We start from the raw sequence: 72,089 nt of genomic DNA, 5'->3' as shown, positions 1-72,089 counted from the left end.
AGGACAGAAACTTTTTAAGGAGACACTCAGGAGTCTGAGGGAGCTGTGCAGAAAAACTAATGATCCAGTTATCCGACTATGCGCCCTTGTGTTGATGCTTAAGTACATAAAAACACATTTATCTGTGTCACACATGCAAACACCATTGCAGATTGATCGTAAACCTCTGACAGCAACTGCGTTATAAAATTGCCATTTCTTTTTTCCTCCTCGCCGTCACGAATTGTCCAGCAGAGTGAATTTAGTACAAGTGAACTCCATATGAAATATTTAATTGAAAGGGGGAAAAAAAAATCCCCTAAAAGCGGATAATAGTAATCTCAGATAAGACTGGGGTTGATGAAATACTCTGGTGAGTTGGACCTCTAGGCCATACGCCTTCCGGTTTACTCAAGCAATCCTATAAATCTTTCTTCCTCCATGGTCCTAAGCAAAAATACAACAGACTGATCCTAGCTGAACAAAGGCTTGGATTTCAAATCCCACAAAACTCATAGTCAAGGCTTTTTTTTTTTTTTTTTTTCAGGGTTTTCGACTATATCACAATCCTAGATTGTAATTTGAACAAAGCTACTTAAGTGCCTCTCAACTGTAGGACTGGAAAAAGATTATTTCAGCAAATGCTCTTTATTTATAATTGTGCCATGCAAGTTTCTCTTTTATGCAATTCTCCCTCTAATCCCTTCTGTTTGGAATTGGAAATTACAGATTTCGATCTTGAAAAGGAAATGATCTCTTTGACATATTTTCAGATGAGTGGAGTAAGATAAGATCGCATAGTATCTGATGAATCATGCTTCTCATAGCGTGAATCATTAAAGGTTTATAAATAGTTCATTGGATAATGGGGGACTCAGGCAGGTTCTGAGCAATAATTGATGAGACACAGTACAGATGGGCCACGCTGCCTAATTAAGTTCTGTAACTGATAACCTTGTTCTTTATTAATGGCCCAAAAACTTTTTAGAGCATAGGCAAACTTAAGACCACTTAAACAATTAGAAACTGTGGTCACATTAGATGACATGATGTATGATAATGTTACTCTGGGTACTCAAAAAGAGATTTTAATTGTCTCATCGTTTTCCTAGTTCACCTTTGTAAGTCCAACTTCTACTTTTTTATTTTGCTCACATTTAAACCTGTGTGGCCTCCGGAAAAAGTCGGCAGGAAAAAAATGGTTTCCACCTGGGCTTTAATTTTTTTTGATCATAAAGCAATGAAAAATGTTCTCTCATCTCATCATCAAAGAGCCCACAGCTCAGTTTCAATACAACCTCCAGAGACCAGAAGTTGATTATTGCTTTTTGAATTTTGCTAATTAAAAAGTGAGAGCAGCACATTTTGTATTGCTAAAGTAAGCAGACTTTGTATAGCTTCCACAGAGCAGGATATTGGATATTTGACATCCCAGATGAGGCAATTTAGAAAGATTCTTGGTTTCACTTTATTTTGATGGTCCCTTTAACACATTCTGTTGACTATAACTTCGCACCTACATGTCTACTAACTCTCATTAGAGTGTCAGTTGAGTATTAGTAGACTGTTATGGGTAGGGTTAGGGTTAGAATATGTTGACATAATAGTCCGTTACTAATAGTCAGTAGAATGTCTGTTGGGGGAGCATCACAATAAAGAGTTAGCAGATATTAAAGGAGAACTCCGGTCAATTTTAACATTGAGCTAATTTTTTTGTACATTTGGAGTGCTGTCAGTACAGACAAAAACGACAAAAATCGGTGTTGCCTACACCGTGTTATCCTCTTTTTAAAATTCGCACCCTGTTGACTTCAAAGGGGCAAGTTCTAAACCTGCTTTTAGCCTCTTAACAACCTTAATGTGTCATTACAAGTGCACAGCCATGTGAGTGGTGTTATTAAGAGTGACCACGGTCAATCTGACTGCAGTAGATGTGAAAGATGTTAATAAAAATTATGTTAATTCAGCCAGCTCACATACCTGTATTTACTTCCTGTTTTCGTTCGAAGTCCACAGTAGTCGATTGTCGAGTTCGCGCGCGCGATCATTAGTTATATTAGTTCTCCTTTAAGCAGACAGTGTACTAATACTCTAATGACAGTCAGTTGAGATGTAGTTGCAAAGTTACTTATAGTCAACTGGATGCTCAAAAGAGGCCATCAAAATAAAGTGTTACCAGATTCTTTTAGGGAAATATAGCATTATCATCATACTTTTAAAATCATACCTGAAGATCGTTCAACGTTATTAATCAAATTATGTCCAAATCAGCGATTTACATACATCATTGCAATATACAGTATGCTGTGTGGAGGATGGCAGCTTCATTCTCTTTGAACTTAGAAAAGTAGGAAACAGATATCCAAGAGCTTCTTGCTGTACTACTTCCAAGGAAATGCAGCCTTTTTAACTTGACCTCCAGACAAGTCCGAGGCTCAAAGTACAAATGCTGAGCTCGGCATCCATAACCTTTCTCACATACATCTGCAAAAGCTGGTTGTTTTGAACCAGATTTGGGGTCTGCTCTCAGCCATGCATCTGCTGGTATTGGAAATGCCCCCCTCCAGCTATCATTATCCACATCCATGCACGGCACATGACACTGTCAGCCTCTGCGATTCAGATGGGTGCATTTATTGGTTGCCAAGTTTGTGAGATTCATGCAGTTATGAGCCTGCTGCTGAATTGCTCATCACACTGGGAAATCTGTATTTTGAAATATGAAGCTTGCAAAGCACTAGATGGGAGCATAATTTCATTACAACAAAATGGAAATGTATGATGCAAACTTTTTTTTCTGTTTGAGAAAACCCTGTGGAATGCATTTTCAAGCATGTATGATGAAAATAAAATTGTTTCTAAGCATCAGTTTACTTCTTATACTGATGATAGTGTGCGTATTTGCTTGAGAACGTGGAAAACATTCAGTGTGACTTGACAGTATAACTAAGCAGCCACTGTCTGTCTTGGCCAGGAGGCAGAATAGAAATTGCAGGGAAAGGTCACTGATTATCTGGCCAGGTCTAGTGTCACATTTTAGAAATCCAACTGGGCTCTGTTCTAACAGCATGCAGTCCTGCAAACAGAGCGATAGAATGAGAAAAGCGCTTTACTGTCAGGAAGGTAGCAGATTTGGACATAGTTAAGGCAGACAGATGGTGACCAATCATTTCACTGATTGGCTGCTGGCCTTCAAGGTCACCTTTTGAATGGCTGGAAATTGCTCTGACTGCATCTGTCCCGACCGGGAAATAGATTTGGGAGGTGATCACTGCTTCCAGTGTCTAGAATTAGGATATTTAGATGTAGGCCAGTAAGATTGCATACACTGTAAAAAAAAAGAAGTAATTTGTAAAGAAAAATACTGTAAAAATACTATAGTAAAACCATGTTAATTGGTTAACTGTAAGTTACCTTATACGGCGAAAAACTGTAAATGGTTTAACATCACATTATAAGAAATTTTACAGTAAAATACTGTCAAATTTATGGTTTTTGGAAGTAAAAACCATGAAGTACCAGTAAAAAGTCCCTGTGTTACATATCACATTTGGCTATATAAATATATATATATATATTTTTTTTTAAATAATTTATTTAGTTAATGTATATTGCATTATTTTAGTGTCATGTGTTACCCTGATGGTGTTTTGTCTTGTGTGTACAGTATGACCCTATGCACTGTCTATAAGTATTGGCTATGTTTTATGGACAGGCCTATTCTCACCTGTATTATCAGTACATTTTAAGATTAAAACTATATTTTGACAGTAGTTTGGCATGTTAACATTACATCAGTTAATGCAAAATACAGTTATATGCTGTAAAACATACAGGCGGCAAAATGGCAACCATTTCATTTTTACCATATGGCGCTTTTTACCAGCACCATATTCTTTTACAAATAATAAGAAAAATTAACAGCAACCATTGCAACACCCTGGCAATCACCTCACATTTTCTGTAAAATCTAAAAAATTTTAACTAGTTTTCTAGTAGTGTGTTTGCTTAACATGAATGCTTATTGTGTACATTGGCAGTTGCCAACATAAACAGAACTGTTGCTTTTAATGATGAACAATGTCATTCATTTTGATCTCCGGTAGTCGCAATATAGTCTCATCATTTCCCAGCACCATATGCTCTGGTATGAAGCTCAACATGTCCAACAGTTATCTGGAGAGAGCTCAAATATATCCAGTATGCCTTACAGGCACATACTGTCGAGTAACTTAAAAACAAATCTCATCTTTCACAAATAGATTGAAACTCAGTCACTGAATAAATGAAGGGAAGAATCAGACTGCCTGCAGTTATGAGTGGAGAAGATATCTACAGTATAAGTGGAAGCCATACTTCATTGCCTTATGAATAATTACTGTCAGGAACTGCACTGTTTTGACAAACCGGAGCTGTTAAATCTATCCAGCATAAAGCCTGATTCTGAGTTGTAGATGCTTGAGTGTGGCAGTGATGGACGAACAATGTGGCCCACAGAAGATGATGGTAGGGCAATAAATGTACAGTTTTTCCTCATAGATTTCTGAAAAATCTGTGAAGAGGAAGCACAGGAATTGTCAAATGACTTTTATGCTTTAAAATAGGGCGCAATTATATGATGTTATCTTTCTGATGTATGAAACTGACAGTCCTTTTGTAGTGGAATCTTGTGGCACAGTGGAAGTTGTGAGGGTCTTATAGGCGAGAGTTTAATATGAAAGCCTCTACAAATCTCTTGCAATCTAGCTATATAAAAATGACTTTCTTGAGTCATAACACTGAACAACAGCCACATTTATACCACAAAAACGTGTTGCATCATACATTTATTTGCACATGAATCAGAATCAGAGTATCACACACTAAATTGTGGATTTAAATCTTGATTTAGATATTGATTGTCATGCACAGCCAAGATAATACAAGAAAATGCGCACACACACAAGCACCGCACGTGCACACACACACACACACACACACACACACACACACACACACACACACACACACACACACACACACACACACACACACACACACACACACACACACACACACATTAAAATAAGGGAAATTAGCATGCACAAATATCCAATATTGACTGATACTGATTATTTTTTTAAACTGATATATATATATTGTGCATTCCTAATAATCTGTTTTATGCACATTCTAAACCAATTTGGTTCCACCCACAGAGGGTGTAATGGCCCCACTGGCACCCCTCAAACTCTCCTAATGTCTGCACTGTTAGGCTTCTCATGAGGCAAAAAACTAAAGCCTATAAATATACGGATGCAGGAAGCGGGGCCAAATATACCCAATTGTTAAGTGTTGTCACTTCTCTCAGCACACCAAAAGAGAGGAATGCATTTAGACTAGTCTTCCAGGAAGAGACAGGGAAAAGCCTGCACTGAAAGTCTCATGGCATGATATCTTGAACAGTTGTTATACTATGGCAAGCATGCAGGTACAAACATGGTGCCATGACCCTTTGTTCTAGTATATGTTGTTGCTCTGATGTTGCTTAGCCGACCCATGAGCATATCATATTATATCATATCATTTCACATCAGGGAAAATAAAGCCATCACCTCATGTCCTTAGAGGCCAAACTGTATGTAGAGAAGCATGCAGAGATATTCTATATACATATGTCTGGTATACAAAACCATCTCACCAATAAGCCGACAGAACCAAGGATGGGAAAATGTTGACATAAATGACCCTTAGTCTAAATAGTAACATTTATTCTTAAAAAAAAAAAAATCCTTAGAGAATTGCATTATAGAGTGCATGACTTACAGACTCACTTCCAATAACATTACAAACCAAATTGGAGAATCCACTTTAGACCAAAGCAGATATTTAGAGCCTCCTAATATCTTCAGGCTGAACACACACTTCAAGCTTTATTATCAAAATACAGTTAAAGTTGGCATGAAATGGAAGTTGGGATAGTCTTTGTTTCCCTATTGTGACGTATATCAGAGGGAATAGGGGGTTTGGAGGTGGTTAGGGTTTAGACTAGAGGATACAACCTTTGAAAGACAATAATTGTTAGTGTGTGTGTGTGTGTGTGTGTGTGGATAGCAAGAGACAAAACGCAGGTCGATATAATGTAAAGAAATTAGTTTAGAAAATAGTTTATTACACACAATTGAAAAAAGAATAGTAAAAGATGGGAAATAATATTTATAAGGAAAAAGATACGAAAAAGGAAATATGGTGCTTTTCCCCGGTACAAAGAGAAACAAGTCACCAGCAAAATAATAAATAAAAATGAATACATTTTTTCAAGTCACCAGTAAAATGAATAAATAATAAAATTATGTAAATGACGAAAAGTGACAAAACTTATCAGTAAAAACTGAAAGAACGAGACAATGACATACACACAATATCAATAGGTTAGGATATATAGATAAATTATAAACGCCAAGTCAGCGAGTCAAGACAACTATATGTGTTCTCACTGGTGTCCTAATACCTAGCGGGAGTTCTCTGTTGGCAACAAGAGTGGTGACATTAAATCAATGTAAATCAGGATGGACAACTTATCTTGCCAATAGTGGGCAACGGCGTGGACCTATAGAAAGAGACAGAGAACGAAAGAGAGAGAGAGAGAGAGAGAGAGAGAGAGAGAGAGAGAGAGAGAGAGAGAGAGAGAGAGAGAGAGAGAGAGAGAGAGAGAGAGAGAGAACAAACACAGGCACACCCTCAATATGCTGATTTGCTGCTCAAGAATTTTTTTTATATGATTCTAAATGTTGAAATCAGTTGGACTGCTTAATATCTTTCTGGAAACGGTGATACCCCCCCCAGTATTCTTTGATGAATAGAAAGTTCAAAAGAACAGCTTTTATTTTAAATATAAATCATTTGTGCAAAAAAAATATATATATATTGTGAATGATTGCACAATACTTTCATGTTTAATGGGTTACTTAAATTTTTATAGTGATAAAGTCTCTTTACAAGAAGTTTATTTCATAAAATTCAATTAAAATTAAAAATGTATTAAATCTAAATCCATAAAATGATACCATGTTGGGAACCCCTAAAAGGTTCTATGAAACGCCTGTCAATATAGAACCTTTTTTCTAAGAGTGTTATATTATAAATGTCTTTACTGTCACTTCTGATCAATTTATGTGTCCAATCAATTACTGACCCCAACATTTTGAATAGTATATCTATTCTATAGAATAGAAGGGAGTTCCGATCAAAGCTACGGAACTCCCTTCCAAGCAAAGTTGGTGTTTTTAGTCCTGAATGATTAAGTGTTTTTGATCTGTTTAGCACTATGACTTTCTGAGGCTGGATTTTCAATATCATGGTTTGCATTCATTCATCTTGTGCAGAAGAGGAAATATGTGCAAATATCCTTAGGGTTCAGAGTATTTATTTTTTCCCACATTAAATTCCCACATGTCTAATTATGTGGTTTTGTTTTATTAATACTGTATATACTTTTTTCTTGATATACTCCGAAAGAATGGAAGTGAAATGTGACAACATGCCCCATAGGTGGGGTAAATTGTGACATGTGAGGGGCATATTGTAACATGACCATATGACAGCTTAAAATGCTATCTGATCTATCAACAAAATATACAAGACAAACTAAAATCTTTTCTCAATAAAATACAATTATTCACTTTTTCATATAAAATAATGGCATTTTTTAATAATTAAAAATAAAATAATTTTTGAGTTTGACAACGAACACACCGGAAAACACAGCTACAATAGTTCAAAACACATTTATAATTAATCATTTCTGAACATTGACTCTCAGTCTTTATTCACCTTTTTTCTCATGTTTTCTCAATAGAATTAATAAAAGTATAGAATCGAATAGAATAGTTCTAATAGGGGCACATTGTAACGCAGAGATTTAAACCCTTCTAGTGTCTTCTGCTAGTTAGCGAACCATTAAAGAACCATATCAACTGTTAAATAACAAATTGGAGATTAACATAATATCAGATTTGTCTGATTTGAAATAAACACCAAAAATAGAGATGAAAAATTAACATAAGTAAGAAATGGACTTTTGCTATGGTTAAATAAATGTTCAGTGATATCTTCCAAAGATTTCTGAATTTTGGCGCAAGTTTTTCTCTTTATAGTGTTGATATGGCAACTAGTAAATGCACTAAGTTTCGTCATGCTAGCATGTGTGGAAGGATTTAAAACAATGGTGTTACAACTAGCCCCGTGTTAGGTTGTGCCCCGCTCTCCCCTAGACTTAACAGATGATTTGTTTTCATTTTTTAAGAAGCACTAAATGCAAAAAAAAATGCAGCATCCCAATTCGCATACTTCCCTACTATTACTAGGTGGAAAACAGAATGTGAAAAAAGAAGTATGTCCAAATTCACAGTACTCTGTGACCTACTGCTACCGGCAGGGTTCTGATGTGTGCATGGACAATTTACTATCCCATGAGGCCACGGGAAAGGATTTGTGAATGGTAGTGAAGCGACATAACTGACGCTGGTAGGTCACATGATAACGACAACATGGCGAATGTAGTACATAAAGATTACATTCACTACACACATTCAAACTATATAGAACATACTGTTTTAGCGGTCATGAAGTAAATACTAATTCACAATACTCAAGGGATCCAATTTCGGATGGTGCCATAATTCACAAAACTGTCATATTTGTCATGCTTTTGACAATCCACATATGAGCTAGTGTGTAAACATTTTAATTTCTATGCAAAAAATATTTTTCTAAATGACAAGCATCTGCTCAGATAGACCATGTAGAGTGACAATCATTAAAAGATTAACTAAAAATAAGACACTAAGCCAAAGCAAAAGAGAGTCATGCTAATAAACTTTATTTACAGCACGGGAGGAGTAACACCTATATAGGTCAGAGTTTCACATTGGCGTAAGGTGACATTGTTGTTAGGACGCCTTTGCCCTGAAACACGCTGTTATGTTCCATCCAAACACACTGGAACACAAACTGTTCATGTTGGGTAAGGATGCCATTTACACATACCAGAGGATTGTAGTCATGCCTAATTCTGTTTTAGCGGCACCGTTAGCAGTTTCACCGCTGACCTAGAGCGTCTCCTCATAATGTGACAGCAGCAGTAGCTGTGACCCTCAGAGAGTCTGTCCCCTTTTCAAACTCTCGTCTCGTGTCTAGAATGTCACCAATGCTAATAAAGGAGCAGACCCTCAGCAGGGAGCTAAGAGGATTGTCTTGAACTGACCTCCGGTCAGATTCGTGGCAGCTATGGACACACCACAAAGACTCACAACTAAAGTTAGCTCTCAGATGAGACACGCACCCCTCTGGCCTCAGTGAGGGTCTCTCCGTTTCTATTGCTGACATTCCTAGTGCAAAAAAAAAGGCAAAAAGGCATTTGCACGACTTCACTTTACTCTTTGCATGTTACATTGATTTGTCCCCCATGGAAAGTACGCACTGCTTGCATGGGCTTTCAGATTCAGCTAGATATATGTGACCCATGCTAAGCTTTTTAGTAGAAGCAAGTGAAGGAGAAGCCCTCAGGCCTCTAAGGAAATGTTTATGCACACAAGGCAAACAAACCATTACTGCTCCGTACACAGGAAACAACTTTTTCATTACGCTACAGAAGAGAAATTGAGCATGAAAAGCAGAAAAAATACTTATGGATACTGAGAAAATAGCAAAATATTGTCTAACATAACTAATAATATAATTAATATAATATAATACTAAAAGTGTCAATACAAAAATGAAATATTAATACTGACCTCTATAGCTGTGCTCTTTTTTTTTCAATCAATCAGCACACAAGAGAGCCGTGAGAATGATGCATACTCAAATTTCCACACAAACTTCCACACATAGTAAAGGACAAACAAAAGAAAAGCAGTAAATAAACAGAAGGCATTGTGCTGTGAGAGAGTTAGTTTTTCTATTATTAGCAACCGACTCTAAATGCAAAATCAAGAATCAATAGCTCAGGACAGAAAGAATTAAAGGCAGCTAAGGCTTTTTCCTTTTCAATGAGACAAGAGAATGGCAGGATACTCCCCAACAGTCCGTCTCCCCTGGAAGCTCCTCAGCACGCATGCAGCTTGAAAAGGAAACTCAAGCAAAAAGTGAATTTGGAGAAAGACATAAACTAAACTCACATCAAATGAAAACGAATTTCTGTAAAGAAACGTCCTTTCAAGCGTTACCGATAAATATAGTGAATGTGCCACCGGACTGACCACACATTAGAGTAACAGTGACAAAAGACAACAAAGCTAATAATATTGCTCCATACTAGCACATGTGTCTCTGTTTTATTTTTGTTTGCATATTACTTCAGTTGAAAATAGCACCATGTCATGTGATGTTTATTTAGTTTGTATCTCCCAGGCTGTGTCTGAAATCACCCCCTATATCCCCTTAAATGGGGCACTTTTTGAGGGGACAGCCATTTGTAGTGGTGTCCGAAACCATAGTGGACATTATCGAGTGCACTCATTCAATCCCACAATGCACCGCAATAACGAATGTCCAACTGATGTACCCATAATGCACTGTGAGAGTCGCGAGGTCAATGAATTCCCATGTCTCACCAGAAGATGGCGCCCGCAGCTGAATCATCCATACATTCACTTTCCAAACCACTGGTCCAATGTGATATGATAATATCATACAGGTATAAATTCCTTTTTAATGGATTATTAAATTGTTTAAATAAGGTTTATACATCGTTTCCATGACAGAGTTCAAGATAAATCTTTTCATTAGTAATGGACCTGCTAGGTTAACTCTTTCCCCGCCATTTGTAGGAAATTTTCCGGCTTAACGTGATAGCATAGATGTCTGGCTTTATGTGTTTTCACTGTTATACCGTAGGGGGCGCTATTACACATCTTCTGAAAGAGTATTATTATTAACTCTTTCCCCGCCATTGAAGGAAATTTTCCGGCTTTATGTGATAGCGTAGATGTCTGGCTGTACGTGTTTTCAGTGTTATACCGTAGGGGGCGCTATTACACATCTGAAAGAGTACAGAATCTCCTGATCAAAACACTGACGAAGAAACAGCAGAAAAAGTGATATCATATGTAAGCATATATGCATATGTAAAATAATGTGTTCACCATTATTAAACAGCATATTAATCAAAACTGCCTAACGTTACTGAATGAAATGTCGACACAGGATGAGCTATAGGACTGTGAAGCTTTGGGGGTGTTGATGGACTCGATCTACTCCATCTATGTTTTGAACATTGTTCTGAATCCGATATGAATGTAGTCTTTGACAAAAGCGAGATTTTCTCAGCTTTTTTTTTATGAAACTTACCCATATTCAAGTGTTGATTAAAAAAAGGAATGCATGAAGCTAGAATAAAACAGGTTTAAAAGCAGGGTTTTTTTCTGTTTAAAAGCAGAGGGTCTGTTCTTTCTTTTGATTTATTGGTTCAGATATTCATACAACCAAATATTCTCAGCACCAAGAAATGTTTGTGAAAATGATCAAAAAATCTGGTGCTGGCTGACAACTAAAAAAAAAAAAACACTGGTGGGGAAAGAGTTAAACAGCAAGCACAAACTTTGCAAAAGCAGCAGCCCTTCCAACATACTCAGTGTCTGAATTCACTCACTCATTTTCATTCACTCCTTCAAGTGGACTATATTAGTGGAGTAATGGAATAGTAATATGGAATAGTGCATGGACACAGCCCTCGTTTTAACTGTGCTCTGTTTTTCTTAGTCCCTGTTCATTTGTTTCCATGGTTACTTATTTGTTAATTGATTTACCGCACCTGTTCCTTGTTTTCGCTCTTCACTAAGGGGCAGTTTACACAACACTGTTTTATGCGTGTTGGCCATTTTGAAAACGGGTTTTAAAGTGCAAGTTTTTGAGAACGATACTGCTATCTCCGTGTAAACTACAAAAACGCGAATTTGTGAAAACGGTGACATCCTGCATGCGTATTACAAGTTCAGTCTATAGGTGCATAGTGTTTCTTTGCAAGTGATATCGCCAACTATTGGCCAGGCATGAATAATACAGTGTTTTTAGTCGTTTTTGCAGATCCGTTGCGGATGGTTTTGACACTGTTGTCGTTTTTTGCCAAAACAACTTGCGAGGTGATATTCCATCATGTAAGCAAAGTCAACAGTGATTACAAGGTGTTTGGTTTCAAGTTATATGTGTAGCCTGTGCGTCTATTCTTGGGCTATGGTTAGACGTCTGTTAAATTTTCACTGACAGCCCAAATTTTGCCTTGGTAGACCCCAGGGCTGTGTTTGGACGGTTATTGGACATCTTTTAAATGCAAAATTGCTTGCCTCTTGCTTTATCCTGTACTCCTTTGTATCTGTTATTTTGTTTGTATTGTAATAGACGTTACTGCCTTAACACTTCCTTTGCTGCAACCAGCTGTGACACACCAGTTATTGCTGTGGAAACTGAAACCAGTGATTTAGGAAAGAGAGTAAACATGTAGTGCTGGGCTGGGGAAGATGGCGGGAATGCAGTAACAAAAACTGGACAACTGTTCCTCATAGATTCAGAAAACCCCAAATGCCAACAGTAAAATCATTGTTAAACCCAAAAGCCACAAATAAAGCATATGTGTAACAGGAAATAAGCATATTCATTTTTAAAATGTGAAACATTGTCCAGATATTAAAAGCATCAAATCCAATAATTAGGACTTGACAATGTTTCATGTGACAATTTATTATTTTATATGAATTGATCATTTGTCCTTACTACTCAAACTCTTCATTTGAAATAATAAATTTACCTTTTTTTGGCTGCACTAAAGATGCTATAATATTATTCACCATGTATTATTATTATTATTATCATAGATATCCGCTCACCAAGATAAAAAAGCAAACACTAATTCACATATTAATATTTTTTTTCCCCTAGTTTGGATCAAATTAAAATCTCCCTGACCAGGGAATTTTATAATATAAAAGTGATTTGCAGTGCATACAAGTAGTTAATGATTTCCATTATGCAATAGAACGTAGGTTTTATTCTCAAACTGCAACCCTGCACTGCGCTTGCACGTTAAGAAAGAGTCTATAGCCAGCAGTTACCTTTCCTGGACAACCATGCAGGCAGAACAATAAAAGAAGTTTCATTCTTCCATTCATTCTATTTAATTTAGGATGCCATTAATATTAAATCATATAATAAGGTATTTCAGTGTAAACGAAGCAGCCTTGAGAGTTCAGAGTCCTCTTCGCTTGCATAACTACTTTTTGTTACTCGTAATCATTAGTTAGATTATGATATAAACTATGTAATGAGAAGGTAGTTGATAAAAGCAATTACAATTAAAGACACAGATGAATATACAGCTCATGTGTTTAGGCATGTGACACATTCTTTATGCTCTCAGTATTTTCTTTTGCGAAAACATAGATTTCAGAACAGCGCTTTACAGATTTCCTACAAAGGAATGCTAAGCCTTTTCTTACAATGAAAGAGAAATACAAAAACTGTCTGTGATGCATGGAGCCATGGAACAGATGGAGATGTAGGGGATTGGAAAAAAACAAACCGCATCTCTTATTTGACCACGTTCAGTAACAAGAGCAGCGTGTTGCTCTGATTCCCACCATCAGAGTAATGATAGCTGGATTTATAATGAGGCCTATGGGGAAATGATTGAAGATGTCTTCTATTCTGAACAGAAGAAAAAGTGAACACTTCAAAGTGTGCTGGCAGCCAGAAGAATTCCTTATGAACCTTGTATGAGCTGAACGTAAAACCTAAGAAGAGTGTGGAACTGAGGGACCTCAATATCCCAGCTTAGATCTGGTTTACGAGCAGCAGAGCAGAGAAAATTTTTTGAGTGCCTATGGCCATTATATATATATATATATAAACCTCAATAATATCTTAAAATGAAACACTGGAACATCTTAGATCCACGTTCTTTTAAATTAGGTTAAAATTTGTCTTTAAGACAACTTTGTATCTTTAAAAGATAGTCAAAGAGGAATAGTTCACTTATGAATGTTGTCCAAAACAACATTGGACCCCATTGGCGTTCATTGCATAGGGTGATAAAAAAAAAAAACATCTTTCAAAATATTTTTTTTTTTGTGAATTTTCATTTTAGGTGACCTATCCCTTTAACTTTTTGGGTGTTGTGTAATGACAGATTGATGTGGGGTTTGCTTTATTTTCCAGGGTGTCACTGAGCATCATCAATGACGGCTCTTAAACCTGTCAAAGAATATAGACTCTGAAGGCTCAGATCACATAGATGCTCAGATCTGACAGGAACTTTGACCTCAGTCAGATGCTTGACAGCGGCTTGACTTTGAGAAGACACAGCAGGTTTCCCCTGAAGGATATTCACTGACTGAGCTAAAAATCACTCTTCTGCGTAGCTCTTCAAGGTCCGACTCAAACTCTGAGCTTCAGGTGTGAAAGTTTGAACAATCCTCAAGCTGTGCTTGCCTGAAAACAAGCAGCGGGCAGCAGTGAATTTATATACTATGCTCTAAAGATGTGTCTACGAAAGCCATTGGAAAAGATACATGATGGTATCTGATATTTCTTTGCCGATACAGAGTTTGCATGAATGTTAACCCTTTAAAGCCGACTGTATCGTATTAGATTTACAAATTTCTATAAATTACCAGCATGATCTAAACTTTGCTGAAAGAAATTGCTGTAAACAATCTTCTAGATGCTTTCTAGTAATCTTCTAGTAAAAGGCATTTGAAAGGCATTTTAGTGTAATTCCGAGTTTAGTATACATTTTAATATAACATATCCACCTTCAGGAATTGTACACACGTCTTTCTGCTCTGAAATAAGTGATTATTTTATAAAGTAAACATAAGAATAAGTTATATATTATTAGTAACTTTTCAAGATGAACACTTTTACTGGGCTGAGGCAACTTAGGTTTACTTGATTTTCCACACATTTTTTTTTTTTTTGAAACATCATGTGTTAAAAATGTGAGTGTCAAATATGATACATCAGGCTTTTAAGGAATGTTAATTTGTACATTTCACAATAATCATTACATTACATTAGACAGTATGTTTAACCCTCCACAATAAAACTACAGAGCTTTGATAAGCATACAACTAAGCATTTAAATATCAACTTATGACATATTATTGGGAGATACAGAGTGACATACAGACGTGAGATAAAATTAAGGTTTAATTTAACACCTCCCCAATAAACGATTCCATTTCAGAAAAATATGATTTTTCAGACTTCTATTTCGTCAGGCTTTAGAGGGTTAATGCTAGCATGGTTGAGCACAGCAACCATTGATTTACTGCTAAATGAATTCAGCACAGATGTATAATCGATTGGAATTGGTGCACTCATTATTTTTTTTATACCATTTTATAATTTCTGTCTGTTAAAGTTGTGATGTAAAAGTATTAAATAATGGCATCTTTAAGATGAAAACACATTGATTTGGGTAATACATTTGCTATCATGGAATGCATAGTGAAAGTCAAATAATGTGCAAGTTGGACATTTCAAACATTTTCATGATGTCTGTTCAGTATCACAGAAATGGTTGGTTTTATGTTTGCATGGATGGACTACATGAATCTGTGAACTTAACAGATGCTTTATGTCTCTGAGGACTCTATCCACATTTGCTCCTTTACTGGAGATGTCCTACCAAGACTTGGTGGAGAGAATTAATCACTTACTTTCAGCCTGAGGCAAATCCATCATTGCATGGGAATACTGTGGTGTGTTCCTTTGTTAGAAGGTATTTTAGATTTCCCTGAACAGGCTTATATCTATTTAGTCTTTTAAAAATTAGCATCGAAATATAGGACACTAAAAAAAAATAACCTTGAATCACAATTCATCTTCTTTCAGCTTGGAAACATTTGTGGATGACATGCCTAATGGAGATCTCACTCACTGTGACCAGGCTCACTTCCCCTTTAATTTTAGGGGAGAGGGTGACATCTAGTGTTTGATTTAAGTGCAACCAAACAGGAGCAATTTTGTTTGTACACTTACAAATACAATTTATTTGTTGGGATCTATGGTTCCACGAAGAACCCTTAACATCCATAGAATCCATTGGGAAAAGGCTCTTCAGATACTTAAAAAGTTCTTCACCTTAAGAAAAAAAAAGGGTTATTTTAAGAACTGTTCACTGAAAGGTTTTTGGGGAACCAAAAATGGTTTTTCTGTGGCGTGTGAAACTGTGAAACCCCCCTTTTGGAACCTTTATTTTTAAGAGTGCACTCTTTTGAACACAACTGCTTAACAACATAAATAAACTACTTGTTTGATCCATTTTTTATCATTTGTTCATGGACAGAAATATTTCTGTCATGACAACTCTCGGAGTGTTTGGCATGTTATATTTGACTCATATAGCCATTGTGGCCAGTGGTTTTCCAAAGTTACAAGCGACTCAGCATGTTCACTGGCCACAATTTTGACATTGATTGATACCATGGGGCAGGGGCACCGCCAGGAATTTTGGGCCCCATGACAAAAAAATCACATTGGGCCCCCTCTGCGTAGCTGTTGTCACCACATCTCTAGGACCTAACTATCCCATCAAAAGCTTTACATAACTCTAATCAAAGGCTTGCAACTGTCTTGTTTCTTGTAGTACAATACTAGTGCTAGCACTATTTACTGCTGGTGATTTGTAAATGCAAGTCTGCATACAGTATGCGCATACAGATGCAAGATTAAAAGCCACCATAAAAATGTCCTTAAGGCAATCCTTTACAGTCTCAATGTATTTTTATTGCAAAATTAATGACAGATAAAATATATATATATATATATATATATATATATATATATATATATATATATATATATATATATATTAACTTTTTAATCAAAATAAATTAACATCATCATCATCAAAATTCAGTCTAAATGAACGCATCAAACTGGATTATTTTAATACTGTCTGTAACTTACATGCAGGTTGAGGTAAGCTACTCATTGTTTCTAACTGCATCCAGTACAGACAGGAGGTTGTTTTTGTGTTGTTTTATATTTATGTCTGTCATAATGGTCATTATATAAAAAAAATTATTTGTGTTTGATTTCTGTCATTAATAAATATTTCATTTCCTTTTTTGTTATGGTAAAAAGCGCAAGAGAGACAGAGAACCCCACAGACACTCCCTGGAATGATGCCAAGTCATTAACACAATGCTGCTCACCTTCTTCACCTGGACAGGGACAGGGAGGGTGCAGTTATGGGGAGACTGGGGTGCTACTGACTCATCTGTTGTTGAGTCTGCTAAAAGGGGCATGGACAATGATTTAATATGAATATCTTGCTAAACGTTTCCCTGCACTGATTAAATGTTGATGAAATAAATGTAGGCTAACAGTAGCCTGCAGCTAGCTAGCTTATTTCACTATGGACAACAGGTTAATACCACTCAAAGGCTACCCACCTTTCTTGGTGAAAAACTGGGTTACAGATTGACACCCTTTCTTTTGTCTTTCCTCTCTCTCTTTCCTTTTTTGAGAACCAGATTTTATTTTACAATGCAACATTGTGGTCATTGTTTTTCTGGCGCATCGACGCGATCTGTCTGCAATTAAACACCGTCACTGATGAGTGCACGCGCTTAGGCAGGACCAAACCATTTCATGCAGATACAGGGGGTGGTCGGTCAATATGGATGTTTACTTTTTGGTCAATGTTTATGGGGATATTTAACTTTTATTGCCAAAATAAGTAAAATCAAAGACATTATAATTAGAAATATACTCAATGTTGATGGTGTATATAGTGTATAATATATATATTTTTTTATTATTAGTTTTTACCTATTTGTTGGGGCCCCTGTCAGTCAGGGGCCCTTGGAATTGTCCTAACTTCCCCCCCCCCCCATATGGCGCCCCTGCCATGGGGAAAAACTGCCATATAGATACTTTTAATATGGCAGCAGGTAAAATAGGCTGCTGTCACTTTAAGAGCTGATGGATGGAGCCATTATACTTTTACACGTGCATTTTATTTCTCAACTGTTAGATTCATTGACTATGTTTACGTGAATACTTGCTAAGACCGGAATTTTGACATTATTTTGTGGGTATTTGACTGCATTACGCAGTGGAAAAGAACTCAATTTAGTACTGAGAGACAGCTTTATGCGTGCACACTTTGGGTGTGAAAAATCTGCGCAATACGTGCAATCCCATGCCGAAATTCAAGCCCTGTAACACCAACAATATTCTTCCGGAGCAAAAGAAATGAGTGAGTAAGGGGAGGAGGGTTTGTGTGCCAACTTGCTGTCGGAGAAGTGAGAGAGCGAGAAAGCGCAGCTGGTATCCTGTTTCTATTCTGCGGAAAATAAAAATCTATATTTTGGACCAAACTACATTGCACTTAGTTTATTATTTCAGATTATTTATATATTAATATAAAATTCAACCGCCAAAGTGGCAAGTAGAAGTCACTACGTTACACACCACTGCTGAAATCCACCCGCATTTGGCAGGTTGGTGGGTGTTAATGTGAAGCCCTGGATATGACAATGTTAATATGTTTGGTATTGGCGGAATAGATCTGTTACGCTGCTGCTGCTGGTATTGCTGCTGCAGAGCAAGTACAGGACTTGCTACAGCCAATACATACACAGACACGCTGCTAGAGCAAGAAAGACATGCTGCTGCTGTACGATATAGCATACATGAATTAGGGGAGAGCGGGGCACAACCTAACACATTTTGGTTTTGGCTCAATTATTAAAAAAATAATTAAGTTAGATTTAACTTTTTTTTTTACACAAGCAACATACACATCTCTGCTACAAATGAACACTTAAAGTTTTTTTCTAGGGCTAACCATTTTCGTACAGTTGCACTGAAAGTGACAGAAGTGCAAATGTTACAACTTACCCCATATGAGGGGTTAAAGGTGCTCTACGTAACTTTTAGCGGCCTCTAGTGGTGATGTTTCAGATTGCAACCAAATTTTACAAGAGCGCTCGTGCTCGAACTCATAGACAATACCGTCTATTACGCAAATATCTCGGCGAATAATTGACGGATTCGGCGAGCACCGAGCTCGTTGGGACCATCTAGTCGAGCTGAAAAGAACCATATAGGTTCCATAGTTTTTGGTGGTGTTTTCGCGGAGATATTAGCAGAAAACCATCGGGCGCTCTGCAAAATTGCGGACGCCGGTGACGTCACGATCTCAGAAGAAAATCGCTCGTATCTCTGGAACGCAAAGACCCAGAGAGCTCAAATTCGGGGGAGGAGGTCCCAGGGGAACCCTTGCCCGAACGCTAGAGTGGCGGGCCTCGGGGATGCCCCCTACCGGATCGCCGTTCGCTGGGACCCCCGATTTCGAACGGCTATAACTCGGGGAGCCGGGCGAGTTGGACCTCGGGGGTGGGCTCGTTCGAAAGGCCCCGTCCAGCACTACGAACGATTAGAGTCTTGGGAATATTGATCAAAGATTGACTGAGATATAAGCCGAAAAACGTGCGCCTTTAACTAGACGTAACTCCCTGACCATCTACAATAGACTGTTTATAAGGAGAGAGGCTCGGGAGCGCGCATGCACGTCACATCCGTTGGATTTCGCGGTAAATCCGACCCGGAAACTTCACATAGAAATAGGAATACTGGCCTTCAGAGGTAATAGCAAAACTCGACAAGTGGATCATTTTAATGTGTGATTACAACCCCTTCACACACAGGCAATAAAAAAAGGATTCATTTTAGTAGAAAAGTTACATAGAGCCCCTTTAATTGTAACAGACAGAGGGGTTAGTTGTAACACTTGTGTGTAACACATAATTCAGTACTATTTTATCTGTATAGTTTGATATTGTTTGTACATCTGTCTAGATAGATATCCATACATCCATTCCTCATCCAATCATCCTTCTATTATGAATCAATATCATGGATAGAGATATAGGAAAGGGCTGCACAGTTTTGCAATAAATAAATAAATAAATAAGTAAATACAATCATCAAATATTATAATTTGAATTACATTTGTGTGTGGCAGCTGCATGTAAAAGTATTATTATTAATAATTATAACAGTAATAATAATAAAAATGAGCTTAAAATAAAAATTTAAAGGGTTTGTTGCATTAAAAAAGGCTATATTTTTAATAAATAAACAAGTGATCAATGCATAGTACACTAAATTTAAAAAAATTTAAATTCCAACATTGTTTGTGAAAGTCCAACAAAGTTAAATATATAAATAAATACTCAAACCTGAAAAGTTGCGTGGCTCCCTGTTTTCATTTGATTATCATTGTACACTTGGCGGCTTAGTTGTAACACTATGCTACAACTAACCCCGCTGTGTAAAACATATTTTAAGCCTAGCTAACAGTTGCTAGGAGTTCCTGACATGTTTCAAAACGGTGCTATGTTTTAGCCAACAAGACAGTGATTAAGGTAATATAAAGTTAGATTTGGAAACGTACACACCCAACTCAGAAACCGAAAAAAAACCTATGATGAAAACATTTACTTGCATGGTGTCAAAACACTCTTTGTCCAGTATCTTCACGAAATATTATAAAAACTTTCCACAAATTCGCGGGAGACCGTCTTCTGGCAGCAAAAGAAAAAGAGCGGAAACACAGCCTGCTTGATCCTGACTAACTATGTAAAAGGTCAGTGTTACATTTAACCCCGCGTTAGGTTGTGCCCCACGCTCCCCTACCTGTAGCAGATCTATACAGGTGGAGCTGGGGAAGGTGGAGGGTTTCTGAAAGTGTGCAGCAAATGCTGATCAAGTATTTGAATGCTGAGCAATAAGGTCATTGACTACTGATACTGCAGGAACCAATCAGCTGTGCCCTATATGACGTTATTGCAAGCAGAGTTAAGGATCTATCAGTCTGCGCCATCTAGAGTTTCATGACAGAACTTTGTAGTATAGTGCCAAGTTTTCATCAAGGAAATTAGCACTCTTCGTTAAGTAAACTGGTTAAGAACTATTGGTAGTGTTAGTGTTTATAGCAGCGAGGTAAAGTTATGAGCAGCAAGAAGGTGGAATGAACATTTACTCTCTTTTCATTGATTAACTAATTTATTGGTTTTATTTGGCAACAAAACCCAGATAAAATGCACCCCGTGATTGCATGTCATATGAGGTTGGTTTACAGGAGGACCTACATTTTTATCAAAACGCAAAGTCATCCACTTGTGGCTAAACTCGACTGAAAAAGAGGAGATCAGCAGACATTGAACCAGAATCGAGATACTAAAGCAGAGCTATCCATCACACACTGGCCTACCAGCATGGGGTCATTTATCTAAGTAGATTGTCTTATGCTCAGTGACACGGATTGTAACACTGATTAGAGGAGCCATTACCAGAGTTCAACTCCTGTTGTTCTTCCAAAAAACACATCTGTCATAATAATGGAACAAAGTGAATGTTACTTTATTCTTAGAAATCAAAAGATTCAAAGGTACTGTTAACCCTCTAGGCGCCACGGTCGAGTTTACTCGACAAGACGCGGCACTGAAAAAAAAGGCCGATTTTGTCAAATTGGGTGTCAAATTTTGTTCAACCTCCCCTCCACTGGATGGCAGACATGTCATACTTCATCCCCGAATCAAAAAAACGTCATGTTTCTATACAAAATGTTCGAGTTAGAGCGCATTGAATCAGTGCGATCAAAAGCGGAGCTAGTGTGCGAGTAAGCCATTTTATCAGATCCTCTCCGCAATCGCGGCGACAGTATTGTGGAGGAGACTTTGTCTAATACCACTGGGTATGTTAGACGAGGTCGAAGTATTCATAGGACAGTTAGGAGGCAACGTGGAGGCAGGGTGAGGAGTCGCAATGACAATGACAGTAGTCCGAGCTGTGCACACTCGGCGCGCGCGCGAGGCAGATCTGGCCGCGCTGCTCGTATCATGTCACTCGTGATCTGTGCGAGTGAGTGTTTGAACTAAACAGGTCTTGTCTACTTGTGTTTGTATGTCATATGAATAAAATATATTTGCCCCATACATGGAATCAGAGTGCCTACTGTATTTAGTAAATGGAAAATCTCTACAGCAAAAGGCCAATCACTACATGCATTCGGTTTGTTTCTACCATTTATTAGTAATGATTTACACAGTTTGTTTACTACTTACTATATACCTGAGCATTCAGTATTGTGCAATATAGCATACAGAAGGTGATGGACATTTTGGGGGGAAAGAAGTGCTGCATTTTATCATTTAAACGTGACTTTTCATGAAAATTCTATAATCCAAGATTGCCACCACCATATGACGTCATAATATGCAAATTAGATGGGAAAATGTAATCCCTACATACACTTTGGGTCATCCTTAATATTTCTCTAATTTACAGAAAGTCTCTATCTTTTTTCACTTTTAAGATATAGCCTTTTGAAATTAAGATGTCAAAATCGAACGTTTTAGGAAAAAACCTCTGGCGCCTAAAGGGTTAAGCATACAGCTATAATTACCTGAGTTAAAATATATTCTTACGCACGCACACACGCACACACACACACACACACACACACACACACACACACACACACACACACACACACACACACACACACACACACACACACACACACACACACACACGCGCGTTGGGTTTCCATGAGTTTTATAGGGACATTTCATATGCATAATTTACTGTACAAACTGTACATTCGGTCCCCCTACACTAACACTTCCCCTAAACCTACCCATTACAGAAAACTGTCTCCATTTTTACATTTCAAAAACACATCATTTAGTATGATTTATAAGTTTTCCTCCAGGGGAGCAAAAAATGTCCCACCAGGATATGGATTTCAGATAGGCCTATTGACATATTTGGTGACATTTTGTCCCTAACATAAGGTTTACCAGGACATGCACTTGGCTCTGTTATACACACTCTGAACTATGAACAGGGACATCTGATATCAAATGCTGTCATAGGGACTTTGACTGCATGTGATGAATACATTTTGTACAGGGATCCTTGCCATTTCTGTCCTGACTCTTTCAGTCCATGTCTTAAAATTATACACACAGAAATATTTGTATAAATGGGTTAATTAACCTTAAATGTAACTAAACATTCATTCCAAAAGGTGGCAGCAAAACTCTACACCGGAGCTTCCAGCTTAAATCCCACAGAAGAAAACAAAACAAAGTTTTAAGCATTATTAATGCATTAATTATTAATGTCTTAACAGACTTCCTAATTTTTTACACAATACTGGATGAGTGGTAGTGCTTTATTATGAACATGAGTATTTAATACATCTTGAAATATTTTTATTAGCTTATTGGTAAAACACTCTTGTTGTAAGCATCTGAATTTGAATAGATTTTCAACAAGAAAATAAATAAATCAATTTGCCAATAGGGTTACAAAAATAAACAGTTCAAGATATACTATCTAAACACAAGTAAAGCAACTTTTCAGGGAAATTTATCTTGTTTTAAGGATATTTAGGTATTTTTACAGGAAAACATGACAAAATACTGATTAAGAAATGTATTTTTTTGTGTGTGTGTGCCTTGTTGCTTTAAAAATGGTTACAATATAAAAAAAAATAATAAGGATGCCAATTTTCATTGAAGTATATTTTATTAGTAATTCTTCTAAATTATATAGTCCCTGGCAGGCCTGGCAGGTGAACGGGTGTTTTGTGTATTTTAGCACAGTTGGAACGCTGTATTGACCCATTGGCATTCAGGACGGGCACTGTATGTTTTTGTACTGTCTCTGCAGTAGATAACAGGCAAACTGATATCAGTCACTTTAGAACTTATTGACGAATCATGTGGCATTCACGAGCTGAAAAACAAATAATTTGGACATTTTAGAAGAGTGGACTATGTGTGGACTAGAGTGGACTATGGTGATAAGTAGTATTACTATTGTGATAGTAAGAGTAGTTGACTGCTAAGTTAGCAGTGCTAACCTCTATTGTGTGTTTGGATTGATCAATGTAAGATTGGTACGAAGCACACTTTTTTTTTTACTTAAACATGTAGCTGTGACGAGACAGTTGCATGACTTACAGAGTTCTTTGGAATCCCTCCCATTTGAATGATTTAATTATCATCAATGATAATGAAAATTAACCAATAATAACATGCAAAGGCCTGTTTTCCAAGCACAACCCCGCATCATTGCCTGGACAGCAGTGACTGTTGTTTAAGTGGTTCAATCAAAGAATCAATTTACAGCTTTAGCATTCATAAGAGAGCATTATATGGCCTTTTTATTCAACCCCGGCTCAGTGTAACAGTACAGCAGGGAAGGATTGGGAATACTGGGACTGGGTAAACAGCATGGGACCTTTGCCAGCCCAACTTAACCCACAGTGAAACATTTTCCATCATATGTTAATGCTGTTGCTGTATGTATAATCCTTTCCCACCATTTGTATTCTTCATATTCCAGTAAATGGCAAAAATGTGAATTTTTAGCATCATTACTCTAGTCTTCAGCGTCTAGTGATCCTTCAGAAATCATTCTAATATGTTGATATGCTGCTGCTAAATTATTATCAATCAAATATTATTTCTGCTCAATTATTAATAATGGTTCTTATTATCAAAAATGAAAATAGTTTTTTGCTGCTTATTCTTTTTGTGATCTATACACAAAAAATATGTGATACAGACACACACACAGTATATACACACTGTATATTATATAATATATTTTTTTTTGTGCAATTAATTAATTGTGCTGTTGTGCTGCCTTTTAATATATAGAGCAAGTTTCTGGGATGAATAGGATAAAACAGAATGCTAAATGCAAGGTCAGCCTTTTTATTATCTGACAGTGCATCTGTTTTTGCAGTACGGTAAACAGTCTAGTGTTCTCTGATGACAGATTGCATTCACCAAGCCTACACAATAAACCGTTTGTTTGCTATCTGTCTTATGACACATTTGATGTTTTTTTGTTCTCAGATTGTGTTACAAAACCTAAACACTTGGACTCAGAAAGCTTACTGAGCATAGAATGGAACCATTTCATATCCCACGGTCAATTCTTCATCTGTTATTATCTGCATTTCACTGCTCCTGCCAGCAGAGGGCCAAATAATTAACTGATATGACCCCAGGCTGGCAAAGTCCTTAAATGGTCCTCCTAACGTGTCTCAAACACTTTACACACTCAATAAAGCAATCATAATTCACCTATTCTCTGCTAAATTAAATTTCTCGCACTCCTATTAAGGGGCTTTTGGTAAGTCTTATTACACAATAAATGACATTTCAAGAGATGATCCAAAGAGGCATTTAACATGTTATTAAAGGAGCACAATGCATTGAATTGATGAGCACTACACACACATAACACAAGTGCATAATTAAAACATCATATAATACACAAGAATCATCAGACTGGCCCCAACAACAAAAATATTTGGTCTCGACTGAATTTCAATGGAAAGTCCAGCCAAGAAATGCGGTGAAATCATATTTTACAAATTTCAAACATTCTCTCAGAAATGGATCATTAGAAGGTGTTCTGAGAATTTACTGACAACTGAATGATTTTTAGAGCACACTGTGTTGCGTTCATGTCAGCATTTCTACTTTATCATGTTAAGCAATATGATAGGAATCCTATTTACTTCAGGTAAACAGATCAACGTCAAAATCTCTCACTGAAATACAAATCTAATAGACAAAATATATTGGATTACTGACCTTTAACTTTTAACTAATGATGCCAGAGCAATTGTTTGGTATGTTTGGAATAATGGTGCGTTCCAGTTGTCCTCAGATGGGGCAAATTCCTAGGCCCCAGTAGGAACTTTAACTGAAACACCCTCTCGAGTAAGATTTTGTGTCTGGGAAACACGCAACAACCCTGGCTTCAGAATCCAACATGGCTGCTCAGTGCATCAACCATAGTAGTAAAATCACTTTTGTTTGTCTGTCTCTCAATAAACACAGTGGTCACACAGTACTATTCAACCTCTATTTCTGGACATGATACTTCGGCATTATCTGTGCAAAATACCGCTTTTTTATGTGTTTGTATTCTGAAAGAGCAAGCACAACAAAGGTTTGCCTGGACGTGTCCATCTTAGTTTTCTGTTTACTGGAACGCTGTCACCTCGGGTGTGAAGTCATTCCCAGCGCATACAATCCTCTTCCCAGGTAAATGGAATGCAGCATAATACGGTCTTCAAACGAATTAACGTCTGATTAAGTGACATTTTATAGATACTGATACTTGAGCCAAATTCTCTCTTTAAAAGGAAAGGGGAAAAAGTAAAAACATTTTAGTGATGAATCATTGGACAAGGAACACTGCACACAAGCAGTATTTGTACTGCCAGCACGCAAAGTCGAGCCTAAATTCAATAGCCTTAGGAAAGTGAGACCAAACCAGTGATTGATTCAGTGATATGAACAGGGAAGTACTACATGTTTGCTCTCTCTCTCAGGGTCCCGCCCCTGGCAGCACTGAAGTGCACATGTTAAAGAGCATGCTTTTACTCCCTTCCTAGCTTCGCTCCTCCCCGATTGCGATGTTGAGGGGAAAGTAGGCGGGATCTTTTTGTGAACTGATCGGCCTGCTTTACCAATCAGAAAGATTCCTCCTCCCTCCCTTCCAGCCCTTTCCTCCATCCCTCCTCCTCTTCTCTCGCTGTCTGCACTGTATGCACGCACAGGGGCAGAGAAAAGTGCAGGGCAGGGGACACCGAGAAGAAAAAACAAAACAAAAAACAAAAAAAAACAAAAAACAGAAGCAGCTTCTGTTTTTGTTTTTTTCCAAACGCCTTCCCGCTGCATCATTACGAGCGAACAGGCGCCCCAGCTCATAAAAACCTGCGTTGTGTGCACACACACACACACACTCTGGCACTCGCTGTCGAGAAGGATCAACTCACAGCAGCTTCTCCCGTGGCACCTGGTATAGACTTGCGTGAGAAGGAGGGAGGTCTGCTCTAAGATCACCTGGAGCAGGTGGAGGAGAACCTGTCACGGCTACCGTCTGACTCCCTCGTGGGGAACCTGACCCGCCTGATGTCAAACGAGGAGTGCCGTTCGCCCATCGGCCTGGACTGCTGCAGCTGCTGTCTGGATCTGGCCAATGGCTGCGAGCCTGAGCCGGGCCAAGCGAGCCTGGGCAGTCCAACATCAGTCAACCACTTCAAACAGCTCCGGGACCAGCTTCACTTTCAGAACCTAAACACAGATAAGCTCAACAACATCATGAGACAGGACTCACTGGAGTCGGTGGTCCGGGACCCCTGTTACCTGCTCAACGAGGGCATCTGCAACAGCAACATCGACCAAACCATGCTGTCCATTCTGTTGTTCTTCCACAGGTATGTGAATAAACTCACATGCATCACACACCTGCTCTGGCACACACATCTAGATCAGGTCATAAAAACCGTAAAAGTCTTTGCCAGAGCTTTGATTGCTGGTTAATGACCAATGTCAGGATGTTTTAGTTTGATGACAACAACATTCTGCGGTTTTCACTTATTTAATTCTGGCCTCCTCCAGGCTAACTGGTTATTCATAAGTATAGTGTTAAGTGATTTGTTTTTGGTAACACTATCGTTTTGCTTAAACCAAATCAGTCTCAAGCTCATTTTCATTGGTTTGGGTCTACTAATTCATCACTTATTAATTGTCAACCACCAGCCAACACCAATACATGTTTCACAATCTCAATTCAAACACTGAACACTACTAGTTATTTACACTTCCTGATAAACTCGTGATTAAAGACCATGCTCAACTGTGTTGTTTAAGAACAGGGTGGCTCAAGTTCTCAGCAGGGTTCCAGGAATGCGTAGATTGGTATGAAGAACATGCCTTTGCGCATGCAACTTAAGAGGATCTTGAGTCAGTCCACCTTACAGCAGTTCTCACTTCTTAAATCTCACTCCCCATTCATTGCAACTCATTAGGTTCATGCAATGATTTCGTGCAAATATTCTACACACGCTGAATTTAATTTGTGTAGAAAGTGCATGTGGATTCCCCCCCCCCAACCAGTCCGATTTGCAAAACACCCATTCATTTACAAACTATGGGCAATTTACATACCGTTCTGGCATAGTCTTTCACCCCATAGCTAAAGTATGCAGCAAAACAAATTCCTCTCCAGGTAATATGCATGTTTGTCAAATTGAATGGTCAAAGGAGTTTCCAAAACAACCCTGGATGCAATGAAATCTCATAAACCTTTACCATTTGCTTTAATCTAATGTCTGACAGCTGTATACATGATATTGAATTTTGGAACAAGCCGATGTGGTGTACTACAGCGTATTAAAGTGTCAAAAACAGATTGCAAGCCTTCCAGAGCAGGTATTTGGCAAAAGTGTCTAATCAGGATCAAGCTCACAGCACATTTTCCCATGAAACCTTGCTATCCAAACTGAAAATAAACATTTGGGCATCAGGATAGTTTGTTAAAATCTGATAGTGGTTGAAATGTTTAGTCTGCGGGAGAATTACAGATGAGGCCTATGGAAAAAATGATCAGTTGAAGCCAGGTAATTACAAAAAGATTGAACTGTATTTAATTGACATTTCCAGACTTTGGAAATATTTAATGTCAATCTAGCAGAGATATAGATTAAATGTTTATAGCTAGCCTGTCATACTGTCTACTATTTATTTCTCAGACAGTGCAACACTTTACACCTGCTCAAATAGTAATAGTAAAATTGGTTAATACCATAAATATATTAACAAGTCAGCAAATAATTTTTACTCTGGGATATACAATTCATATTTGAAACAGCTATTGTAAATGAAAAGATTACAATCTGAATAATGAAAGGAGTATGGCATGACATAAAAATGAGACATATTTCATGTAAAAAATATCAAAAACTGTTGCATTTAAGATAACAAATACACATTATGAAAAGTAAGGCCGTCAATTGACTAAAGTTTTTAATTCGTTCAATTGATATGTAGAATAATTAATCACAAAACCCAACAAAATTGCATTGTTTTAAAAAAAAAAAAAAAATCCAATATTTATAACAAAAACAAACCAAACATTTAAATGTCCTTGATGAGCTCAACATTTGTTGCAATAAATATTAACATAGCATGCAATATAAAAAGATTCTTCAGTGGGAATCGTATTTATGGCTGTTCTTCTCTTAATGCGATAAAGTTCTTGCTCAGCATCTAATCTGTTTTACGACGGGACAATATACCTTATACTTTACTGGTACGCCTCTGAAACAAGATTCCTGTGTTCCAGTTAATGTTTAATCTTCTTTATCGGGGTGTCCTCAGTTTTATACGTGGCAGTGAAAGGTTACAGTCTACATAATTAGTTTTTCTTTATGAGCCTGGTGTCGGGATGTAAACAGGAGCAGTCTTCATGGGACCTCTGGCCCAATGACACTTCACAGTCTCAGTTACTAAATACACAGAATTCAACAGTCTGCTGTTTTATTATGATCAAATAGCCATTGTCAGTCTGTACACCGACCCATTCTTGTATTCCATGACAGGAAAGGCAATTCTCTTTGGTGTTGGACCGCTCTCTGCTATGGGATAGACTTAGTTTCCTTGTGCTCCCAGCAATTTTCCAAAATTGGCACTCTGGTGTCTTATGGATAAGATTATTCCTTTCTCTCCTCCTTATATGGTATAATATTTCATATTTCACACTTCTTGCAGACTAAATACTGACGTATTTGTGTTATGGTCAAAAGTTTTGATGTCTTGAGGAAGGAACATTGTGTTATTGATAGAACAATGATAAGAAAGGTGTGTCTGCAGGACACAAAGTAACAGAGGTCTTGCCAAAAATAAGTCCTGCATGTCCACTAAACCCACAGACATATTTCTAAAATACCAGTCTTATTATGCAAAATGTAATCCACATCTCCAGGCATGCAGAGACATGGATCCAGACATGCCAAGCTGAACAGCTCATGATCTGCACTATAGCATCTTGGAACCAGTGTTTTTGGGAATTATCCATGGGGATTTAAATATAAGGTGTGTTTCTAGTGTCTGGTGAATGGGTGCGATTGCATAACATATTAAAAGTGCACTCAGTATTTTTTGCCTTCAAAAAAGCAATATAATATAATATTTTATATTTACGGAGCCCTAAAGGGACCTTTGCAAAAAATAATTATCTCATTATATCATTGCATCAAAAAAAAAAAAAAAATTCTGACAGCCCCATATATTCAATATTTTAAACACCAACACATTAATATTTAAATATCTTTGGTGAGCTCTAAATAGTGCAATAAATATTAATATTTATACATTTATTCTTCAGAATCTGATATCCCTATCTTAGATCCACTCCAGTTTAATGAGAGTTTTATAAGATAATATACCGCAGACGACCGAAAACTGACTTATGATGCCCACAGTCACTGAAAAACAAAATATCTCTCCAGCAGGAAGAGAAGCACACAGTGCCATGCAGGAGCCGGTCCACTACAACACGCACCTCAAAGAATATGTGGAAATTAGCTAGGGTTGCATCCAAAAAACATCAATATTTTGCTCGTATTAATATAAGAAATATGAGCCTGAGAGAAACATACAAAAAAAAGAAGAAAACAAAAGAGTTTTGTGTCACCATAACATCGGGATGAAGAAGAGCCAGTGAAACATAAACAAAAAAAAAATTATGTTTAAAGAGAATTGAGAATAAGGCCCTTCACCTGAAAAAACGGAAAAACAAAAACAGAAGTGTGACTCATAGACATGCATAACTCTTGGGAGCAGCGTTCTACTTAAATCACACCCCAAATCCATGTTCAAATGCAGAGTATGCAAAAGCATGCTAAATGCCGTCTACACCTCCCGAAACATGTTGAAAAGATAACACTGTGCCACCCTTCATGGTCGATGCCCATGTGTGAGATCACATCTGAACCCTCAGCCTTGCCCTGACCAACCCCAAAATCTCTGACCAAACAGTTTGATTGACATACAAAAGTCACAACTGCTTGTTCTCAGGCCTCCATCCTAAGTGAGCATTATGGCTGCTTCTTTAAAATTCTACATTATAAGTAAACAATTCTACAATAAAAGTTTAAAACACTTTAGTTTAGGGTCCAATTCTCACTATTACTGTAACTAGTTGCTTATTAGCATGCATATAGCTAGGATATTTCCTGATTATTATTACTTATAAAACACATTTTAATGTCTTGTTCTGCATGACCATATTTTACTTCCCTTAATCTTACCCAATACCTAAACTTAATAACTCCCCTACTAACTATTAATAAGCAGTAATTAGGAGTTTACTGAGGCAAAAGTCATAGTTAATAGTTAGTTAAAACAGTTTCATCTCAAATCGATATCTCTTATCCCCATAATTATTTAAATACCATGTAATAATGACTGTACCGTACCCCTTAATAGCGAGAATTCGTCTCTAATCTAAAGTGTGACCATTCAAATACTGTAAAAAGTGAAATGATGCAATTGTTAGGCTACCTTAAGGCTATAAAGGGTTTATGTAAGGGATAATGTACATCCAGCCTCTTGTTATCACAGAATAAACCCTGACAGAGTGATCTTGCTGAGGAGGTAATCAGTCTGAGGAGGTTTATTCTGCAATAACAACCAGTTGGCTGTACATTATTCTGCTTATTACAATAATTAATAATTAGACATGAAATATTGATCTTTAAGTCGAAATATTTTATTACAAAGCTCATGAGAGCAATTGCTAGCAAGCGACATAAATAATTATGGGGATAAGAGATATTGATTTGAGATGACTCTGTTTTAAAATTGTATCTGTTTTTTATTTTTTTATCCATTATAGTGTTCAAAACAATCGTCGCAAAATGGCAGCAGCTACGTTTGTATGAAACAAGAGAGAGCGAGTCCGCGGTACCGGATGACATAATTAAATAACTGCACACAAAATATTGATTTGAGTTTTAATATTTTATTAGCTCACCAAACGCAAACTTCCACAAGGAAAAAACATTCCTAGCAAGCGTAAAGCGCCGACCTCAGTGACAGTTGAGCCAGATGATCAGTTTTTACCGGTTATTATCGGAGGATAACATACTGCTGGATGGCTCGATTGACCGATCAGAATAAAATATTCCAAAGAGCAGTGTAATAAGTAAGGGATAATCCATAGCCAGCTGTGTATTAAAATCATTTAATGCACAGCTGGCCATGGATTATCCCGCTTACACCATGGCCATTTGCCAGATTTGACAACTTGACATCTGTTATTGATGTTTGTAGCGCAATATTTGCCTGGAAGTTACGTTATTTTCATCAGTTACGGCTCATTAGATCTAGCATTCTGCCCGTTTTTAATCAGACACAGAGATAAAGTATAGTGTAAGATTACATTTATTTATGTTATAGCTTTAATTTGAATTCATTATCAAGAAAGAAAGAAAGAGAGAGAGAGAGAGAGAGATGATGTGATGGCGTGCGAGAATTACCTGCATCTGTTTAGCGTATCTCTCTAACAGCTGTGAGTTTAATTACTTCAAAACCAGCTATATTACCCTCTCATTGCTGAGAAATATAAGCATTGATAAGGTTTCACGCTCCTGAATATTTCTGTGTGCGCAGAACCAACACATTCTCATCCTTTGGCGTCATATAGGTGACGCCAGTGTTGTAGTCGAGTCACCAACTGTCGAGTCCGAGTCGAGTCTCGAGTCCCAGTGTTCGAGTCCGAGTCCAAGTCCGAGTCACCAAAGAAGAGTCCGAGTCGAGTCACCATTACCTGAGTTCAATTCCGAGTCGAGTCTCGAGTCCCGTGTTCGAGTCCGAGTCGAAATTAAATACACTTAAGCCAAATCAAGCAACATTTTTCAGGCACTCTTTCTTGCAGGTAGAAATGTGTATGATAGCCTATCACTAGAATTGCCTTTGACCTTATCAAATCATTGTCAACTACCTGTGGCACGATTATATTTATTTAATTGTTTAAATACATTTTGGATGATCAGTCAACTGGAATGGATAAAGAAAACAAAAAAGAAAGCCTAATTGGACAGAGGAGAAGAAATGCATTCTTCTTGACGAATATGGTAAAAGAAAAACAATTTTGAAATTTTGAAAAGCAAACTAAATCCCAATGTAACTGCGGCAAAAAACCCCCAGAAAATGCAGTGCTATAAGCAGTTGTAACTCCGCAGGAAAAGAGTGGTTGCGATGTGTGGCATAGTCAAGGTCGTCGTCTAGTTTGTTAGCTAAAATAAACATAATTGTGTTATTGTATGATAAGCGGGATTAAGCGCTGAGCGCGTCCGACTTTGGCTCAGCGCCAGCCATAGCACGATAACATAGTTTAAATCTGGCAGTTATGTCACGTCACTGTACGTTCGCTCCTTAGTGGTCAGCCCAGCTGCTGCAAAGTGTGCCAAAATCGAAATTGCTGATTAGATGTAGAGGAACTTATCTAGTGTTAAATGAGTGTTGCGTTATCTCTCTCACAAGAATGCAGCGTAAAGTGAGTGACGTCAGTGAGTGTGTTGTCAAGCAAGGAGAGCGAGCGGTAGCAGTGTCTGTGAGGGAAAAAATAGATCACGGCCGGTCTTGGACCCCGAAACAGGAAAAGTGTAACATCTTATATCACATTTTTATAACATATTTAGTCAGAAACAACGTCATTCATTTGATGAATGCTCAAGTCCGATTTTATATATTCTCGAGTGAGTCCGAGTCCAAGTATAGTCATCAGTCCGCGAGTCCAAGTCGAGTCACGAGTCCAGAGCATGGAGTCTCGAGTCGGACTCGAGTCCAGAGAATAAGGACTCGAGTCGGACTCGAGTCCGAGTCCAGGACTCGAGTACTCCATCACTGGGTGACGCCATATGACATTTCGTCGAAATCTTATGCACATGGCATCCTTTAGCGTCACTATAACACGCACTGTTGTGGGTAGGTTTAGGTCTGGGGTAGGGTTACGGTTATGACGCCTTGGGATCTGCGTCTCATATTGACGCTAAAGGATGCTATGTGTGTCGGATTTAGACGAGTGTCACCTGTATGACGCCTTGGGTTCTGCGTGTTATATTGACGCTAAAGGATGCCATGTGCGTAAGATTTCAACGAAATGTCAAAAGCGTCACATGTATGACGCCTTGGGATGAGAACGGGCTGGCAGAACACAGTGATCTGTGATCTCTAATGTGATCTCTAATCGTGACTACCTTTTGCTCCACTAGCAACGGCCTGGACGTATGCTTGTGTGTGCTTGAACAAAAACAGCACATTAATATAGAACGGTGATTCAACTGATTTAGAAACTACCTGTGCATTAAACGGTTTTCAGAATCGAGTGTTCTGACAGACCATGGTATATAGCACACACAGCAGATTTTGGATTGCTTGAAAAACTTTTTTTACAATGCATGCACATATGGATCAGATGTGCACACTCACACATGCAAAGTCACGCGTATGTCTGCACAGCCAGCATGAAAAGGAGCCACTGCTAATAAAAGGCATCCAGCACATCACATGAGGAAAGAGAGCTAATGTTCGCCACATGGGAGCTCCAGCTTTTTGTTCTTTGTCAAGATGTTGAGGACCTGTTGAAGCAGAGACTTGAGAAATCCCTATCAATATACCAAGTAGTACTGATATGCCAAAAAAAACTATTTTATAACAATGAACGTCTGTGCACTGCCAAGTCTACAGCAGAGGACAAAAACATATCAAAAGATGAAACTATTTTGCGAGAGATCCTCCTAAAGCCTGCAGGATATTCTCCAGAAGGGAACACGCAGCAGACTGTTACATAAGGTCATGAGGGTTTCGGTGGTTTTGGCTGAGTGGCCTTTCTTTTAAAGTTCTTTTGAGAACGTCAGGCTGATTCTGCACTATAAGCGTGAAGAAATCAAGGCTTTGAGAAACCCCAGGCCTGGAACCTCTGAGTATTATTTCCAACCATCCCTGGCTCTCTGTGGCCTCACAGGCCTATTTATTTCACATGGTCATAGTTATAGAGAAGATCAGCTTAGACATACATTACACCACATATTCTGAAGACATGCTGACCACTCCCAGCTGTGTCAACAGGAGCAGGAACCATTTCATAAGACTTCTGTTTCAAAACAATAGCAATCATTTAAACGCTGATTTGATCAGATTTCCAAACCATGAAAAGCGAACTATCAGAGACAATGTGGAACATTACCCACGGACTGCAAAGCTGTGATATAACTTTTTTATTACTCATACAGTATACAGACTAACAGCACTAGGATGTGCAGTCTAGACAGGTTGGCTGAATTCGAAATGGCATAGCTTACTTTTCCTGCCATAACGTTTTGCACATTTTGCATGCTTTGTGGTATGCTTTTCTGAATGATAGGGGAGAAATAGAAGGAGTTGTATGCTAGTATGCTATGTCGAATTCAGCCTTTACGAAACACTGATTTGCATGAATAAAATTGGTAATGTGAAAGGTATCATGTGTTGACTGGGGAGCAGGCTGCCGAATCAAACCTGACATTAAACTACCTGATTCTAGGGGTGACGATGACTTCACTTTAGATATGAACGTGAGTGAGTGTGTAATCCGTGCTGCAAATGAGCTGTTTCCTCAAAAAAGGCTGCATTCTTCTGACATCTGTTGAATTATGCAACGTAGATGCAAGTGTCGTATTTGTTAATAACAAATACATAAATACCGATGTGTTTTGTTCTCCATCATGCACGATGTAGACCTTTGTTTGTGATGACACGAGATGAGAGACACAAATGCACTGGGATTCGGTAGAATCACGCGAGTTTGAAACCAGAGAGAGGGAATCCGATTCAGAACAAAGCAAACATGATGCAGATTCAGTGAATCTTTTACCATGATGACTACAACAGCATGGAGATGACCACTGAGACAGACAGAGAGAGAACATTCACGTATTTAAGGGTTAATGTGGTTTTAAATATAGACCCACATACGAAAAAGAAGAGTGAATGGAGAAAAGCAATACACACATTCCACCCACTATCACGTGCCATCAATTTCCCTCCTTTATAAATATAAAACCTAATGAGTTGATAATGTCGAAGTTAATTATTTGAATGAGATGCAGTCTTTTGATGTAACACATGCGGTGCATTCAGTCGTGCAGCTGGTCTGATTGTCTGAAAATGAAACCTCCATTGAGCTTGTGCTGTGAGAACAAGTCATTTGCATTGATGATGCTGATTTTGAGTTCACACGCAGTTCTGAATGTACCGAGCACTATCCTCAACTCAAGCTGTTTGTAATAAATGGCTTGCAGACAGTAGATGGAGTGCTGTAATAAAATGCAACAGGTGGATCAAGTTGCATAGCGGCTTAACAGGTCAATTGTCTTCATGGCAGAGGCTTGTTCAGTAATTTACTTGTCATAGTCAGACAAACATGCACAGAGGTGTATAGTATCCATTTAATTGGCTGACTGAATAGCAGCATTGTTGTGACTGGGCCGGTGGAGATTTGACAGTGAGCCAGAGGCTCGGGGCCAGCCCAGGCTTTGTTGTCTGGTATAAGGTGCTCCTGTTCCCAGAAGGAGGGTTCAGGGTACTGACAGGCACTGTCTGCAAGCCCACCCAGCACTGGCATTCACTCATCCAGAGCGGCCATGCTATAGTCAAAACACAAACATATTATTGAGGGCACTGGAGTGCCTCAGAGTCCATGACCTGGGACAATGGACTAAATGTTTACACAGGCTAATAAAGCGACATTGTGCTGTTTTATAATATAACAGGGACCAAATAATGTCACTGACAATCATGTAATATAAATATCATCTAAGGCTTACTATGAGTGATACACTGTCATGGTGGCATTTCTAAATTAATTGCAAAATGAAGGCTTACAAGTTCCATGTAAAAGTGGTCAATTTGACTCATGTGCTGTATTGCAAGTCTTTTGAAGCTATATAAGAAAATGTGTTATTCAATGATAATCTTCATTTACATTTAGCTGTCAACAAGAGAACGATTCATTCTTGAATCTGCACATTTTATTTCTCTCATTAACACTAAGGAGAGCTACAATATTTTCAGTGAATAATGACTTTAATTTGTGTCTGTTCCTTACACCAACATATTGTAAGTTCAGGGTCAGTAAAAAATTTTTTTTTAAAGAAATGAATAGGCCTACTTTCTATTCATCAAAGAATTGAAAAAAATATCACGGTTTCTATGAAAATATTAAGCAGCATAACTGTTTTTAGTAATTAATAAAAGAAGAAATGTTTCTCGAGCCCCAGATCAGCATATTAGAATGATTTCTGAAGGATCATGTGATCAAGTAATGATGCTGAAAATTCAGCTTTGCATCACAGAAATAAATTACATTTTAAAATGTATTCAAATAGAAAACAGTTCCTTTAGCCTTTCTCAATATTACACATTTTATGGTACTTTTGATCCAAAGAAAATCGCATAAAAGACTACATTAAAAATATTGTATGGAGCACAAGTCAACTACTTTATTATTTTTTTGGAAAACTCATTTTTCGTGTACCAGGTTTGGGATGACAGAAGGGTGAGTAAATGATGATATAATTGTCATGTTGAACTGTCCCTTTAAAGCCAGTGTAGTCTTTCAGTGGCACAAGGTTTCCGCTGGGAGGTAACCTAATGTTGTTGATTGTGGCCGGCCTTCAACAAAAATATATCACCACAGTATTAGTAAAGAGGTCAAATCAGTTGCTTGTGAAATAAAATTGCCCCGGTGGCTTGTGAAATAGCCTCCTGGGTTCATGGTTTGTTGATTTGTTAAAACACTCTTGGATGGCTTCAGTTGTGTTTACCTCAGGGTAAAGCAGAGGTCTGATCATGTTGAGACATAATAGCAGTTTGATCGCAGACATACGGGACTGTATCCTTAATTTCCCCCAAGGCCAGTTTAATTGAAATGTACTGTACACAGCACCTTCACTGCAGTCGAAAGTGAAAGGACAGTTTTGTTTCATGTGATATTGTGCCACATTCAGAATTGAATGTGAAAAAAAAACATTTATTGGCTAAAAATCAATGACCGCACAAACTCTGAAAAGATCAGTGGCCAGAGTCGATTTTATCCAAGGCGTTTGTTTGCATGGCCTCAAAAGGCTTTGCTGCATGGTAACTGTCTTGGAGTGAAATAACTTCCACTACTTCCAACATGGGGAAAAAAAGACATTTATTGATGTTTTCCTGATGGAAAGCATCAGCATGAGTTGTTTATATGATGATACAAAGGTGAGCCCTGCAAAAAGTGCTTGCCCTTTATTGTCTTGTCTGCTCACACCCTGGCAATGACGTCCATTGAGATAATGACAGAACTTGTCAACAGTAATCTGCCCTCTGTAACGTTTGCCCTTGTTATATCAGCGTCTGGGAGCCCACATGGGATGAGCAGAATCTGTGCATCTGTGCTTTCTCACTTCGCAGGCAAAGCAGCGTGCAATTATTTTAGCACCCATATTAACAGATTAGAGTATTCACACTGCCCGCCCTAAGATCACATATCAGGAACGTAGCAAAAAGTAGAGTTGTAGTCTATTTTTTTCCACACATAGTGAGCTCAACTCAGCAGAAAACATGTTGAAGTGCACTAAAAACCTATTCATCAACATTATCTTTTGTAATATAGGTTTTTATGAAGGAATGTAAAATAATAGGGTGAATTACTCACCCTTTGTTGGGAAAAAAGACGTACAACTGGCTTGAGTTAAAGGAATAGTTCACTTCAAAATGAAAATTCTGTCATCATTTACTCACTAAAAATAAATACAATAACAAATAATAACAATAACATTAATAGCCAATCAGAAGACATTTGGGGCCCTATCTTGCACCCGGCGCAAATGACTTTGTACACTGACGCATGTATCATTCCTATTTTGCACCCACGCAAAGCGGACCTTTCCCTCTAGAGACGCACGTCGGTAAACTAGGGAATGAACTTGCGCTCCCTGGGCGGGTCGGCGCAAAAAGGAGGCGTGTTCCAGCGCAAACATTCCCTCATGCTATTTTGCAGTTCCAGAAAACAATTCCGCCACTGACCAGAAAAAACCTAGTCTAAAGTCAGTGCCGCGTTGCGCGTTGTTCATAATGCTATTTTAAGCGCGCATGCATGGCCATAATGTAGCAGGTGCACAACGCGCATACACTTTGATTCTCTCATCAACACAGATGCAGCAGTTTTTATTTTTGCAAATCATACATTATAAATATTAACACATGAGGGAAATCATTGTGGTGTCCATGAAGATGTAAACATTTTTAGTTTTTTTCCTCCCACGCCTGTTTAACCGACGCTGATTTGGGTGGGTTTCTCCCATCCCCATACAACGTCACTTCTCTGTCTTTCACTGCCCTGACAAGAACGTCGGTCTCCTCGGCTGTGAACCGCTCCTGGCACACTTATGAATAATTAAGCTATTTCAGACCAACCCCTTTTAAACTTGCGTCGGGCGCAAGAGTCATTTATCCCGCCGGTAAAATAGCAACAGCGCCCAAGACCCGCCCACAAAGTTACTTGCGCTTCGCGCTTGATACTTGCGTTTCAGATCGTTAAAATAGGGCCCTTGATGTTTAATATATAACAAATCAATTAATTTGTTTATCAATTTAGAGTATTATTATTATCATCATTATTATCGTTACTATAATTCATTATTAAATAAATAAATACAATTTTAAAAATATGTTTAATATTAATATGTAATATGTTTAATGTGCAACAGGATTTCACTTGGGACCGTCCAGTGTGATGCAACAGATTTAGAAATTAAGCAACTGACAAAATATATCATTGCTTTACTGCATCACCAGCCTGATCTCACGGCAATTTGTACGAATTTTACGAGGTGGCTAATTCGTATGAATTCATACGACCTCACTCGTACAAATTCGTACGATTTTTGCTAATTCGTACATATTTTACGAGTTACCAAATTCGTATGAATGACCTACCCCTTACCCCGCCCCTAAACCTACCCATCACGTGGGTTTAGACAAATCGTACGAATTCGTACGAGTGAGGTCGTACGAATTCGTACGAATTAGCCACCTTTTAATCACGAATTCATACGAATTGGTCGTGAGATAGCGTTGGCATCACACATGACAAGGTATAATAACAATGGCTAAAGCCACTTAACACTCAAAGCAAAAGCATAACTACAACAGCATGATCATGTTGTGTATTCACACTTAAAGCTGGTTAACTGAACTGAAGCTATGAATAGTTCACTTCAAAATGAATTTCTTTCTGCTGAACACAAAAGAAGATATTTTGAAGAATGTCGGTAACCAGACAGTTGATGTACCCCACTGAGTAGGAATAAAATACTATGGAAGTCAATGGGATACATCAACTGTCTGGTTACCGACATTCTTCAAAATATCTTCTTTTGTGTTCAGCAGAAGGAAGAAATTCATACAGGTTTGAAACGTGAGGGTGAGTAAATGATGACAGAATTTTCATTTTGAGGTGAACTATTCATTTAATAATAATTAATAATTAATAATTCATTACATTTATATAGCACTTTTCTAGGCACTCAAAGCGCTTCACATGGAAGGGGGGATCTCCTCAACCACCACCAATGTGCAGCATCCACTTGGATTTAACATAGCTTCAGTTCAGTTCAGTGAATCCGGTCGATTCAATCATTTTAAATAATATTTTGGTCTTAAATAAAACAAATTTACTTAGATGTTAGCAAACACATTTTTAGGATACAGTACCTGACAAAACGTTTTTAATGTACAAGGTACATCACAGCTATTTTCACGTGATGTTGTATAGTCAAGATAGAACACTGAACGGTTCTGCTGTGGAGAGAACAGACCTCTATGGAAAGTGTTTTTCCACTGTGCTACTCTGAACATTTAACCACGACAAGCCATGGGTCAGGTTTGTCTTGACTGGTCTGGAACATTGTGTCCTCTAAAACACAGAGTGAATGAATCCGCTTGCTATTAGAGCTCATCCCTGTTTGGCTACAGTCCCGTGAGAAGCTTCTCCACAGGGTTGCTGTGCAGCATCCAAGCAGGATGTCATAGCTCTACCTATGGACTTTGCCCAGTATTTACAGATCACATGTTACAAACCAGCGACAAATCGTCTCTTCACTGGCATGTTGGGCATGTGCACAGCAAGTTGCAGTAAAATCTGTGTGCGTGTGGCTACGCAGTGAACAATTTTCAGCCCTTTCACAGTAAACAACTCTCCGTGTTGTTTTGGTTTTTTTGACTTGTGCGGCTAATTAAAGGAATTTGGTTTCTCAAAACACAAGTCTCATACGACAGAACTAAAACCATATTTTAAGCAATAAAAGCTGAGATTGTTTTGTGGCGTTAAGTTGCCAAACTTGCATTTGCCTGTCTACTTTGGTTAAGAATAAGGTACTGTATACAGTAGTATAATGTTGGGAACTTTGAGTCATCCAACACAACTTGAAAAAGCTTGTCTAATGCGTATTATGCACAGTGTTCATATATGAATATGAATATGAGTGCTCATATATGAGTTTATCTTGATGTACTCAATCAAAATTGTGGATATGGTATGGATGCCACCCGCATTAATTTTGATCGATAACATACTTCCCATAAGCAAAATTCATTATAAATGTCAGGCTTGATGAAGGAAAGGCACTGTGTCTTCTCATAGACGCAAAGCTCTTATGTGAAGAGATGCTGACTAACTTAGACACTGCTAAACAGACATTACTTACAAGCTTTATTTACATAGGTTTACGGTTTGTTGGCGTCGATTCTCAAAGACAAGAAGAGAAGAATAAAGAGTCAACGACACTGATTCATCAGGCTTGCTTTTTCAGTGGAATCGACTTGTTTGCATGAACAACCGTATGTAGTTCTTAAGTAACCTTCCTCTGCTTTTATCAGAAACGTTTGGGGCGTCCTGGAAACCCTTTGTAAAGCTCTTTTGCCAAGTATCTTTCCATAACATGTCCATGCCAGTAGACTGCTCTGTCTTTAATTCTTAGTGACTCCAACAGTCAATGTGATTAATGATAACCAAGTTCAGTCTTGGGTTTATTGTAAACCGGATGAGGTTGTGCAATCCAGCAATAGCAAAAATAGGTAATTTAATTATTCCTCATCTTTTTTGTGCAGTCTGATCTGTAGAAAGGTTGCTTAAAGGGAACATTCACCCAAAAATGAAAGTTATGTTACGTTAATATGTGGAACAGCCTGAAAGAGAAGTAGCGATACGGTTAGTAAACAAAACATTCTTTTGCATCAGATTTCTTCAAATAATTGGCTGAGTTAATTCACAAAAGCCAGATCGCTTTTGTGAATTAACTCAGCCAATTATTTGAAGAAAGACTGAAGAATAACTTGAATGATCACTTTTATTGTACATTTTGACATCTGTTTACTTTTAGCAGTATCTAACAGCGAGTAAACTTGAATCTTGACAACCAGGGGCGCCGTGTGGGGGGGAAAAGTTAGGACAATTCCAAGGGCCCCTGACTGACAGGGGCCCCAACAAATAGGTAAAAACTAATAATAAAAAATATATATATTATACACTATATACACCATCAACATTGAGTATATTTCTAATTATAATGTCTTTGATTTTACTTATTTTGGCAATAAAAGTTAAATATCCCCATAAACATTGACCAAAAAGTAAACATCCATATTGACCGACCACCCCCTGTATCTGCATGAAATGGTTTGGTCCTGCCTAAGCGCGCGCACTCATCAGTGACGGTGTTTAATTGCAGACAGATCGCGTCGATGCGCCAGAAAAACAATGACCACAATGTTGCATTGTAAAATAAAATCTGGTTCTCAAAAAAGGAAAGAGAGAGAGTAAAGACAAAAGAAAGGGTGGCAATCTGTAACCCAGTTTTTCACCAAGAAAGGTGGGTAGCCTTTGAGTGGTATTAACCTGTTGTCCATAGTGAAATAAGCTAGCTAGCTGCAGGCTACTGTTAGCCTACATTTATTTCATCAACATTTAATCAGTGCAGGGAAACGTTTAGCAAGATATTCATATTAAATCATTGTCCATGCCCCTTTTAGCAGACTCAACAACAGATGAGTCAGTAGCACCCCAGTCTCCCCATAACTGCACCCTCCCTGTCCCTGTCCAGGTGAAGAAGGTGAGCAGCATTGTGTTAATGACTTGGCATCATTCCAGGGAGTGTCTGTGGGGTTCTCTGTCTCTCTTGCGCTTTTTACCATAACAAAAAAGAAAATGAAATATTTATTAATGACAGAAATCAAACACAAATAATTTTTTTTATATAATGACCATTATGACAGACATAAATATAAAACAACACAAAAACAACCTCCTGTCTGTACTGGATGCAGTTAGAAACAATGAGTAGCTTACCTCAACCTGCATGTAAGTTACAGACAGTATTAAAATAATCCAGTTTGATGCGTTCATTTAGACTGAATTTTGATGATGATGATGTTAATTTATTTTGATTAAAAAGTTAATATATATATATATATATATATATATATATTTTATCTGTCATTAATTTTGCAATAAAAATACATTGAGACTGTAAAGGATTGCCTTAAGGACATTTTTATGGTGGCTTTTAATCTTGCATCTGTATGCGCATACTGTATGCAGACTTGCATTTACAAATCACCAGCAGTAAATAGTGCTAGCACTAGTATTGTACTACAAGAAACAAGACAGTTGCAAGCCTTTGATTAGAGTTATGTAAAGCTTTTGATGGGATAGTTAGGTCCTAGAGATGTGGTGACAAAAGCTACGCAGAGGGGGCCCAATGTGATTTTTTTGTCATGGGGCCCAAAATTCCTGGCGGCGCCCCTAATGACAACCTAATTGTTCATTTACTTTCATTAAATGTACAAGAGCTTCCAGGATACTTTTAAGAAAATCATATTTTATGTTCCATAATTTTCATTTTTGGTTAACTATCCCTTTAAGTCAGAGAAGTTAAAAAGTGGCTCCGAAGAGGAAAACCTACGGACAAGATGCATTTTGTAAGCCGTGACTTCTTTCAGTTGTTTACAGTATCTGCCATGTTAAATAAGCATGACTAGTGTTATTATGTAGTTTATTTTCGCGCCGCTGCTGTCTTGTGTTGTGCTAATTACTAGTGCCACTAACCATGTTTACATCATCATTCTTTCCACTGATATGTCATGGAATGGATCATCATGATGGGTTGCTCATGCAAGCAAATACAAATAGACAAATGAGTAAACAGAGAAGTGAACTCTGGGACAGACGGATATAACTTATGAACGAAGTTCTGCCAAGAAATCTAAGACACTGGGATCTGGAATGTGAAACATGTTGCTCTCAGCCTTGTCAAAAGGGGCAATTGGGTTCTTTTTGGACTTAAAATACAGAACTGTGGCCCAACTTTGCAATCTCCCAGGGCCTGCAATTCATGATGTGTCATTTGTTTGAGAACTGGGCAGCTCTTATGTCCGATAAGAAAGAGCAAAGAACGTTCTAGTCTTCATAGAACATACTTAACCAGAGACAGCATCTGAGGAGGAGACGAGCCGTTCATAGAAAAAAATGTTTTCTTTTTTCAGAGTGAACCTATGTGCCACTTTGACTTATCTGACATAATCCCAAACTATCTGGTGTTCTAGGTTAGATATATCCATCAAATCAGTTCCTCACTGAGGAAATGTATGTTCCTCCATATAACTGTACCTTATATAAATATGTATAGAGGTTCCTATTTTGATTTCCTTGATCTCAGCAAGTAGAGTGTGATACATGATAAAATGTATAAAGGGGTCCTATTATGCCCTTTTTACAAAGTCTTGATTTTGTTGTTGTCATGCCCTATTGTTAAAAAAACACATTATTTTTCACATATTTTAAATTATTACAGCTCCCCTTTCCCCTGGTTGAACGCGTCATTTTCGATGAAGCCCCTCCTTCCGAAATACGAAATGTGCAGTGATTGGTTAGCTGTCCCAGTGTATTGTGATTGGAAGCGCTTAGGGCGTGTTCGGGAAATGTCACACCCCTTCATAACCGTGAGCTCTACTCTAGTGTAATAATGAATAAGGATGTCTTACTAGAACAGCTAATTTCAAACCAATTCAGACCCTGACAATGTTAGGGAACAAGAAGATCGTGCTGAAAGGATTTTAAGCACGGACTTTGCAAACATGGATTTCACAGGGCAATTCAGAGTGGTATGTTTTTTTATTATAGATATGATGTTATCCAACGTATAATCATATTTGTCTGAAAACTATGGTCACAGAATCATGGATAATTTTCCAAAAGGGGTGGTGAACAGTCTTACAAAAGCAAGAGCTTACAAAAGCTACAGTAAACACTACATCAATACTGTAATGTTAGTTAGCATGCTAGCGGAGGCAAAGCTTTTCCCTTTGTTTACATCATACATAGCAACTACATTCAACTTATAATTGGAATTGGCAATAGAAAACACAACTACAAATAATAAGACATACTTACAAGTTCTGATCCATAAACAACAGTTTGTCCCGACAAAATGGGAACGGTTACGTCTTTCAGGAGAAGCTTTTGTGCGTATAGCTTGCATTGTACTCTCTTCTGGAAGCTGTTCTCTGTGAAATGTGCAGAGCACAGACAAACGTTGAGGTTAATATGTTCACGAACAGTGTTAAAAATAAATACTCATGCAGGCAGATTTTTTTGGTGCTAAAAATAGAGTACAATTTTAGTATTGTGAAATACTATTACAATTTAACAATATATTTGATCAGCAGCCATTACTCCAGTTTTCAGTGTCACACAATCCTTCAGAAATCATTCAAACATGCTGATTTGTATACAAAGAAATACATACAAGGTCACAATGGAATAATTATGTCATTTATTCATTTGAGAAAGATGCTTTACATTGGATTTATAGAGGTGCATGTACGTAACATCAGTCCAAAGTTCTGGATGAATTTTGGATCAACAAGACATTTATCTTTTCCTCCAAAACAAATATTTATTTTATAATGATACGATGCCAGACTAGTACAGCCTGGACACATGGAAATTATTGTAAAGTTGCACAAAGAAATTATGATTTTCAAGACATACTCATAGCTGTTAAAAAAGTATGTATGACTGACAGAACATATGCGTCCATGGAAAGTTTGTGCTGTAGATGAAACACACCTTTATTTTGGGTGTTAACTTGATACAGTTACATTACTAGAGCTGTCTCACAGACCATACCTGAGGGTAAAAGACTGAACTTATATGAGTCAAATGTCTTGGCATGTTAAATTGATTGTTAACGCAACAGTGCTTTTCATTTTTTTTCTGAAGTTGAATCTATGATCTATGAAGTAGAAAAGGGTAATGAGAATTATTTTCATTATTTTATGTAAAAATATCTGTTTTATATATATATATATATATATATATTATACATAATAACAATAATCATTATTATTATTATTACCAACTTCTGTTACTTCCTTGTTGTCCAGAGCAGTATCAATTACAATATGCAGTTGAAAGTTGATGGATTTCGTTTCAGCTTCAACATTACACACAATTCTTTAGTGTAACTGGTAAAATGTATATAAAAGACATTCGATGCACATTGAAATTCAAGAAGACGTTATCTGTCAGGTTTTCAGTGTTGCCATGGTCACCTGGAGAATCATGGTTGAGGGCCCATTGGGAGCTTTTGTTCTCCTCAATTAGTATTCTAGAATAAGTTCCGTCCCTCCAATGTACCGACCAAGTGCAACTTGCAAAGGGTCAGACCAGATTACAGAATTAAAGTGTGCATGTGCCATAAGCTGATCTAGATATAAGAAGCTAATGTCAGCATTGTCAGCATTTTGTGTGATTGGCAACAGTTTTATAAGAGGATATATCTAAAGTATTTACACAATAATATGCTTTAACATGCTTTATTCTTAAAGCATTCAAAATATTCAAGCAAAACAACCCAATGCATATATATTTAAGAGAAAATTAAGAAATCTTGGTGGGAATCCATAATAAGTGTTGTTTTGCATACTCCCACCTTGTCTTTTCATAAAAAGGCGTTGGAGGTAATTGTGTTGTGAGTCGTTTACCTAAAGAACTGGGAGTACAGCCAAGTCCACTATCAGAGGAAACACAGCAGAACAACAGCTGTGAAAGCCCTCCCACCCCAGCTCTTTCTCTTCCTCATTTTTTTTAATTTCCCTGTTTCAGTATGTACTCTATGTCTTTCTTTCTCACACTCAGATCTAAAAGAGACACAGGACATCCCCCAGATAAACTTTACACGACATTACATCACATGTCTGTTTAGATCTTGACAAATTAATGGCACGAATCAGAAAAGAACTATATCTGCGCTGAGTTCACTTCAAACCATGGCAAGCTTCTTAGGATTATTTATGATATCACCAAATCAAAGAATATTAACAACAACAATGGCAAAATAAAGAACATTTTGCCAATTTATATCCCGTTTTACTTCCTTAATGTGACATTTCCAAGTGAAACAGGATATTTCATAAGAAATAACTCTAGAATAAGACCTTGTATTTGATAGGAGGTTGAAAAGAGTGTTACATATCAGAAAGAAGAAATACAGATCAATGGATTTTTGTCTTAGTGAATGAGAGAAAAAAAACGAAATTTGAGAAAACGGCCTGTAATTGAATCATACACAACTGGATAAAGTGTAATAAAATAAATAGTTAAAGGGATAGTTTATAAAAAATCTGTCATTTACTCACCCTCAAATTGTTCCTGTATGAATTTATTTTCTTCTGCTGAACACAAAAGAAGATATTTTAAAGAATGTCAGTAACCAAACAGTTGATGGACCCCATTGACTTCCAAAATATTTTTTTCTATGGAAGTCAATGGGGCCTTGGGCCTGTTTGGTTGCCCATATTCTTCTAAATATCTTCTTTTGTGTTCAGCAGAAGAAATAAATATTTGGATATTTTCTGTCCACTAGTGTGAAAGAAGACATGTTATGGAAGCAAAACAAAAAAATCTCAAAATGGACCAGTGCATGAAAAACTACAAGATGTGTAACCACTGTAGGCGCTTCATCAGAAGTCCATCCACTTCGTTTTCATATGAGCAAAGGGTAGGGTCTTGTACGACAAAAACCACAACTTCCATGCCAGTGCCTATCACGAAGTGTCTAATAATAGAGCCCATGTCAACCAGCTTCCTTCTTGTCCTCATGTGAGGGTCATGCAGAGTCTCTTCCCGTAGTCTGTGTACTTAGGCAGGGCTTCTGAGAACATGCTGCTTGCCATGTTTTTGTCACAGGGCCGTTTGAAGTGAGTCTGTCCACAGCCAGAAGAAGGGATATTAATGTTTTCTAGGGTGCAGTGAAGACGGGGAAGACAGTTCCTTCTAGCAATAAAGAATGCAATGGCACATTGGTCAGAGCAGTTCATAACGAACAACAGGATAGAAGTGACTCACCTTGTTATAATCCTACAGGTAATGTCAATGTCACACCAAACATAACACCATTGCTCATGCCAGAAATAGCGTCTGAGCCAGACAACATACAAACACTTGCAGACATGCAAAGCTTGAAGCAGGGATGGGCATATGCAAACATGCAGACGGGATGAGCTTAGTATGTAGAGAATTGCTGAAGAGCTTGACCTTCACAATCTGACGCAGATTGTGAAACTGAACAAAAGGAATGCTTTTAGGGCAAATGAAGGTGTTGGAGCACATTTATGAAATGGCAGCTATATTGCAGTCTGCAATTTGAGTTGAGATTCTGTCATTTTACAGCTATAATTCCAGTCCTTGAGCACTCCAGATGTGTTTTCGAGAACTGGTGGAAGTGTCATTGTGTGCATTGTGAGACCAATACCAAATTACTCCATGAAAATGTTAATAGGATTGAACTTTAAAAGTCACAATAAATTATTGATCGCAACTGAATTTATAACCATAATATTATATATTTCCAAATGAAATGTAATATTCAAAAGGGATTTTTTTTCCCCCCTTGAAAGCCTAAATCAGTGTTATTTAAATGGCGGACCGGACCGTGCTCCTGATCATCAGGACCGCGGGACATAATTACACCATTACACCGTTTCTACAGATTAAAGTGAGCATTCAAATAACGGAGCGGTTCACACCACACACACTCAGGGTTGTTTATGGTTTATGGTATGATCTTTCAGAGCTATATCTATAATATTTAATATAATATTTTTATCAAGAGCTAAAAGTGCTTTATTCAAGCCCTTTCCCCTCCATTATCCAATTATTTGGAGATGTCAAGGGAAGACGAAAAACCTTTTAAATTAATTGTTAACTTTGTCCTCATGATGAGAGTTTTAATTATTGGATTATGTACATTATTTGCTTTAAGCAAAATATAAAAATGGTCCATACTTTTCTTAAGAGGTAAACCTGCACCCCCAGTATGTTTTCTCAGTCCCAAGGCCTTCTATATGCATTAAAGGTGTCTAAATGTAACATTTGTTTTATATTTTTATATTCATATTTGGGAGAAATATTAACTTTTTTGGGTACATTTTTGGTAAACATTCTTAGACATCACTGTTTTGGCTCTCTGGGCCCAAGATTCTCATCTTTGATGACTATTTTGATTGTTTAGTTTTATTTTATTTTACAAAGTACTACGGCTGCCTCAATGGAAATGTATTACTGTTCCAAAAAAAAGTATTATCCAGACCTCCACTGGGAAGGAAATATAGAGACCAGACCTCTTGGAACTTTAATTGACTACCCCTTGCCTAAATTATCCAATAGCCCACATTGTCTTAATACAGAGCCCTTAAAGAGACATGGGGATGGGGGGAAAATGAGATGGAAGGGATAATTATACGTTTGCTTACAAAACATTTGAGTAAATTTGCATTCGCTCACAAAAGTTTTGCGTTTCCCGGAGAAACTGGCGATGGAAATCATATAAGGTTGAAGTGCTTTTGTGAGCAAACACAATGTTTCTAAGGGGAATGCAATGCTTTCGCGAGAGACGCAATAGTTTTCCATGAGAATGCAAAGATTTTGCGAGCAAATTAATTTTGAGTATTTTTTCAGGAGGACACTAAAGTTGAACACAAAAGCGACTTTACTTCAGTGACCTATTTTCTGATTGAAACTGAAAATTGAATGAGACAAATAGAGGGCGTGGCTTGTTTTTCCCACTGGGAATTGATTGGATCTAGAAACGTGGGCATTTCATTCGGTCGTTGTCAAAGCTCGCAGCAGACTGATAGTTGGAGGGGATACTCTACCCTAGCTGTCAAAATGACGTCATCAGAGAAGGAAGGCCATCCCAGAGGGGACGTACATTGTTCACTACAAGACTAGTAATGTGCACTAACAAAATAAATAGGGTCAATTTTGATTTCATGCCGACTTGAAATATATTTTTTTCTACCCAACTCATATTTTCCCATCACCATGTCCTCTTAGAGGCTCTGTAACTAGTGTAATCAGCAGAAATGGAAAGTTGTCTCAGAGACGGAGCAGGATATTTTATTTTGATTAATGATTTAAAAGGAATATTTTATGAAGAAAACCGTACATGGATGAATTCTTCACAATATCACCAGGAACATGCATCAAGGAAGTAAATGGCCTCAAGCCAGATTTTATGTTGAGCCTACGCACTAAAAAAAAAAAAAAAAGGTTGAGTCAATGTTAAAACAGGTTTAATACCTTGAAACTTGAAACAGAACAATTTTTTTTTTACTTGAAACAGAACAAATCTGTTGTTTCAAAATGGCTTTCTGCACTTCTGCATTACTCTGGGTGTGGCAGTTGACCTTAAGTTCACTGTTATGTAAAACCACGTCTGTGTGCTTGCGTATCTGAAAATAAAAGTAAGTGGTATTTTAAATATGAACAAGGGGTTGGCCATACAGAAAAAACTGTTTCTATAAACACGGGAAGCTTTTATAGCATATTGACATGAACAGGCCTTCTTTCACTGCTTCTGATCTTTAGTTGTGTTGCCATATATTTGAGCTAAGCAATCCCATCAAGTCCTTTTTATGGAAAATACTAATAAAATCTTCTATTTGTAAACAAAAATTGGAATAATCATGGACAGTGACAGAGAGAGAGAGAGAGAGAGAGAGAGAGAGAGAGAGAGAGAGAGAGAGAGAGAGAGAGAGAGAGAGAGAGAGAGAGAGAGAGAGAGAGAGAGAGAGAGAGAGAGAGAGAGAGAGAGAGAGAGAGAAGATAAACTGATTGTGGGCAAATACACTGGACTTGCTTGCACCCTTTGTATTTGCATTAGATTGAGACTGGCTTTCTGTTAACTGGCTTGTTTTTACAGTGACTAAGAACTGCAAACAATGTCTCGAAAGACACATTCTTGATCGCATTCATCTGTTTCAGTCTCAGTATATTAAGTTTGCAGAGTAGAGAGAATCAGTTGTCTTTCAACACGCACTGTTGGCACACAAAGGTCCTCACATTATGGAGCAAATCAACTGTTGCGCCACTTCTGCACACATAGTTTAGGTGGAAAAATCTCTGTGTTATTCACTGCAGTTCAGTTTAGCCACGCACACTGTCTGCATTTTAAAGGTGTCTGCATCTCGGTGCTGTATACAGTCACAATAAAGTACGTGCGCAAGATTGGAAATTGCGGCGTGCAAACTGCATTCGGCACTTATTAGAGTGTGTGCGTGTGACCTTATCTGATTTGCATAATTCATTCCCAAACAAACCCCCATGATGTACGTTATAATCAGAGATCATCTGAGGCCAGTAGGCGAACCCATTAGTTCATGCTGTTGGGCAACATAATGGTCTCCACCTTCCCTGACTCATCTGAACACTGCTTGTTTCTGCCAAAGTGGCTGCATGCCCGCATATCACCATTTTTTGGACAACTTTCTAAAGTCTGATTAGGCTTCTAGATTGTTTGGAGATATATGCTGACAGCTGATTGGCTCAAACTCTGGCTACGTGTAAAAACGCTGCACATCGGATAACAGCATCTCTGCACCGTTCAGTTGAACTACGTGTTTCTGTCCGGTTGGTTGACTTTGATCTCAGCTTTTATGTCACAGCCTTTGCTACCTGCACATGTATCATCTTTCAGTTCATACTTTTAATCCTTTTGTGTGAAAGGAGATTAAGAATGTACAAAGCCTCAAGATAACACATTTTCATTCTGTAGAGGTAATTGCTTGAATGCACATACATAACTGGAAATAAGCACACAAACACCTGTACTCAGGCATAGGCGGTTATGTTTCAGTTATGGCTCAGGGTGAGTGAGGTTACCACGTTTCTGGGAAATTCCTTTTTTAGCTAGGATCCATTCACGACGAAGAGAGAGGAATGAGTTTGGGGTAGAGAGTTCCAGGTGCTGTAAATTGTCCTTGCCTGGCTGCCAGCAGACTTCAGCCAACACATGGATCTCATCCGGCCTGGTATAGACTTAGAGGGACAGGATTTGTGCTTTTGTGTGCATCTTTAAACGTGCGCTGTGATGTCAACATGCATACAAGATAACACTATCTTTTAACCTTTGCTCGTGTTCCTTAGTTATTTAGACATCAGTGTTTGCCTTAAGGTTTATGGTTCAATTGTGTCAAAGGCATTTTGTCTGTGTTGTCTTTGGAAACTATCCGATGACAACATCATACGATTTAGAGGACAGATTCTTTCAGTGCAGATTATACAATGCAAGAAAGTAAATACATTTTTTTTCTATTTTCTAAGTAAATAAAGAATAATTGTTCACAGGATTCAATGAATACAGTCGCTTTGGGTGATATATGGTGGCCTTTTATTGCACTGATTAACACAATTATGTTTTAAATTGATTTACTTTTGTTTTCAAGCCTCATTGGTCGCGCAGAATACAAACAGGCAGATCCCCAGCCAACAGACACTGAACCGTACCTGATAAAATAAATTAGTACCGCTCCACAGACACACGTTTTGTTTTCAGTTGAGATGAGATGCACTAATGAATGGATTTAGCAGGAGGCACACTGCCAGGTTTTGCACATTGTGTTGATGCCAGCGGATCTACGTTAAAGCGGATGTAATGACCGCGCTCTGACATCAGAAGCCTTATGCTTCCCCTTTCTCCTGGCATGTCCACTTATCTTCCGAGGCCAGAACACTGGGGCTTCGCTAGTATTGCTGCCACTTTGCAGGCAGGGAAGTCACTGACTATACTCCCATCAGGCTAAAAGTGTCCAATAATGAAACTTTCAGCTGATAACCCCTCCTCAGTTTTTAGTTTATTAAATCTGATATATTATTTCATATAATAAATAAGATAATATTATAAATAAAAACTGTAAGATTTTGAAAATGTTTGTCTTGTGCTCACCAAGGCTGCATTTCTTTGATGAGAAATACCGTAAACACAATAATATTTTGAAATATTATTACAATTTAACAGAACTTTTTTAATTAATTAATTTTCTATTTGAATATTTTTAAAATATAATTTACTCCTGTGATGGCAACGCTGAATTTTCAGCATAATTACTCCAGTCTTCAGTGTCACAAGATCCTTCATAAATCTGATTTTCTCATGCTGATTTGGTGCTCAAGAAACATTTCTGATTATTATCAGTTGAAAACTATGATACAATTTATGATATATATATATATATATATATATATATATATATATATATATATATATATATATATATATATATATATATATATATATATATATATATTAGTGCTGTCAAACTGATTCATCGTGATTAACATAAAAGTTTTTGTTTACATAGTATTTGTGTATATAATATATATATACTGTATATATACATACACAAGAATTATGTAAACAAAAACTTGTTCGATTTATCGATTTTAAAGCACTATATATATATATATATATATATGTATTATATATGTATATTTTATGTGTGTGTATGTGATTTGTGTATGTAACTTTAGAATATCACTTGAAATCTTACACCAAGAACATCTAAATCCAAATTTGTTTGACTGTACGTGTTTAGAATGACTTCAATATTGGTTATTATTGGAATACGTGCTAACTCTGGAAGGTTGATGGAACATTTACAACAGCCTTAGTACATTAACAGCCCATGCACAGTCCACTTTCTGAGGGAAGGTGCTCTTCCTCATTGCCGAGCCCATGGGAGGTCACGGCCCAGTGAGAGGCATTGATCAGTATGACCCGTGAGCAGCCGTGCAAGAGTAACACGCTCTGATGGTTCTCTGCAGAAAACAATGCATTATTAATTAAGAGTGTACAGACACATCTGGAATGATCTCTTGTCATGTCCGCACAGCAGGGGCTGCTTGAACACGTGGACAATTGGTACATACCGTACAGAGCTGAAGACAGACACTCTCTGACATTATTGTTTTATATGAGAAAGTAGAATCATTACTTTTATAGATGGAGACTACTCATATTTACACATCTCACTGTACTGATCTGTAAATGCATGAATGGATTTTATTTATTCAACATAACCTTGGGACCAATGTTCTGTGTTTATGATGATTATATTAATGATGGTACAATGATAATGATGACACTTAGTGTTCCCTCCTTTTATTGCTTGAATATCATAGATAATTCAATAATAGATAATAGATAAATTAGAGCAATTTGATATAATTTTACAAAGTGTGCAGAACAGCCATTTTTGTTGGGGAGAAGGTTCTCCCACTGGACGCTGTATGAAACCATGCCAAGCAGGCCTTTTGGTTTAAGTTTTATTTTATTTTATTTGAGCTCACAGCTTGCAGCTTGCAGAAAGAACACAATATTCTTGAATATAATTTCAGTCAGTGTGAAATACTCTCCTTTACTTAAGCCTTTTATTTCCACTATAAAGAAACTTTTATGCAAAGGAAAGGTTCCAATGATGTCAAAGGTTCTTCAGGGATCCATAAATGCCAACAAAGAACCTCTATTTTTTTAAGAGTGTATACCCAGCTTATTACTGGGACAACAGTACTATAATATATTCATATATTTTTCACTAAATAGCCTAAACTCCATCTCTGTGTGGCGTCATCAATAGAAAGATGGACATAAGGGACAAAACTGCACCTTTATCTCTACCTCACTTAATGTGTCATTCCTGCATTTCATACTTTACATGTATTAGTGATGTAATTTGTCATGTAATTTGGAAATGGCACCATTGAGCAGACCAATTATTTCCATAATATTTTGCATGCACAGTAATAAGACTGCAATGTGCATTCAAGAGTCAAATTATGTTTGTATCTGAATGAGATGCGTTTAAGTTTTTATAGTCAACAAATAAAAAATGTCGCTCGTACACTACCTTTTAAAAGTTTTTAAATAAGTTCACACTTTTAGTCAGCAAGGATGCATTAAACTGATTTAAAAAGTCTGTAAGTAAATAAATACTGTTCTTTTGAACTGTCTTGAACTGTCTACTCAAAGAATCTTGAAAAGAAAACTGATTTCAACTGTTTTTAACATCAATAAAAATAAGAAATGTTACCAATGAGCATATTAATTGAAAGCATATTAGAATGATGGCAGAAAAATTAGTTTGTTATCCCAGAAATAAATTACTATTTCAACTATATTAAAATAGAAAACAGTTATTTAAAACGATAATAACATTTTACTGGTTTTACTGTATTTTTATCAAATAAATGCAGCCTTGGTGAGCATAAGAGAGTGCTTAAAAAATAAATCATATATATATATAAAATGTTACCAACCCCAAACCTTCAACTGGTACTGTGTCTATACCTATTTTCAGTAATCTAGGATGAGCCCATTGTTATACCTTGTAAATCTGAAAATTCAAGCCCATACAGCAGGAGAGGGCAGTAAATTCTCTTTAGTAGCATAAAGACAGATGACTGCGCTTGCTGAGATGACAAAGCTCTCAAGCGGGTGTAAATATCCAGCAGGAATAGGGGCTCTTGAATGTCCACAACAGCCTCAAGCGGCTGAGTCAATGTATTACAGGGGACCTGTGCTCTCTGTCATGAACAAATCGGGTCTTTAGTGGAGGCTATGCAGAATTCCCATGAGGCCCACTGGAAACTGGGTAACAGAGAAGTTAATCAAAGTCTTGTCTAGACAGATAACAAAGCAACAAAGAGGGTCGGATCTGTGACACACCTGGGCTGTAAAGGTAAACATCTGCTAATACTTGTGGTATGATTCGAGGCGGTTCTATAACTGTTAAAATTAAGTCTTACATAAGCAGCTCCTTCATGCACTAAGATTAAGATAATAGTGCCATTGACAGTCTGAGCAATCATAATTGCTCAGTCAGCCACTGCACGCAAGTTGCTGCATGGGTGACATAATAATCTGTTTTCCACCTCATTTCATCATGTCAGTGGGAACAGGCATTATTGAGCACTACAGTTAAACACATTTGCGGTTAGTAATTTATTAATTTGTTTTTTTCAGCAAGGATGCATTAAATTGATCAAACGTAAATATATATAAAGATTTATATTTCAAATAAATGCTGTTCTTTTGAACTTTATATTCATCAAATAATCCTAAAAATAAAATAAATCACAAAATAATAATTTCACAAAATTATAACCACTGTTTCAACATTGCAAATAATCAGAAATGTTTCTTGAGTTTAAAATATCATAAATGATTTCTGAAGGATAATGATGCTAAAAATTCAGCTTTGCATCACAGGAATAAATTACATTTGAAAATATATTCAAATAGAAAACAGTTATTTTAAATTGCAATAACATTTAACAACATTACTATTGTTTACTGTATTTTTGAATAAATGTTTAACATAAGAGACTTTACACATTTTTTATTTATTTTTTATAAATCTTACCAAACTCAAACTTTTGAACGGTAGCGTTTCAGAAAGTTCTACGAACGTTCTGTTTTGTATCTTTCTGGCCTAAATTGCCATCTTATTGGCTGCTCAGGGCAGGACCTGGGACTCACGCTATTAACGCTCAAGTAGGTCAAGTCAAGGGCTTCCGTGAAAGCACAATACATGGGGAAGCCATCCTGACATGGGAAAAACAAGCAGAGCAAATTCGCACACGTTGTTCAAAAGGAAAGTTTTACTTTTGGAACATGGAAATAAATGACATTATAGATGCCAACAAACAAACACCTTATTTGCCTTCAGGCTGGCTTGAATTACGTCTGTATGACATATTAATGTGTTTTTGACTCAGCTCAATTAAACAGTTTAATCTATCTAATAGATTAAAGCTTTAATCTATCTATCTAATAGATTAAAGCAATGAAAATAAACATTGTATGCACATCTCCTGTACCGACATGATTTATGTGGGCAAACAAACACCCAATCATATAGCATGCTACATAATATGCTTTTCTTCTTTTTTTGCAGTCACGCATAAGTCCTTTCAGACAGTCAGACAAAACAAATCTGTCTGCTGAGAAATGAGCATGGTATATACATAAAAGTTGAAGCACATTTCTTATCCTACAAAAGGGAACTTAAGCTGAACAAACTTATTCCATAAACAGTTATGGAAAACTGTAGATGGAAATTTTGCTGTTTTTGCAGAGTCATCTGAGATGGATGTGTTCGGAAATTCCAGATAGCAACAACTGCCCCGTTTACACCTGCGTTTTGGACTATCTGATCACAATCAGACGAGGAAAACACAAACCCGTTTACACCTGGTATTTTAATCCATGTCTTTTGTCCACCTTCAACCACTTCTGTCGTAATTTTTTCGAGGGGAAGGTCTATGGGCGGGGAAATGTATGGACTTTTTCAGATCTTCCAATTTAATGGACGAAATAAGCTAAGGCAATTTGCACATGTACATGACCGGAGAAAACAGAAAAACATACGGAGAGCAGTAGCTTTCGTTTCTGCTCTGAAAGCAGGAATGGTGAGATAACATCGTGCTTGGTACATTTTTCGTTTTCAAACCAAACTTGGGTCTTCAGTCAACAAAGTTCAAATCCCGTCTTGCTAGCACGCTTCCCGTAATGTATTAAGTCAGTATAGGCGGGTCTTTTGTTGCTGTTCGAACACATTCGGCCACATGAGTCAATTTACACCTGTATTTAGCGTCGCCACTTGTAATCCGATAAAAAAATAAAAAAAAACGCTTCTTAGGTGTCAACAGGGCCAGTGAGACTCCATTTGTATAGCGTTGTCATTGTATTGACTTTAATCATTTATCATACTCAGAATATTCTGCTCTCAATCTATGAGAGTCGCTAATCAAACTTCCGAAAAAAAAAAGAAATTCTCCATATTTTGACAGACAGACAGTGAACAGAGAAAAACAAGACACAACATCTCTGTATGTCCACCTCCCTCCCATCCAACAGAGATTGGGACATTTTCACACCATCCACGCTGCTCGAGTCACAAGGTTGTATCTTGGGGCGCATCCGCAGAGACTTGTTCTTAGTGACCGTCCGCAGAGCAACAGCCATGAGTTTGCCACCTATCTACTCACCCAGTCTGTTTAAGAAGAGGGACAGGCGGTAAGTGTAAGAATGAGTGTATCATTACAACTGACAGCTGATGGATTCATTGTTTAGGCGTGAATGTGAGCGAGGAAAGTTAGTCTGGTCTAACCATTTAAACTGGCGAATACTGCAGGTCTTGCTCTGCAAGGTGTGAAAACCGTTACGTTACAGACAGTCAGTGAAGTGCATTACCGGGTTCATCGCTTGTGGATCATGTTACAAAGTACTTAGACGTATTGCATAACTTGTTTTTTCAATTCGTAGGATACTAAATCAAGAGTTTAGACTGATGATGTGATTTACATATTTTATTCTTCACTATGGTGAGGGTCTCTCTCTAGCTGTCCTCCTAAAGAAACTAGATTACAATTTTTGACCTAATAAGCAGCAACTATTCACAGAATGCAAACTTGACAGACTGAAAATATGCCATTCCACACATTCTTTCGTAGGGATTATTGGTGTGTTCTTACGTACGCAGATGCTTACTAAGTTAACCAAGTACGGTTAGGTGTGTCTTGAGAACTCTAATCCTTTTTTTGTAGGTTTTTATTAAATTAAGTCCTGTTGCAAATGTAAATAATTAGTGCCACTCAGTGTAACTGTATTGGACATAATATATACACACTGGGACCAGTCTTAAAGTTTCCAACCTTGTTTTAATTGTGTAGTAGCAGTGTGAAGGATTTGTTTATCGGAGAGTGTCTGGGACGTCTCCACCCTGGCCATGGTGACAGACGGAGACATACTGTACCATGGCACATCTGTGTTTACTGTGATGTGCGAGGTTTTTTTTTTTAGAGTGGCAACTGAATGAAGCATCTGTTTGCTCATCTCGCTGCATCAAAACAATGTGAAAGTTGACATTTATTCAATACTGAACAATTTTTTAGCAAATGTGTTTCTTAGTCCCGGTTTCCTTGGAATGTAATGTAGCTTTCTCTTTGCTAGAAAGTCTGATTGTCCTGGTTTTGTCACGTCACTAAAATGACGACAATTAACACACTATCAGCACTTAATAACAGGGAGGTTCTGTGACACTTGATTGCCTGCAGATTCTCAGGCATAACTCTTCAAAAGAAGCCACTTCATGGTCTTTCCCTCTTCGTCTAAGGGGATGATTATCATTTCATACAGTACAGACTGTACATGCACTTGCCAATTATCCTGACTACAGCTCACCAGGAGTTCGGTTAACTCTTTCTGGAGCGTTCCTCTGAAATCTAATCTGTCAGCTTTACTCTGCATGAATGGAAAGTGACAGCACTACGGTGACTAATTTGTGCTTTTCTGTAAAGTCTCATTAGGAGGATCAACTTCGAGCCGTCCCCTTTTAAAGGGCTACACTAGGATCCAAACATCCAAACAAACAAAACAAAACAAACTAGGATCCAAACATCCAAACAAATTCTTGCTCCGCTCAGAAAAGACAGATGATAGATTGTAAAATGCAGTGAAAGAGTCGATAATGTCCGTAAAAAAAAAAAAACTGTTTTGTGACATACTGTAATAAATTCATTTTCATAACTTTGCATTGCAATGTTGCTAGCATGACCCATCAAATGATTTCCCCCCAAAATTCGATTCACAAAAAAGATATTACGTGAATAATAACAGTGTCTGTTTGTAAGCTGTGCATGTTAGTTGGACAAAATTGAAGTTTGATTTTGTTATAGTTTATATTATTATATAGTTATATTTACAATTTGAGTCTACACCAGGTAGGTATTTTTAGAAGGATTAAAACATTTATTTTGGTTACTTATATTTTTGTTTATTTTTTGGTGTGGTTTCTTTTTTTATAACTGCAACGTAAAATGCGTTCAAATGTAGGCCTACTTGCTGAGGACTTTACTGTTGCATTCTTTTATTATGGACTCATTAGCTTTAATGTTAAAAAGAAAACTGATGGACAGCGAAAAAATGTGTTTCTAAATGTGCAAATATTAGCTTACTGATATCAAAGTGTCAATGACTTTGATTCCAAGTTTGATTGAGCATGTGTTTATGACTGTTATCCACAGTTTGGCCACTAGAGGCACTAAAGGCTGAAGTCAGACAATATGGGGGAAAAAAGTGTTGTGAGAAAGTTCTATTGATTAATCTATCTTTCTCATCCAGTTCTCATTATCTCTGAGCAGTCAACTGCAAAACTGTAAACTTATGAAGACCTGGAGGCATCGATTGAAAGACCAATTCTGTTAATTTACTATTAATAAAACTGCTCAATTAGGCTACTGATTTTCACCATGTAACAAATTACTGAGCTTTATTGGAACGCGTGGTTCGTTAAAGTGACAACTTCACATTGATAAGACAAGTGCATTCACCTATTTTGTCATAGGGCAGCTATATATTTCACGAGGCATGTCATAACGACGTATAAAAAAAAATCGTATCAATTATCAAAAAAGGGCGCTTGTTAATGGCGTGTCTTGTTTGTGTTGACGTGTTGTGGAGGTTTGTCCCGCGGTTTGCTGCTGCTGCATGCTGTGTGTTCTTTGAGCGAGTTCAGTGAGAGGGCAAAACGAAAATCTATGCCACAAGCCTCATTTGAATAATACATGCGGGCGTCATGTGACGTCACTGAGCGGAGTATAAAAGCCCGCTGCAGCAGAAATAGCATCACTTGCCGACAGTGTTTCTCTGAAACCGCTCCTAGTTCACTCATAGCGCCCGCTTTTAACTGCGCGTATTGCAACAGAGCAACGCAACACAAACAACCAGGATCTTAAAATCGTGTTCAAACAAGTCGCAAACGTGGCGAGAAGTATTATTCAGACGGGTCTTGTACTCAACATGAGCACGGAGATGTTTAAAACGCCAATGGAGCTCGCAGTCTATCAGCTGCACAATTTCTCCATCTCCTTCTTCTCATCCTTCCTCGGAGGGGATGTAGTGTCGGTCAAACTAGACAACAGGTAGGCCGATTTCACGAGATTATTAGATGCTTTTGACAGTCGACAGGAATTACAGTCGGACATAAATCTTAGTTTGTTTTTTTGCGGCATCGACACAGATGTCACGCACTAAGAGCTGTGTGTGCAGTGTCTGAACTGCGTTTTAATACTTTGTGTCTTTGTCTTTTGCAGTGCCTCTGGCGCAAGCGTTGTGGCAATTGACAACAAGATCGAACAAGCGATGGTAAGATCTATTCTTTTAACACTATGATCATATGTGTGTAGAACTGCAGTGGAAAGTATCTAGTTTCTGTGTAGGCTGTAACCAGAGCTGTGGCACGCTCTAGAGCTGCTGCATATACATTCATTGCATATGCTTTGTTTGCCCACCTGCAGTAAAAGTCAAAGGTTGCTGTACAACACCACATGCACCCTTTTATATTATTGTTTAAACCATTTAATCCCCCCAGTAACATCTACCAAAAGTCTAAAATGTACTATTTACTAATATATTTATTTATTAAACATTACTATTAATTATTAATGAAAAAAAGCAGATCATAACTACCATATTTGGCACACATAATCTGAAAAGTCTTTTATTAATGTATTAAGATTGCTCATTATAGTATATACAAAGGCCAATGCTCACAATATATGTAAACATTTATGTTAACCCAGAGCCACATTTGAATAATTAACTTGATTGTAGATTAAGCATAATAAATAATTCTTAGATAACTATTCTTAAATTCCCAAAATCACAATTACCTGATAGTAAAAGTTTGTTTTAACCCATTTAATCCTCCTAGTAATATATGCAACCAATTTTTTTTTGTTCTTTAAAGGGTATTAAACTCTTATTAGAACTATTTAACTATACAAACAAATGCATATCTTAACTACCATGTCTGGTACAAATAATCTTTAAATGATCTGGTTTTAATGTATAACAATTACTCTGTCTTACAGTATATAAATCATGCTCACAATAGTTGTGAACATTTGAATTGCAATAACTTGATTCACATAAAAAAAGAAATTAAATACAAATAGGAAACATGCATTTATTCTTAGGGTACATTTACACTATGTACTAAAAAAACGGAAAAGTTTTAATTAGCGTTTTTCACGTACAGACGACAACATTGTCAAAACAATCCCCGTTCACACTGATCGGCTAAAAAGACTAAAAATGCTGTATTATTCATACTAGGCCAGTAGTTGGCGATGTGACTATAAAGAAATGCTACGCTCCTATAGACTATAAACATGTAATATGCATGTGCATGGCGTCACCGTTTTCACAAATTCGTGTTTTTTTAACTTTACAGACAATAGCGATTTAGTTTTCAAACACTTGCACTTTGAATCTTTGTTTTTTTTAAGTTTGTGTTTTCAGGCCCCCAAAACGCTGTTGTCGTGTTAATGAATGGCCAAAACGCATACAAAGTTTTTAATTAAAAACGATATTGTGTAAACAGCCCCTTGGATTCTCTTTCCCTCACAAAGATAGAACATAATGTACAGTTGTTGTCATTACAAATTCAGGAACCCTGAATAAATGACAGATTATTTCATTGGGCTATTCAAAGTTCTCAGCCTCATTCTTCTGAGTTCATACATTAATTCCACATGCAAACGGATCAGTTGCAATGTATTTAATAGTCTGAGTATGTTTTGGTGTGATCATGGAAACTCAATTCTCTGTATTTCTCTTGTAGGATCTTGTAAAGAATCACTTAATGTATGCAGTCAGAGAAGAAGTGGAGATCTTGAAGGAGCAGATCAAGGAGCTGGCAGAGAAAAACAACCAGTTGGAGCGTGAGAACAGCCTGCTGAAGAACCTGGCGAGCCCAGAGCAGCTGGAGAAGTTTCAGTCCCGTCTGCCCTCAGACTCCAGCCTCCCCCTGGAGCCTCTGGAGCTGGGCTCCCCCGAGAACGGCGAGCACCAGTACATCAGCACGGGGTCTGCTGTATAAGTGGCTCTGCCATGGGGCGGGCAGAGCCACAGCTCTCACCTGAAATGGACCTCCAGATATGCAACTTCAAGATGAAGCTGGCTGTACAGATGAAACCTGACCTGAAATGAAAGCATTACGACGTACCAGTGGCCAAGTTCTGTATTATCCGACAATCTCTTCGGACTAACATGGAAAAGAGAGAGTGATGTAGACGTCTGAGGTTACTGTACAACGGGACTGACGTGCCCCTTGCTTGGAAGGGGGCCCAGCCTTGCTTTCCTTTGGTCCCTCTCACGAAGAGACGGAGAGGGGTTTGCCTGATGGAGCTGGCCAAGAACGCATCTTCGGTCAAGCCAAGGAAATGTACGTCCCTACGAGATGCCCCCACAGTTTGACGAGAGCCCCACCTGACGCAAGCTGTACGGGACTCTTGTTCCTGCCCTCCGTGTCACTGATCCCTAGTGCTGTGGACATTCTTAGCTCCCGTAGTTCAGGACGCTTGAGACGGACCTGTACGGAGCACCGGTCCTCTCGTCCACAGCGGTGACTCCTGCCATATGATTTGTATAGCATCGCTTGTATCTCTGCAGATGGGGTCTGCTGCTTATGGGGATTATTGCTTGTTTGTGTTTTGAAACGGAACAAAATCAACTTGTTTATGTGGGCTGTGTGTAAAAATGATTTTTTTCTTTTTGTGGGAATGAAAATCTGTATACATTTGCTATAGTTCTGTAAATTAGCACCTGATGTAAAGCGAAATGTTCTGAAACGGACGGAGGTGAGGGGCGGATAATGTTGCTGCCAATGTATGCTGACATTTCGAACGTGTTCCGTTGACCTTCCATGCCAACCAACAGGCACGATGGTGTCTGGAGGCGGCCACATGGTTTTCAATGAACTTTGTGTTTTCTAACCACCAAAGACTTGCCTAATACTCACAAACCAACAGGACCATGTGTAACTTTTCACAGGAAGAAGTTTTTTGACAGCAGTCTTTCTGTAACATGGGTATTGTTGCTTTATTGTGTCCATGGTGTTTTTTACGATTTATGGATGCAAAATGCACATTGCAATAAACCTGATGTTTACACTAAATACTACCCTCAGATCTTTTGCTTTTTCTTCATGAAGGACAAGAACATTTTCTGTAGTTTTATATTTAGTGCATACAACCTCTTAATTACAATCAGATTCTTAGTGTCTATAAAAATTCCAACTTTAAATGTGATGTAAAATCAGAGCAATCTTCCTTGGCCTCAATATAAGATTGAGAGTCTTTTAAAGATGAGATGTTTGACACTACATAAGTAAAGTTCATGCATGGAAAATAAGACCTTCACAAAGCAATTTAAACCAATAATATCCTCTTAGCATGCATGGTAGTTTATGATAGACATTTGCTATTCAAGTATGCACTGACATCACTTGCTGCTCACATTTTACTACATGCAATGAAACTTCTTTATATGAATAATCAAATTCTTTCCAGTAATTACATATATATAAAGATAAATGTCATTGACCTCAGTGAGAGTGGCACCATGTGCATGATAATAAAATATGCTAAGTTTGGACTTTCCACTGGACTATCAAAAAAAAAACTACACATGGAAAAAAAAGAGGGTTTAATTGCAGATGTTTATGTACATAGACAGATCTAGAGCTAAGTGCACAATGGCCACTGTGCTGTAGTATTCCACAAGGCTTTGGGGCCAAGCATAGTGAGAAAACATGGCGTGTGGAACCCTCATCTTTCTCTCCTTAGGAAGGGCACGCTCAGTGTAACTCAATCCTCTCCCTTATGTAAGACCCACATCTCAGTATTCTACAGAAGTTCCTATGAGGTAGGCGGTAATAAAGTATATTCAAAAGACTATGCAGTTCCAGCGGGTCACATCCACTGGGTCCTATTGCAGATGGGTGGAGGTTTGAAAGGAAATCACTTCTGGAAATATCAGAATCCAAATGCACTCTGATCTGAGGTTTCCTTCATGTTTTATTGCCATTAATTAACATCAAGCTATATAGCAAACTAAAATCAACTTAATTGTACTGAACATTTATATGGTAAAAGGCTTACAGTTTAAAACTACAGCCAGCTTATTCCAAACAAAAATAGATAAACCATACAATAAAAATAAACGCATGAATAAATAATTTGTGAAGTTTGTGAATATGATGATTGGGTTACACTTTATTTTAGGGTGTCCTTGTCCTTATACAGTGTAATTATACATTTGCATACTGAGTAATATCAGTTAAGAACATGTACTTACTATAGGATAGGATTAGAAATAGGATTTGGTTTAGGGTTAGTTACTTGTAATTATTGCATAATTTACTGTTATTATTACAATGAGTACATGTAACAAGGAAAATTAGATTGGTTGTTTGTCATGTGTTTCAATGCATTATGCTTTATAAAGGTGTGTTCAATGAATAGATACGTATTATAATGTATTATAACTGTAGTTACAATTACCAGGCATAATAAATGCATTAAAATACGTTTATAATGCATTATATATAAATGCATTAAGTAAGTGTAACCAAGTTTTTGTTCATGGTATTTTTGGACTGGAGTAAACAACCATGGACAATGTTCAATGGTTCAATGTTCAGACTCAGAGTGGATTCACTGGTGATCTGGCATTTGTTCTGCTTCCCAAAACAGCTGCAAGACCTCTGCTGTTATGCAACTCCCAAACATCTGTTTCAGTTTGGTGTAGTGGGCGGTTTTCTATGTCAAGGCCTGGTGAAGTGTGGACGGGTTTGCATGCGAGCGAGTTACAGTGCACTGATACATTTACTTGTTTGTTCTGTATGTAAATATAGGCTCAGAGTAGGCTGTTTGTGCCATATTTCAGTGGAGTGACATTATTTTCTAAGCCTCAGATCTAATACCCTGTTGTGGAAAATTATTGAGTGTGATCCGCAGTGTAAACGGTGTTACCTCATTCTCACTTTATACAAACAGCCTCTCGCTCCCAGGTGCATCCTGTAGAGACAGAAGCAAATGAGAGATGTTTACTTCGGGAATTATTATTTTTTTTTAGATCCTTTAGAAGAAAGTTGACAGTATAAATAGACAAAGTCATTACAAGCCCAAAGTGTTTACTACTTGTATGCAACGCACTGACTGGTGTCCAGCTACCAAATTGAGTAATTAAAAATTGCTGCAAATTTTCCATTGAATTACATCAGAGAAACTGACGCCTGAGTCCAAATAAATACATGCAAGAGTTATATAACTTACTTATATTTACAATACATGGTAATTTTTCATGGTATAATTTAGAATTAGATTACATAATTGATATAGTTCATATTAGACTCATAAGATGATAAAAATGCATTTGAGGAAATTACAGTGGAATGCAATAATCTTTGTAAAAGGTTTCTAGAGTAGTGCTAGGCGTATGGTCAATCTACTTCAGACATGAAAGGCAAAGAAATACCGGTACATGACCCATTGTTCAACTTGGGTTGCATATAAGTCATAACCACAGATATGTACAAAATTTCCATTGTACAAACCACAATTTCAGATTTTCTGTGATGCGACAGCATGTTTTGCAAGGCTTACTGTATGTCTGTGTAGGCTCAAAGTCATGACCTTTTGTTGCAGACAGACTTAATGTATACAGTCAGACTAAAAGTATTGAATCTTTTCAAGTTCTCTAATATTGCTTTGGGTGTTTTATCTCAGTATCTACCCAAGCCAGTTTGACCCAAATCATTTTCATCCATAAAGTCTCTCATGATTTAATATTAACTGGTCATTCTTAAAATATAATCTTCTAAATGGTCTCTCTGTTTTGCAGAAGCAGTAAACCGTTTAGTAAAAGTTGGCGACTAATTCATTTAATTTGTCTCCAAGTATAATCTACGACAACGTCTTGTTTATTCCCATTAACATACACACAACTATCTCTTATGATAGAGCATTTTGTATTCATAAGACCAAATGTTATGTTTATTTGAGGTAAGCCACTATTGCTCTTGTTTTTACAGATTTCTAAGGGTGTGGGAATGTGATAAGCTTACCACACTCCACCTATAGAAAGAGGATTTGGAAACTAAGTTAGTTACTTTCACACGACATTAAAAGGATGTTGCCTCACAAACACATGGGTAGTAGTTCCACCCTAAACTCTTTACTAATCTCTGGGCTGGTGCAAGAGGCCAAATATACCAACAGAAGTTGGCCAATGACACTGAGTTGCAGGATCATGCAGAGCTTATGTTTGTTAGTCCCTCAACTTGATGAGTTTTAAATGAGGAGGGTATTAATAAATATATAAAGATCCTCCAACTGTATCTGGGTGGCTTTAATTAGGCTCTCCTCAAAAATAGACTCTTTGTAGGAGGGAGAAAGGAAAGTGCTCTTATTTAACAGTGCTGGAATTCTTCCTAGACGCATTCGATCTGAAAGGTCCATCTTTCCCCAGGGGTTTGGAAAACACTGTGAAACACTGTGTGTCTCTGTGTGAGAGGTGTGCTCCTCTGTGGTACCAGTCTCCCAAAGAATGTGCTTGGAACACCTTATTTTTACCAAGTGGGGCAGAACAAAGGCCACCAGCATGAGGTTGAGGATTTGAGAGGAAAGCCTCGAATTCAGAGTCCTACCACGGGGCAAGCACAGTTTGTTTTCTAGCACTGATGTGTCTCATGGGGGAAAATGATGTGCTCCTATTACATAACTTTTTCATGATGAACCCAAGTACCTCAAAATTGTTGGGTTTCTGGGAGTTGTTTTGCTAGATTTGATTAAAGATATTATGTACTATATTATGATATTATGGCTACGTTCAATCAACTCCTGCTAAGGGGTGGGTGATATCGAAATTTTGAACCCTGTTATTTATATGCACCGCTTAACTATGTCAGTGATACACATCACCAAATTGTAATAAGGCCCGTCACTACACCAAATTGTAAAAAAAAATAACAAAACCTCACGGGTTTCAAGTATAAACAATAGGGCCGGGACTTTAACGCGTTAATTAAGATTAATTAATTACACACTTTAACGCGTTAATTAATTACACAAAAAATTATTTTTAATCGCACTTATTTTTGCACCGCGGAACGTTTCTCACTGGATGAGTTTCGGCGGACCGATTATACTGGCGCACCAACTAGCGTTCATGACGAAGAAGCAAGGGGGTAATCCATCGACCGGAAGTTGAAGCTGGCCGGGTGCCGCCATGTTGTAGCAGAACTTCACTTGCGTTAGCATTTCCATTGACTCCCATTCATTTTGGCGTCACTTTGACAGCGAATAACTCTACATCTGAGGCGTTTAAAGACTCCATTTGTCCATTATTTATTTCTAAAGAAACACGACAACGTATAAAGGGCTCCATTACCTTCTATGTTACATTATGGCCCCGTAGAAACAGATTTAGTAAAAATAGGCTAACGATTGCGTCATAACCACTCGACTCTCTGTCGCGCTGTACAGAAATGACCGTACAGACAGGAGGAGAAGCTCGCAGGCAATCGGGGGGACGTCCCGTCAAGGGAGAAGCCCATAGATAATGAGTCCATAAAAGCAACGGAATACTTACTCCTGCTCACTCACGCCAAATAACTCTTTGCTCAAGTTCCCCGTCTCTGCAAGATTAACGTTGGCAATTTTCACGCACAGCTACTAGAAGATTAACGTCTGTCAGACAGCTTGCTCACGTCATCAAGCTTAGTTTGAGTCGGTTTGAGTCTGCGCGTCAGGAACGGAAGTGCTCAAAAATCGCTAAAAATGGGCTTCAACTGTCTCAACTGAGTTCCAATGAGATGGCTCTGTCCACTTCTTATACTGTCTATGCGAAGAAGCTGACGAGATCGCTTTGGTTGGCCGGTGGCTGGGAAATGTTGTTACAAAAAACGAACGGATGGACGAGTCGATAAGAGCATGGTTGTGTGCAAGCTATGCAACAAGGAATTCGCTATTGCTATTAGTGTAGTGTAGCAATATGCTATTTTGTTGCAATATGCTATTGCTACACTTAATGGCTATTATGGCTATTAGTGTAGTGCTATTAGTGTAGTGTAGCAATATGCTATTGCTACACTTAATGGCAAAAATTGCACTGGTCTGCTGGACTTGGTTGAACAAAAATAAACAATATTTTGTTGCTTAAGCTTATGTATGTAGTCATTATTCAATGGTATACTAAAAATCCATGTGAAAAAAATTACTTCTCACAGTTCTCAGGTCAAATATTTATGCGATTAAAATGCGATTAATTTCGATTAATTAATTACAAAGCCTCTAATTAATTAGATTAATTTTTTTAATCGAGTCCCGGCCCTAATAAACAACAAACTATATTGCAAATCTCAACTTGATTGTTATATCGTTGAAAGAATATAACATTTTCGCCAGTGATATTTTAAAAGTTATATATAGTACGTCCTACTTTGCCTGCATATAGACAGTATACATGCATTAAGGTATATACAATCTCAGCTGATTGTTTATATTGCTGCAAAATGAAAATTGCATAATATAACTTTATCAAATACATCTCATCTGGCCTCAAGTGCTGTTGAGACAATCAAAGTAAAGAAGCCTTTGTATTCTATTAAATATGCACATAATAGAGTTGTTTCATATCTGGTAAAAAAAATACCAGTTGCAAAACAGTGTAGAACAATTATGAAGTGATAGCTAATGCAAATAGTCTAGTCACGTCAGTTCTTGGAATCAAACTCATCTGTCTTCAGGACATCTCACGCTTGACAGTAAGACGTTTAATCTTCTAACCTAGTCTAGGTAGAAGGCAAAATACAGCCTGTGAATAAGAAACAAAGTAATACCTTGTATTGTTTACTGAATGTCAAGCATGGAATGTAAACCTTCTACTTGATTTGCATATAGAATATTGTAAGGTGCTTTCCTTCTGCTCACATGCAGCAGCATGAATGAATACCAGAGTGTCTGTTTGTCCTGATCATGATTCTCAGCCAATCAACACTTGGATCCCCTGGGAATGATCTCATCATGTCTCCTGCCATAAATACACTCTCCACTCCCCCAGACAACCCACTGACCATCTCAAAAGACCATAAAGGTGTGAAAGCAATTCATCCATCCATCCATAGTTAGTATGTATCTATGTATGTATCTATGTATATATGTACAGTATATATGTACCTATCTATGTATCTATCTATGTATCTATCTATGTATCTATCTATCTATGTATCTATCTATCTATGTATCTATCTATCTATCTATCTATCTATCTATCTATCTATCTATCTATCTATCTATCTATCTATCTATCTATCTATCCATATCTATGTGCAGAAGAGGACTGGCTTCTTTGATTTAGAAAGTTTGTGGATCGTTAGGTAGAGCTCACAGCGGGTGATCGGTCAGAATCACAAGATTTCTTCATTGGAAGTATTTATTAAATTTACAATTGCATGATTGAATATGTACATTGATTCTTACTTGTAAAGACGCACACAGAATAAAGCAGTTGTATCAAGGCGGGTTGTAAGTCCGTGCGGTTAGCGTACACTACTGGCAAAGCCTCTGACAGAATACTACCAGCGTGCAGCGATCCTGAATCAACTTGTGATTGGCTAAAAGTCCGGGTGAAGCGAGGCATCTTCCAGTAGGAGAGAGAAAGTCACAGTAAAGTGTCTGATGCTTAGCGGCCACAAGGGGGTCTTTTTTACAGCCGCCCCCAGATTACTGAAGGGAATCTGCAGAAGAAGAAAAGGCGCCCACTCGTCCGGTAGTGGTTAGTCTGACAACTTTGGAAGCTGGATGAGTCGAGCCACAGGGCGGGTGTACGACAGGTCTCCTACCTTCACTTCCGCAGATCGTACTTTACCGTTGAGTTTGGGGAAGGCGCTGGTCACTGTACCCACTGGCCACAGTGAGCGAGGGAGCTGCGGGTCGATGATAAAGACCGTCTTGTTGATGTGCAGGTCTGGGTTTTCAGCATTACACTTCTGTCGGGCCTGGAAGCTGGGCAGATAGAAACGGATAAAATGCTTCCAGAAGTGGTCAGCCAACAGCTGGCTATGGCGCCAACGCCTACTGCTTAGGAGCTCGGAGTCAGGATACACCACCTGCGGGAGAGAAGCATCTGGCCGCCCAATGAGCAAGGAGTTGGTTGTTATTGGATCAGAGTCGGCAATGTCTGCATATGTGTAGCCTAATGGTTTGGAGTTGAGAATCCCCTCAATCTCAACCAGTAGGGTTCTCAGTACCTTATCTGTCACAAGCTGAGCTCCAAGGGTTACTTGCAGGGCTTGTTTTACTGAGCGTATCTCGCGCTCCCAGCAGCCGCCAAAGTGGGGGGCGTTAGGTGGATTAAACTTCCAGTCGATCTGCTGAGAGGCGAGATGAACTTTGATGTCTGAAGTTAGTCCCCTGGTCTGAGATTAGCTCGAACGGCTTTCCTCTGCGGGCAATGAACCGTCTCAGAGCCATGAGGAATGAGTCTGCATTCAAACTGGAGAGCAGATCGATATGCACAGCTCGGGTGGTCATGCATTTAAAGATTATTCCCCAGCGCTTTTCACTCCTCCTTCCAATCGCTACCGAGTATGGCTAGAAGCAGTCTACTCCTGTTGAGTAAAATGCTGGCTTGAAAAGTCGGACTCTGGATGGAGCCAGGACTACTATTTTAGGGATTTGTGGCTTTCCGCGCCATTTCTGACACTCTTGGCACTTGCGCTGAAAGCGGCGGATAGCCTCTCGCCCTCCTGGTAGCCCACACTTATTTGAGAATGCAAGCCATTTGAGCTCCAGTCAGAGCAGCGCATAACTCCAAGTGAGGGATTGACTGCTGCTTTTTTGGAGCAACTCTGGATCTTGCAGTGACGAAAGCTACTTGGATGACTCCATAAGGATTCTCGGTTCGGAGG

The 72,089-nt window shown here is 37.9% G+C and overlaps 1 protein-coding gene across 2 annotated transcripts; it reads left to right on the top strand.

Moving 5' to 3' along the window:
* The first annotated feature begins 26,804 nt into the window (after window positions 1–26,804).
* On the top strand, window positions 26,805–63,825 carry tsc22d3 (TSC22 domain family, member 3). 2 transcript variants are annotated; one of them, XM_056240309.1, is made up of 3 exons: window positions 26,805–27,286; window positions 61,426–61,477; window positions 62,958–63,825. In XM_056240309.1, the coding sequence occupies exons 1-3, from the start codon at window positions 26,982–26,984 to the stop codon at window positions 63,213–63,215; spliced, it is 615 nt and encodes a 204-aa protein (XP_056096284.1). In that variant the 5' UTR covers window positions 26,805–26,981; the 3' UTR covers window positions 63,216–63,825. The 2 variants fall into 2 exon arrangements, with proteins under 2 accessions (XP_056096284.1, XP_056096285.1); XM_056240310.1 differs by lacking the exon at window positions 26,805–27,286 and adding an exon at window positions 60,911–61,254.
* The last annotated feature ends 8,264 nt before the right edge of the window (window positions 63,826–72,089 follow it).

Source organism: Rhinichthys klamathensis, unplaced genomic scaffold (assembly GCF_029890125.1).
Source record: "Rhinichthys klamathensis goyatoka isolate OS25496 unplaced genomic scaffold, OSU_Roscu_1.1 h1tg000591l_1, whole genome shotgun sequence".
NCBI classification, from domain to species: Eukaryota; Metazoa; Chordata; class Actinopteri; order Cypriniformes; family Leuciscidae; genus Rhinichthys; species Rhinichthys klamathensis.
This window is presented reverse-complemented; position numbering and strand designations above follow the sequence as displayed.

Bases quoted from the DNA above. Each gene is read 5' to 3' on its own strand.
- tsc22d3 (XM_056240309.1), top strand. From the start codon at position 26,982: ATGTCAAACGAGGAGTGCCGTTCGCCCATCGGCCTGGACTGCTGCAGC. The intron at 27,287-61,425 runs GTATGTGAATAA...TGTCTTTTGCAG, and splicing joins ATTCTGTTGTTCTTCCACAG to TGCCTCTGGCGCAAGCGTTG. The intron at 61,478-62,957 runs GTAAGATCTATT...TTTCTCTTGTAG, and splicing joins ACAAGATCGAACAAGCGATG to GATCTTGTAAAGAATCACTT.